A 72,089-nucleotide genomic window follows, 5' to 3' on the forward strand; every position below is an offset into this window, starting at 1 on the left:
TAAGTTAGGCAGCTTTTTTGAGAATTTGGCCCCAAATTCTCATCCCCCCTGAGTCCTCTCACCCCATTGACGAACAACCCGGGGTTCCCACCAGGACTGGAGAACGGATTCCTGAGATCCGACGTCACTAGGGCCCCCCTCCTTGCACGGCACTGCTTTAATAATCGATCAATGAAAGACCTGACACAATTCAGGACAGACAATGCTATCCCTCTCCTACCCTGGTGGTCATATCTTCAAATCCGCAGCTTTGTAACTAATCACGCTCACGAAATACACCTGACCAGAGACCTTACTGAATTAGAAAAGGTATGCGACAGGAGGGAGCAGGTCCCCAGATCAACCTCTGTGGCCTATTCATGGCTACAAGACGTGACAAACCCCGGTCCGAGCAAGTACAGGGAGAAATGGTCGGAGAGCCTGGGTACTCAGATTACAGAGGCCCAATGGACCAGAGCATGTATCCTGTCACACAAGTGCTCCCTCAGCACTAGACTACAGGAGACAGTATACAAACTCTTAACACAATGGTACGCCACGCCGGAAAGAGTCAACAGGTGGTTCCCCCAATCCTCAGACAGGTGCTGGAGATGCCATGGAGAGAAGGGAACCCTATTACACATCTGGTGGCAATGCGATATGATAAAACCTTATTGGTTGGAGGTCAGAGAGGTCGTGAGGCGGATCAAGGAGACCAAGCTTTCCCTTGATGCAGCGTGCTGTTTGCTGCACGTCTCACATCTCTCCCTTGGATCCTATAAAAAGTCCCTCTCTAGACACTTGCTAAATGCGGCCAAATCACTGGTCCCATTACACTGGAAGTCTACAAAGGTCCCCACTGTGTCAGATTGGTTGCGCAAGGTTGCTGACACTTGCGAGATGGAGGATACCTCAGCCCAGTCCACCGAAAACGTGGAAAGATACCACAAGACATGGTCTCCTTGGTTCGCCTTCAGATACTCGAAAGACTATGAACTCCTTTTGAAGAACTGAAGTGGGGTTGGTAGGAACGCCTGTTTACTCCTGTTTACAGAATGTCATTTGTCCTATACTAACCCTATGCCTAGATACCCTAGATGTCTTTTCTCTTAGTCCATTGATTCACCCAATACTGTGATCCCTGTGATCTCTTGGATTGTAACTACTACATGAGTTTTCTTGTTATAGATGTAAGATTCACGACCAGCTGCTTCTTCCTAACTACAATCATTGATGTATCTCCATAGCCACTACTCAATATGTAATGATGATTTAACAAGCAGAATCTCACCACTCCTCTTACCCTCCTCACCCCCCCCCCCTTATTCCCACTGCCTCTCTTTCTTTTTGGCTCTTATCTCACTATCCTTCCTTTATGCCAATGCCATATTGAAGAATCTTTAGACCATATGAGGGGAAAATCTTATACCCCACCGGACCCCGGGACACGATCCTAGACCGGTGTACACCAGAAACACTTGCCTCTCTCACAATGTAATATGATTTATTTGTTTCTATTTAGCCAACGTATAAGGCTTTATATGATTTGTTATGAATATGACTTCCATTTGTATTTATATTTGTACTTTCAATACTTTTTTTCTCAATAAACTTTGATGTGAAAAAAAAATAAAAAAATAAAAAATAAAAATACAAAAAAGATTCCAGCGGTGGTAATCCACTCTTGATCTCCACTCCAGCGCTATCTGTATCCTGCGATGGATGATTTCTCCAGCGATGATGTCTAGCGCAGCGAGGAACAGCATCCTGCCTCCACCGGAGACACCCTTGGGAATGATGTTGTGGCAGCCTGACCTGTCTCATGTAACTGAGGATGGGGCCACCCGTTACGTGACCAAGTCCCCCTCTGATGCAAGGGGAAACCCGGGCTTTCCCAGTGACATAACAGATGACCCCGCCCCCCTCTGGTGCAACAGAAAACAAGTGCTACTTTACAGGCATGCTATACACACCCCCAGGTATGAAATTTAAAGGAATATTTCACTTTTATTGTTTCACTTTAAGCATTATTAAAATTACTGCTCCCGAAAAAACTGCAGTTTTTAAAACTTTTTTTGCATTGATACATGTCCCCTGGGGCAGGACCCAAGTCCCCAAACACTTTTTATGACAATAACTTGCATATAAGCCTTTCAAATTAGCACTTTAGATTTCTCCCATAGACTTTTACAGGGTGTTCCGCAGCTTTTTCGAATTTGCCGTGAACACCCGAAATTGTTCGCTGTTCGCCGAACAGGCAATGTTCGGCAAACATCCCTACTCATATCTCATAGCTCATCCCTACTTATAACAGTGAAATTCACTGGTAAAAGGAATCCTAATGTGTAATAGAAAAAAAAAACCTGATCATTTCCCCAGAGTAGTACAATGTTACTATGAGTCTATGCATGATCTTTTTAGGTTTTAGGTAGGCCAAGGTACAAAGCATTACAGTAGTCCAACTGACTGGTATTTGTTGCATGGATCAGAGCGATCTTATCAGAGTCATCATCCAGATAGCAGAAAAGGGCCCGCAGGAGCTTTAGGTGGAGGTTACATCAACTCACTACTCCACTCACCTGAGGGTCCAGAGTCAATCTGGAATCCAAGATGACCCCCAAGTCCCTCACCCGGTTGGCTACCTCAGGCAGAGCACCGAACGAGAAAGGCCACACGGGAATAGGAGTGTCTTCCTCCCTGTCACTGAAAATGATCATTTCTGTTTTTGTGCCATTTAACTTAAAGTGGATGTAAACCCACTCTCATCCTTTCTAAACTACTGCCATAGTGCTGATCTTTAAGGATATACATGCCTCCTGCATGTATCCTTACCTGTCAAATGTCTCCCCTCTGTCTGTTATAAGAATGGAAAAACTGAAGATTCTCCCCACCCACCTCTACACTCCCCTTGTCAACATGCATTTTCTCCTGTGTTTTCCTTACACTAAATTCTGCTATGCTCACTAATATCCAGTCAAAATCCAAAAAAGTAACCATGAGATATGTAAATAACCTGTCATTCACAGCAAGGGGGAAGAATGGACAAAAGTTTTCTCCTGTTTGTCCAGTTATCTCACTGAAAAAAGAAAAGAGGATTGCTCAGAGCTGGATTAACTCTGTGTGGAAAGACTGGGCACAGATGATAGGAAATCTTATACTTTACATCCAGTTTAAGAAAGTTGGCACTCATCCACAGATTTATCTCTTCTAAACAGGCTGCTAATGGAGACTGGACTATATTTTCCCTTGACATGCTCAGTTAGATCTGGGTGTCATCTGTATACACATGGAACTGCAGACCATGGCATCTGATCAGGTTGGTCAGTCGTCTCATATAGATGTTAAACAGGTTTGGCGACAACGCTGAACCCTGTGGTACCCCACATGACAGGGAGCTGTACTTAGAGTGAGAGGCTCCCAGCCTCAGCTGTTGTTCCCTATCTTGGTATGATGCTGTACAGAACTGATGACAGTATGTAAAACATTTTTGGGTGAAATAAATTTTCTAAAAAATTGTGACAAAAAATTACTTCACAAAACTCGCCATGCCTCTTACTAAATACCTTGGCCTGTCTACTTTCCAAAAGGGGGTCATTTGGGGGGTATTTATACTGTCTTGCTCTTTCGGGCCTCAAAAAATTAGATAGGCCTTCAATACATCAGGATTGATTAATTTTCATATATGTATATATACACACACAAGTTTGTGGACTCTAAAAACTGTCCTACAGACTAAATAATAAACACTAATTTTAGTTTATTTTCACCAAAGAAATGTAGCAAAAACTGTTTGGTCTAAATTCATGAAAAAAATATTATTTATTTGCAAAATGTTATAACAGAAAAGTTTTCCGTATTTTTTCATTTATTTAACAAAGAATAAAAAACCCAGTGGTGAATAAATATTTCTAAAAGAAAGATCTACTTGTGTGAAAAAAATGATAAAAATGTCATATGGGTACAGTGTTGCATGACTGCACAATTATCATTCAAAGTGCAACAGTACTTAAAGCTAAAATTAGCCTGGGCAGGAAGGGGGTGAAAGTGCTAGGTATTGAAGTGGTTAAATGTATTTACTAGCATTCTATGAGGTTTGTTAAAGTACTCATAACATTTTTGTTTGGCCCAAAAGAGAGACTTTACGATTTTATTCATAACTAAAACTTCGATTTCATTGTGGAGAGAGGTGATAATGCAAAAACAGGCCACCATTGGGGATTGTAATTTTTTTTTCAGATGTCCATAGTTTGCCAAGTAAGGGGTCTTTAAAAATGTTATCCTCTTTCCTTAAGTGAGAGCTGGCATATATACATTACCTTCTAAAATAAGCTTTGTGGGCCTCCCACAAGGTAGATGTCTCTTGCACAATACCCTCGTTAAGCTGAAAAAACTCTGCCAAGTGCTGGGAAATCTATTCTTTAGTGGCTGCAAGTTAAAGGAGGGAGCCATTAAGACGCCAATAGCAGGTTTTAGAGAAAGTTGCTAACAGTGCATGATCTAAGGAAAGTGGGACAGGTTTTTAATTTCTGATGCAACAGTATTGGTCAAGAGTGGGGCTGAAATAAAAATAACAAGGTCAAATATGGAATATTGTTTAGCAAGAAAAAATAAACTGCGCCAATATTGATAGAGTCCACAATAGTCCTCAGATGACAAGAGGATTGTAGGTAAAATATGGATATCCTCCAGAGCATACACCAATAGCTTATAAGTAGATCAGCTCAAAAACATTCCATAAACCAGGATATTGATCCATAAGCAATGGCGAGAAATAGCACCACAGTGAGTCCACAAATAAATGAAGTGCCCACCACCATATAAGATCGGCCGCTTACCAAAGGGCAAGCATGAATAGGCATTCGGCTATAACCCAGCCGCGGCCTTTGACATCCAGGGAATGGTAATACCAGGAAGCTGATTTTCAATACAGATGGACTTCAGTGTGCCTTAGAACTCCTTCAACATAACATGCGGTCCGTGGAATCATACAGCATGCAAGGAAGAAGAAGGATCATAGCGTAATATGATAAACACTGGTTGCATTTATTAAAAGGTATTGTACTTAGAAACATGAAGATTAAATTTGCATGTCAAATTTTGCCGGCCGGCAATGTAGGAGCCCTTCATCCTCAAGTCGACGTGATGATGTCACTGTGCGCCCTCACAGACACGTTTCGTCATACACTGACGTTCTCAATGGAAGCAGTATAGTTTATGGCAGTGATGCCTAATCAGTAGACCTCTCATGTGTCCCACGACCTCCTGCTCTGGGATTGCAGGTCAGCAAGCCCAGATCACAGGTTGCCGACTTACCATCCAAGAGCATCAGTGTTGTGGATGGAGCCAGTGGTAGAGGAAACAAGGGGCTGTGGTGCAAAGCTCCATAAGCCAATGCTTCCTGCATAGCACTGACTCCTGTCACAGGCAGAGTGATACCAAATGCACTCCACCTGGGATAGCAACAGCAGAAGATACCTAAATTGAACATCAGTAAATTGCTAAAATCACAGTTTATATATATATATATATATATATATATATATATATATATATATATATATATATATAGGCATATCTGCTCTGCAGTGGTTACTGGGCTGCTTTCAAACTGATCTACAGGTGCAGCTCAGTGCAGGTAAACCGCAGCGCATCAGTGTAAAAGCAGCCTTAGGTCCCTTTAACACGATCAGGTCCACCTGTGCGCCTGTCCATTTTTAGGCGGACCAAATCAGACCCTCCATTCACTACTATGGGGCTGCACATATAAATGGACTTGTGCCTGTTTACACATGCCTATCTCCAATCTGATCCGCTAAATGACACCTGCCTATCTCCAATCTGATCTGCTAAATGACACCTTGATGACACCTGCTTGACAACTGTAATAGGGGAAAGGTCACTATAAATCTGAATGTTTTTACCCTTATAGTCGATCTGTGATTTATTGCCATGATATTAGCTTCTTTGCTGTCATAATAATGGAAGTGTACAATGATATCTCTGGATCTCGCACCGGAAGGGGGATTTGGGCCCAGAGACCTGCGAGCACGGCGAAGACCAGTCTGTATCTGCTATGTCTAGAGCAATAGTTTTTACCAGAAGGTAAGGATGAAGGTTATTACCACTGACAGATTCCAGTACGTGCAGATTTTGGCGCCTTTCCCTATTTTTCAGGTCTTCTTGCTGTAATTGAAGCTGGGAAACAGTGGCCCGGATTCAGATAGAGATACGACGGTGTATCTCCTGATACGCCGTCGTATTTCTGAGTTCCAACGGTCGGATCTATGCGCCTGATTCATAGAATCAGGTTTCCGCATAGATCTCCCTAAGATCCGACAGGTGTAAGTCACTTACACCGTCGGATCTTAGGCTGCAATTCCCGGCCGGCTGCTAAGTGGCATTTCGTTTTTTCTACGTGCCGAATATGCAAATGAGGAGATCCGCCGATTCAGAAACGAACGCCCGCCCGTCGCTTTTTTTTTACGTCGCTTGCGTTCGGCTTTTCCCGGCGTATAGTTACCCCTGCTATGTGAGGGGTATCCTATGTTAAGTATGGCCGTCTTTCCCGCGCCGAGTTTTGAATTTGTACGTCGTTTGCGTAAGTCGATTCAGAATACGGCCGGACGCAATTTACGCTCACGCCAAAACCAATGACGTCCTAGCGACGTCATTTGGAGCAATGCACGCTGGGAAAAATCGCGGACGGCGCATGCGCTGTTGGATCGGCGTGGCGACGCACCTGATTTAAATTGTAGCCGCCCCCTAGCCGCGGAATTTGAATTCCGCTGGGGGATTTACAATACGCTGCCGCAAGTGTTGAGGTAAGTGCTTTCTGAATTAGGTACTAGCCTCAAAAACGCCGGCGGATCGTAAATCAGATAGTTTACGCGGATCTAAAGATCCGCTAACCTATCTGAATCTACCCCACTATGTTTTAATGCTGAATTTTCCTCCTTGTACATATTGAACCAAGTCTTCAAATTTAGTCTCTAAGGCATCTGTGTGTTCACCTATTTGGGCAATCTCCCCACCCATCCTGAGAAATCTTCCCCATTTACAAAGATGTATCGTGGGTCAGCTGGTGTAGTGGAGCTTGCAGCTTTTTATCCAGCACCTCGGGGGTTAATACTGTGTTGAGTTACAGAGGAATTGTCTTGAGATGGAGCGTATAGAGAGCCCCTCCCATGTTAATCCGGGTCGTCCTGTGTAAGCAAGGCCGGGGATGATAAGCTAGTATGGAAGTGATCCATGTTTAGAGGAAGCCATGGCTCTAATGGCATTGGGGAAGAGAGTCTCTGCTGTCTAATCTTTCCTGTGGGGTACTCAGAGTCAGCAGAAGTGTGTAGCGCTTACCAAAAGTGCAATGAAAGCCGTGCAATGCGGAATGGGGGCTGTGAAGACCTGACAGGGACCAGAGCTAGTCCATCAGACATTCACCATCTTCAGAAGCCATGTATGAACCCCCTGGATGAATTTCCTGCTCTAGCTATTGTATTCTGACAGCCCCATCTGATTGGGTGCGGCTTCTTTTGACTGCAAACTTTCCACACCTTTGATTTTAAAGAGGTTAAACCCTTGCCGTTTTTTTTCACTGTAATGCATTACATTAAGGTGAAAAACCTCCTTTGCTGCAGCAGCGCCCATAAGCCCCCCTTATACTTACCTGAGCCCTGTAATTCCCACGACGGGGAACGAGCACACCAGCTCCGGCTGGTGTCTCATGTCCTGATTGGATAGATTAATAGCAGCCCAGCCATTGGCTCCCGCTGCTGTCAATCAAATGAAGCGGGCAACGGGGGCAGAGCCAAATCCTGCTGTCTATGTCTACAGACGCAGCAGCAGGACATGGGAGCACACCTGAATGGGTCTTCAGGAAGAGAGCGCTTCTCTGACGGGGCATTTGAGAAGAGCAGGAGCACAGTGGAGGGACCCCAGGCAAGGAGGATCGGAACTGCACAGCGGAGGTAAGTATGACATGTTTATTATTTAAAAAAAAATTACAACCATTTTAAGTGATGTCAGGCAAAGAAGAGAATCCTGTCGCTCATCAGACTCTCCCTTATACACAGTTTGTGTTACAAATAAGGTAATCAATGGAAAAAGTTTTCTCAGTGGAGAAGGAGGAAGGTGCCCCCATCAGACTCTCTGAACTGCTGTTCTTCCTGAAGACTTAAAGCTATTACCGTATTTATCGGTGTATAACACGCACAGGCGTATAACACGCACCCTAACTTTAAGAGGGAAGTTTCAGGGAAAAAAATTTCCACAGCCCCTGCATATAAAACGCAGGCACAGTTTACCCTCTATTTTCAGGGTAAAAAAGTGAGAGTTATACACCAATAAATACAGTAATTAATGCAGCACTGGAAGTTCAGAAACAGGAAGACGACGGGCATTCCTCTAGTGAATATCTCTCCAGGATCCAGCTGTCTGCACAACATGGGACACCCTTCATTACAAGTAAGGAAGCTATTTAGGGGGGAAAAAAATACCTTTACAACCCCTTTAACCCTGCACAACTGCTGATAAGCATGTGAATTGACAATTTGTGAGTGCATATATTTGTGTTTATGGCTAAGTAAATCTTATTTATGAAAATGCAGCATGGTGCTCCTTCTTCTTTAATTCTGAATCATCAGGTGGTACCCCTTCTCATAAAGAAGGCCAAAAAATCTATAGCTTTTAAAGATTTTCTTAAGATTTATCCTTTCAAGGGTATTGTTCTTAACGAGGGACTATTATGTTGGATTAGGATAAATACATTAGGAGAGTTCTCAAGAGAGTTAAGTGTTTGTTCCTATATTTGTACAGAAGATAAACAAAATCCTGTGTCTTTGATAGTTACAATTTACAATTTGTCAAGGCACCAGAATAAAGACATAGGCCTGGATTCTTGAAACACTTACGCCGACGTATCTCTCTATACGCTGCGTAAGTGCACAGATGCGCTATCGTATCTCTGCGCCTGATTCTCAATGCAAGATACGCCTGAAATGTGGCTTTATCCGACCAACGTAAGTTTCCTATGCCATCGGAGCATGGGCGCATATTTACGCTGGCTGCAAAGGGGCGCTTCCATTGATTTACGCGTCGAATATGCAAATTACCGAGATACGCCAATTCACGAACGTACTTGCACCCGTCGCAGTAGTATACGCCGTTTACGTAAGGCGTACGTCCGGCGTAAAGTTATTCCACATATACGAGGCGCATCCCATGCAAAGGTATGGATGACGGAACAGCCGTCGTATTTTACGTCGTTTACGTAGGACTACATGAATAAGGCTGGGCGTAGGTTACGTTCTGTGATTCAACGTATCTTAGGCGTTAGGTCCGACGTGATTTTGAGCATGCGCAATGGGAAGCGTCCACTGGATGGCGCATGCGCCGTTCGTTCGGCCATTCATTTGCATGGGGTCACGGTTCATTTAAATGGATCACACCCACTTCCTTCCTACTTTGAATTAGGCGGGCTTACGCCAGCCAATTTACGTTACGCCGGCGCAACGTTGGGAGGGAGTGCTTTGTGAATACTGTTCTTGCCTCACTGAGTTACGTCGGCGTAGTGCATATGAGATGCGCTACGCCGGAATAAAGATGCGCCGAGCTACGTGAATCCGGCCCATAGTTGGCTAGAGAATTCCTAGGTGCATGCATCAGAGAAAATGTATAGTCGAATCAAAGTTCTATTTATATTTACAGTTCTGCTCTCCAGGGCTTTTTTTCAGGGGGAACTTGGGGGAACTCGGTTCCACCACCTCTGGCTCAGACCCTTTGGTGCCTGCTCACCACAATCACTTGTAAACACCGAAGTGTGGTTTCTGTGTTTACAACTGACATGCTCAGATAGATCTGGATGTCATCTGCATACACATGGAACTGCAGACCATGGCGTCTGATCAGGTTGGTCAGTCGTCTCATATAGATGTTAAACAGGTTTGGTGACAACGCTGAACCCTGTGGTACCCCACATGACAGGGAGCTGTACTTAGAGTGAGAGGCTCCCAGCCTCAGCTGTTGTTCCCTATCTTGGTATGATGCTGTACTGAACGGATGACAGTATGTAAAACATTTTTGGGTGAAATTAATTTTCTAAAACATTGTGACAAAAAATTACTTCACAAAACTCGCCATGCCTCTTACTAAATACCTTGGCCTGTCTACTTTCCAAAAAGGGGTCATTTGGGGGGTATTTATACTGTCCTGCTCTTTCGGGCCTTAAAAAATTAGATAGGCCTTCAATACATCAGGATTGATTAATTTTCATATATGTATATATACACACACAAGTTTGTGGACTCTAAAAACTGTCCTACAGACTAAATAATAAACACTAATTTTAGTTTATTTTCACCAAAGAAATGTAGCAAAAACTGTTTGGTCTAAATTCATGAAAAAAATATTATTTATTTGCAAAATGTTATAACAGAAACGTTTTACGTATTTTTTCATTTATTTAACAAAGAATAAAAAACCCAGTGGTGATTAAATATTTCCAAAAGAAAGCTCTACTTGTGTGAAAAAAATGATAAAAATGTCCTATGGGTACAGTGTTGCATGGCTGCACAATTATCATTCAAAGTGCAACAGTACTTAAAGCTAAAATTAGCCTGGGCAGGAAGGGGGTGAAAGTGCTAGGTATTGAAGTGGTTAAATGTATTTACTAGCATTCTATGAGGTTTGTTAAAGTACTCATAACATTTTTGTTTGGCCCAAAAGAGAGACTTTACGATTTTATTCATAACTAAAACTTTGATTTCATTGTGGAGAGAGGTGATAATGCAAAAACAGGCCACCATTGGGGATTGTAATTTTTTTTTCAGATGTCCATAGTTTGCCAAGTAAGGGGTCTTTAAAAATGTTATCCTCTTTCCTTAAGTGAGAGCTGGCATAGATACATTACCTTCTAAAATAAGCTTTGTGGGCCTCCCACAAGGTAGACATCTCTTGCACAATACCCTCGTTAAGCTGAAAAAACTCTGTCAAGTGCTGGGAAATCTATTCTTTAGTGGCTGCAAGTTAAAGGAGGGAGCCATTAAGACGCCAATAGCAGGTTTTAGAGAAAGTTGCTAACAGTGCATGATCTAAGGAAAATGGGACAGGTTATTGGGCTAATTTCTGATGCAACAGTATTGGTCAAGAGCGGGGCTGAAATAAAAATAAAAAGGTCAAATATGGAATATTGTTTAGCAAGAAAAAATAAACTGTGCCAATATTGATAGTCCACAATAGTCCTCAGATGACAAGAGGATTGTAGGTAAAATATGGATATCCTCCAGAGCATACACCAATAGCTTATAAGTAGATCAGCTCAAAAACATTCCATAAACCAGGATATTGATCCATAAGCAATGGCTAGAAATAGCACCACAGTGAGTCCACAAATAAATGAAGTGCCCACCACCGTATAAGATTGGCCGCTTACCAAAGGGCAAGCATGAATAGGCATTCGGCTATAACCCAGCCGCGGCCTTTGACATCCAGGGAATGGTAATACCAGGAAGCTGATTTTCAATACAGATGGACTTCAGTGTGCCTTAGAACTCCTTCAACATAACATGCGGTCCGTGCAATCATACAGCATGCAAGGAAGAAGAAGGATCATAGCGTAATATGATAAACACTGGTTGCATTTATTAAAATGTATTGTACTTAGAAACATGAAGATAAAATTTGCATATAAAATTTTGCCGGCCGGCAATGTAGGAGCCCTTCATCCTCAAGTTGACGTGATGATGTCACTGTGCGCCCTCCCAGACACGTTTCGTCATACACTGACGTTCTCAATGGAAGTAGTATAGTTTATGGCAGTGATGCCTAATCAGTAGACCTCTCATGTGTCCCACGACCTCCTGCTCTGGGATTGCAGGTCAGCAAGCCCAGATCACAGGTTGCCAACTTGCCATCCAAGAGCATCAGTGTTGTGGATGGAGCCAGTGGTAGAGGAAACAAGGGGCTGTGGAGCAAAGCCCCATAAGCCAATGCTTCCTGCATAGCACTGACTCCTGTCACAGGCAGTGATACCAAATGCACTCCACCTGGGATAGCAACAGCAGAAGATACCTAAATTGAAGATCAGTAAATTGCTAAAATCACAGTTTATATATATATATATATATATATATATATATATATATATTTATATATATATATATATATATATATATATATGGGTATATCTGTTCTGCAGTGGTTACTGGGCTGCTTTCAAACTGATCTACAGGTGCAGCTCAGTGCAGGTAAACCGCAGCGCATCAGTGTAAAAGCAGCCTTAAGTCCCTTTAACACGATCAGGTCCGCCTGTCCATTTTTAGGCGGACCAAATCAGACCCTCCATTCACTACTATGGGGCTGCACATATAAATGGACTTGTGCCTGTTTACACATGCCTATCTCCAATCTGATCCGCTAAATGACACCTGCCTATCTCCAATCTGATCTGCTAAATGACACCTTGATGACACCTGCTTGACAACTGTAATAGGGGAAAGGTCAATAGGGGAAATGCTGAATTTTCCTCCTTGTACATATTGAACCAAGTGTTCAAATTTAGTCTCTAAGGCATCTGACGCAATTTACGCTCACGCCAAAACCAATGACGTCCTAGCGACGTCATTTGGAGCAATGCACGCTGGGAAAAATCGTGGACGGCGCATGCGCTGTTGGATCGGCGCGGGGACGCACCTGATTTAAATTGTAGCCGCCCCCTAGCCGCGGAATTTGAATTCCGCCGGGGGATTTACAATACGCTGCCGCAAGTGTTGAGGTAAGTGCTTTCTGAATTAGGTACTAGCCTCAAAAACGCCGGCGGATCGTAAATCAGATAGGTTACGCGGATTTAAAGATCCGCTAACCTATCTGAATCTACCCCACTATGTTTTAATGCTGAATTTTCCTCCTTGTACATATTGAACCAAGTCTTCAAATTTAGTCTCTAAGGCATCTGTGTGTTCACCTATTTGGGCAATCTCCCCACCCATCCTGAGAAATCTTCCCCACTTACAAAGATGTATCGTGGGTCAGCTGGTGTAGTGGAGCTTGCAGCTTTTTATCCAGCACCTCAGGGGTTAATACTGTGTGAGTTACAGAGGAATTGTCTTGAGATGGAGCGTATAGAGAGCCCCTCCCATGTTAATCTGGGTCGTCCTGTGTAAGCAAGGCCGGGGATGATAAGCTTGTATGGAAGTGATCCATGTTCAGAGGAAGCCGTGGCTCTAATGGCATTGGGGAAGAGGGTCTCTGCTGTCTAATCTTTCCTGTGGGGTACTCAGAGTCAGCAGAAGTGTGTAGCGCTTACCAAAAGTGCAATTAAAGCAGTGCAATGCGGAATGGGGGCTGTGAAGACCTGACAGGGACCAGAGCTAGTCCATCAGACATTCACCATCTTCAGAAGCCATGTATGAACCCCCTGGATGAATTTCCTGCTCTAGCTATTGTATTCTGACAGCCCCATCTGATTGGGTGCGGCTTCTTTTGACTGCAAACTTTCCACGCCTTTGATTTTAAAGAGGTTAAACCCTTGCCGTTTTTTTTTCACCGTAATGCATTCTATACATTAAGGTGAAAAACCTCCTTTGCTGCAGCAGCGCCCATGAGCCCCCCTTATATTTACCTGAGTCCTATAATTCCCATGACGGGGAACGAGCACACCAGCTCCGGCTGGTGTCTCATGTCCTGATTGGATAGATTGATAGCAGCTCAGCCATTGGCTCCCGCTGCTGTCAATTAAATGAAGCAGCAACAGGTGCAGAGCCAAATCCTGCTGTCTATGTCTACAGATGCAGCAGCAGGACATGGGAGCACGCCTGAATGGGTCTTTAGGAAGAGAGCGCTTCTCTGACGGGGCATTCAAGAAGAGCAGGAGCACAGCGGAGGGACCCCAGGCAAGGAGGATCGGGGGCCACTCTGTGCAAAACCAACTGCACAGCGGAGGTAAGTATGACATGTTTATTATTTAAAAAAAAAATTGCAACCATTTTAAGTGATGTCAGGCAAAGAAGAGAATTCTGTCGCTCATCAGACTCTCCCTTATACAAAGTTTGTGTTACAAACAAGGTAATCAATGGAAAAAGTTTTCTTGGTGGAGAAGGAGGAAGGTGCTCCCATCAGACTATCTGAACTGCTGTTCTTCCTGAAGACTTAAAGCTATTACCGTATTTATCGGTGTATAACACGCACAGGCGTATAACACGCACCCTAACTTTAAGAGGGAAGTTTCAGGGAAAAAACTTTCCACAGCCCCTGCGTATAAAACGCAGGCACAGTTTACCCTCTATTTTCAGAGTAAAAAAGTGAGAGTTATACACCAATAAATACAGTAATTAATGCAGCACTGGAAGTTTAGAAACAGGAAGACGACAGGCATTCCTCTAGTGAAGATCTCTCCAGGATCCAGCTGTCTGCACAACATGGGACATCCTTCATTACACGTAAGGAAGCTATTTAGGGGGGGGGGGGAATACCTTTACAACCCCTTTAACCCTGCACAACTGCTTATGAGCATGTGAATTGCAAATTTGTGAGTGCATATATTTGTGTTTATGGCTAAACACAAATCACGCCCACTTCCTTCCTACTTTGAATTAGGCGAGCTTACGCCGGCCAATTTACGTTACGCCGGCGCAACGTTGGGAGGGAGTGCTTTGTGAATACTGTTCTTGCCTTACTGAGTTACGTTGGTGTATCGCATATGAGATGCGCTACGCCGGAATAAAGATGCGCCGAGCTACGTGAATCCGGCCCATAGTTGGCTAGAGAAATCCTAGGTGCATGCATCAGAGAACATGTATAGTCGAATCAAAGTTCTCTTTATATTTACAGTACTGTGCTCTCACAGAAATCTATTCAATGCATTAGTGTTTCATAAACTTTGTTTCTGTGTATAAGTTATAAAATATATACAATATGTGCACAGCGACAGTCATTTTTGAACAAAACATACCCAGTCTTTGTTTTCTGCTTTGCTGTGCTACGCAGCAGTTGTGCTTTATTGCTCCATCTCAAAATGTAAGTCTATGGGTCTGCTGACTAATTTCTCAACAGTTGTTAAAGCCTGTTTAGACAAAATAAAAAAACACACAAGGGAAATGACTATTAATCCATTGTGTCCATTGTGCTGCTGGCTCCTGGATTCATTGCAGTCTTTATCCTTACATGCCCCATTGTCCACCCATGTGGCTGTAATCTTTTGGTACTGTGGGGGTTAAAAAATGGAGGGAGCTGTGACAGGCACTTATCAAGAGTGCCACCTAGCTCCTGCATTCATAAATCATGTAGAAGACAGCAGCAAAGGGGACAAATATGATTAATAGTAAGTCATATCCCTTGTGCTGATTTCATTTTTTTTTGGTTAAAATGTAGGCTTTAAAGTGTTTGTTACTCCAACATTTCATATTCCTGATATGCGTTTGTTGTACCACATACTTGTGTTAAAAAGTATCCTGCTATCTTTGTATTTCTTCCTTTTTGTAAAAAATAACTGGTGATCCCGTTAATTGTTCCCATATCAAACTGACAATGCTATTCATAGAAGGACATCTATCCCAGCATGGTCGATTTTCTGTCTGTGCTGTGAGAACAGCATGCCTGTCCTTGTTAGATAATTTATGTGAAATCTCCATTAATAATGTAAATAATATTATATATATATATATATATTTTTACACAGTATTTTATTAGTAGAAAAAAGAGTGTAGGTTTACAATATTGTTGAACAGAGTGTTGGTGAAACATGTTGATAGGTTCAATCAATGGTAAAACATTTGTGGTCAGAACAAACGCGAGTATATTACTATGGCGAAAGTCAAGTCTAAAAGTCGACAAAACAAGTATTTATTAAGACACTGGTTGTGTTGGATCCATTAATGTTCAGTGCTAACTATAAGAACAAGCCTTCTGTCTATTGTTAGATTAGTTTGTATCTTGTATAAAATCAGATGTTTAAGAGTTGGTATAATAATTATGGTGTAGTATTTCGCCCATGTAGCACATGCCCGACGGGTAAAGGAAGTTGCGTTAGAGGGGGGTGTATTTCCTGTCCCAGTCTCTGCCAACCGCTGTTAAAAATGTATGAAATACGGATAGAACAGCCAAGTCCAAAAGTTTTATAAATGTACTTAGATATCTTGAAGAAATATATTTTAGTTACATAGGAATATATTTAAACCATTGAGTGTATTTCTACATTATACCTTTCCTAGCTTCCCAGTTGGTGTGTCACTGTCAAGGGTCAGACTCAGAGACCAGTAGCTATAGTAGTAAAGAGGCTTCCACCAACCAAAGGTATAAGTATACAAGCGGGTCACCCTGGAATATGACGCAGACTCACTTGAGGTGTAGGGTCTAAGTACCAGGGCCGAGACAAGGGGTGGGCAGGAGAGGTGGCTGCCCTGGGCACTGTGGTATCATGTCAGGTGGGGGGCACCATAAGGAGATTGGGGGAGGCTATTTGTATTGAGAAGGGGAATCTGGGGGGATGCAGGGGGTAAGAATTGTTCTAGCAGGGCAAATTTAGGGAGGTGTGCTAAGATTGGAGATTTGGGGGGATTTGTGTTGGGGAAAGATGGGGAAGAGGATTTGTGCTAGGAGGGGGTATATGGGGAGTTTGTGTTATAAAAGTAAAAGGGTATGAGGATGGACGTGAGGACGTGACGTTGTGTCTGACCTCGCTGCCGTGTGAGGTGCGAGGCGCGAGGAGCTCCAGGGAGAACCGTGGCCACAACACAGTGTGAGAGGCTGCAAGGTCACTTATGAAACTCCCGCTTGCCGGCCCTAACCGGAATTCACTTTGCTGTCGGAACAGCAGACAGGACGCTGGGGAATAACCGACCATCTGCGCGCCGGAGAGGCATTCTCGTCCCGGCTGTCTCCCCCCCCCCCTGCCCTGCACCCTCTCTCCATCTCCATCAGCTGGACGGCTAAAAACGTCCAGAAATCCCAGTGGATAAGAAAAAGGATGACAAGGTAAAGACTGTAAAGACTGTTCAATGCCTGTGTTTGAGATAGCTGGCATAGAGGAGTGGAGACCCTCTTTAGTGAGAGACTGTTGATTTGCTGGATCTTGCAAAGTGAACTTTGTTAAATGAATTCCCATACCTGTGATTACTGACTTATATGAGTGGATGTTCCCCTTTGTAGAGACACTGTTGAACTTCTGGATGCTGCAACAATGAATTTAACTATATGAATATCTGAGTTTGGAGAGTGCTGGCACATAGGAGTAGAGGCTTCCCCCTGGTGAATTGCTGGACTTTGGAAAGTGAATTTAACTTTATGAATACCTGTGTCAGATCATTTGCTCCTTGGAGTGGTTGCCTTCCCCTGTAAGATATTATTTGAATTGCTGGACTCTGTAAAATGAATTTAAATAGATGAAAGTGTATGAGATTGCTGGCATTTAGGAGTTGACGCCCCCCCCTGTAAAGATACGGATGAATCGCTGGACCTTCATGCGGTATATCAGGAAGAGTTATTTGTGAGTAAACTTTCCCGGCCCAGTATATGGAATCTATACTCCTAGGCCCTTGGATCCACCTCTGTTAGAGGGGGAAGAGACGGTAAAGCAGGCCTTATCACAGTGGGGTTAATGTTGGATTACGGACATTGGAAACACACTCCCTAAACCCAGATACCGTGGGAGGTAATATAGCAGCGTCAAGGAGGGGGAGGGGGGAGCAGGGAGGGTTGGAGCTACCTCACTGATTCTTCAAGAAAGTAAGGAAAAATCATATGGCAGACAGGTTAAATGGGAAAGGACAGAAGAAGGGAAAAAAAAGAGAGGACGTGATGACAGCAATTAAGTTTATGTCCTATAATATCAGAGGATTAAATACTCCCATCAAGAGACACAAGATTTTAAAAGAGCTTAAACAGCATAGAGCAGCGGTAGTCTTCCTACAGGAGACCCATCTGACCCTGGAATCAAACGTTAAACTTTTTTCCCCTGATTTCCCGACATGGAATTACGGGGACACTACTTCAAAAAGAGCAAGGGGAGTGGCAATAGAATTTTCTAAGGAAGTTCGGTTCACATTAGAGGCAAGGATGACGGATATAGAAGGAAGATTTCTCTTCTAAGGCCCCGTACACACGACCGGATCTATCTGCTGAAAATGGTCCGACGGACCAGTTCCAGCGGACCGATCCGGTCGTGTGTAGGCCCGAGCGGACAATTGACCGGCGGATCGGACAGTTTCCAGCGGACCAAAATTTCTTAGCATGCTAAGAAATCTGTCCGCTGGAAACCTGTCCGTCGGACGTGTTCGGTCATCTGTACAGACTCACCGGACACGTCCGACCGACCGCCATCCCCCGCATGCGTCGTACTGAATCGACGCATGCGTGGAAGCTTTGAACTTCAAGGCAGCCCACGTCGCCGCGTCATCGTCACGGCGACGGCGCGGCCACGCCCCGCATATTGTTTATGCGCAGATTTCTGTCTGATGGTGTGTACAACCATCAGACAGAAATCCGGCAGCCGGACGCAGTGGATCTGTCCGTTGAAAACGGTCCGGCGGACCGTTTTCAGCGGACAGATCCGATGATGTGTACGGGGCCTTAAAAGGCAAATTAGGTGAGATGGAATGTACTTTGGCAAACATCTATGCCCTTAATGTGAGCCCTATTAAATACTTTAGTGAAATCTTGGGAAAATGTAAGGATTTCAGGGCAGGGTATGTGATCTTGATGGGAGATTTGAACTTTTGTATGGACCCCATCGTAGACAGTACGTCCCGGGTACAGGGGACAAATAACGCACAGCTAAAAAAGATAGAAGAAAAAATGCACAGTAGCCAGATGGTGGACATTTGGAGGATAATGCACCCAAAATTGCGGGACTATACGTTTTACTCCCCTGTACACGGGACATACTCTAGAATAGATTACATTATGGTAGACGACAGACTGTTGGAAAGGATTATAGAATCAAGAATAGAAATTGCTTCACTTTCGAATCAGTAATGAAAAGAGATGATCTTAAAGAACTTAAAGAACTCATGGAACAGGAGACTAAAAAGAAATTAAATAGTATTGCAAAAGAAAGGTATATGTGCGGAAATAAATCCAGTAAACATCTAGCAAAAATGGTGCAGAAAAAGAAAACCAGAAATTATATAGAAAAAAAAAAAGAATGGAGAGGTTGTATTTGCAACAAAGGATATAGCAGATACCTTTAAAAACTACTACGAGGGGTTGTACACTGTAGAACAGAAGGGATGGCAGAAAGGGGAGAAAAAGGCAAAAATAAAAGATTTCCTAGAAGGAGCGAGATTGCCCATTATCGGTCAGACTGAAAGATTAATATTGGACAAACCAATAACGGAAGAAGAAATTAGTGGAGCATTGGCGGACTCAGCCTTGGGAAAAAACCCAGGCCCAGATGGGTTTACAACGTTTTACTTTAAAAGGTATAGGGATATATTGATCCCCAGGCTGTGTCAATATTTTAACGGACTGGGGACCGAATACGAAATGGGCAGGGAGGCTCTAGCAGCTACGATAACAATAATTCCGAACAAAGGCAAAGACGGAATGCTCTGCTCTGCATATTGGTCGATTTTGTTGCTTAATGCAGACACAAAATTGTACGCAAAAGTTTTAGCAGAAGGAATGAAGGGGCTGATGACCACGCTGGTCCATCCGGACCAGGTGGGATTTATCCCTGGAAGAGAGGGGAGGGATAAAGGGGTGAGAGCATTGTTACTCCTTCGGAAGATGAAAGAGAATGGGTATCCAGGTCTACTCCTGTCGATTGATGTGGAAAAAGCATTCGACAGGGTAGACTGGAGACTCATGATTAGAGTTGAGCGAACCCGAACTGTAAAGTTCGGGTTCAGTACGGACTTTTGTTTTTTCCCGAACCCGGACCCGAACCCGAATAATTGCTGAAAGTTCGGGTCCGGGTCCGGAGTTCGGGGGGAAAAAAATGCGCGGAGGTCCCCCCAAATTGTCTCTATCCAGCGCCGGGTGATGTCGGCAGCGACGGACGATTGGTCCAGCGATGAGAACATCCATCCATTCAGAGCACAGCTCAGCGAATGACGCGCCAATGCTTTGACGTTTCTTTTATAGGGAAGGCGGGCCACGCGTCACGTGACCCCGTCCCGCTCTGACGCAAGGGCTGTCCCAGTGACGTAGCAGAGTGTGCGTCAGAGGGGGACGGGGTCACGTGACGCGTGGCCCGCCTCCCCTATAAAAGAAACGTCAAAGCATTGGCGGGTCATTCTCTGAGCTGTGCTCTGAATGGATGGATGTTCTCATTGCTGGACCAATCGTCCGTCGCTGGAGACATCACCCGGCGCTGGATAGAGACAACGATGGAGCAGGGAGCAGCATCGATCGTCTATTTTCACCGCTGGATTTTTATTTGGTTTAATTAATAAAGTAATTTGTTCTACAGTGTGTGTTTTTTTTCTGAAAACTACTATTTACACTTCCTTCGTGAAATAGTAGGGGTACGGTGTACCCCATTACCATTTCACACAGGGGGGGCCAGGATCTGGGGGTCCCCTTTGTTAAAGGGGTCTTCCAGATTCTCATAAGCCCCCTGCCCGCATACCCCCACAACCACCGGGCAAGGGTTGTGGGGATGAGACCCTTGTCCCAATCAACATGGGGACAAGGTGCTTTGGGGGGTCTCCAGGAGAGGGGGGACCACACTCTGTCCCCCCCTCTTTTCTGCGGCCGGACAGGTCAACGTGCTCGGATAAGGGGTTTGGTTATGGATACTTAGGGGGAACCCCACGTAATTTTTTTTTTAATTGACGGCGGGGTTCCCATTAATATCCATACCAGACCTAAAGGGTCTGGTTATTGAATTTGTGGGGACCTCCGCGCATTTTTTTTTTTACTAAAAGTCCGTGTCATGTTGACTTCAATGGGGTTCGGGGTTCGGGTTCGGGTTCCCGAACCCAAACTTTTTTTTTAAAGTTCGGGTCTGAACCCGAACATCCAGGTGTCCGCTCAACTCTACTCATGATACAAACCCTGGAAACCATGGGAATAGGACCTAGGATGATCCAGTGGATTAAAACACTGTATCATCACCCCTCTGCAAGGATAAGAATAAATGTCAGGTTATCCCCTGTATTTGAGATGAAAAATGGGACATAGTTACATAGTTAGTCAGGTTGAAAAAAGGCACAAGTCCATCCAGTTCAACCACAAAAAACAAAAAAACAAAATAAAAAACACAGTAAAATCCTATACACCCAACTCCATACCCACAGTTGATCCAGAGGAAGGCAAAAAACCCCAGCGGAGCATGATCCAATTTGCTACAGCAGGGGAAAAAATTCCTTCCTGATCCCCCGAGAGGCAATCGGATTTACCCTGAATCAACTATACCTACAAATCTTAGTACTCAGTTATATTCTGTACATTTAGGAAAGAATCCAGACCCTTCTTAAAGCAATCTACTGAGCTGGCCAGAACCACCTCTGGAGGGAGTCTGTTCCACATTTTCACAGCTCTTACTGTGAAAAAACCTTTCCGTATTTGGAGGTGAAATCTCTTTTCCTCTAGACGTAAAGAGTGCCCCCTTGTCCTCAGTGATGACCGTAAAGTGAATAACTCAACACCAAGTTCACTGTAAGGACCTCTTATATATTTGTACATGTTGATCATATCCCCCCTAATTCTCCTCTTCTCAAGAGTGAATAAATTCAGTTCCTCTAATCTTTCCTCATTGCTGAGCTCCTCCATGCCTCTTATCAGTTTGGTTGCTCTTCTCTGCACTTTCTCCAGTTCTCCTATATCCTTTTTGAGAACTGGTGCCCAAAACTGAACTGCATATTCCAGATGAGGTCTTACTAATGATTTGTACAGGGGCAAAATTATATCTCTGTCTCTGGAGTCCATACCTCTCTTAATACAAGAAAGGACTTTGCTCGCTTTGGAAACCGCAGCTTGGCATTGCATGCCATTATTGAGCTTATGATCAACTAAAACCCCCAGATCCTTCTCCACTACAGATCCCCCCAGTTGTACTCCCCCTAGTATGAATGATGCATGCATATTCTTAGCCCCCAAGTGCATAACTTTACATTTATCTACATTAAACCTAATCTGCCACTTAGTCGCCCAATCAGACAGAGCATTGAGGTCGGCTTGTAAATTGGAGACATCCTGTAAGGACGTTATTCCACTGCATAGCTTGGTGTCATCTGCAAAGACAGAAATGTTACTTTTGATCTCAGACCCAATATCATTTATAAATATATTGAAAAGTAAGGGTCCCAGCACTGAACCTTGGGGTACACCACTGATAACCTTGGACCATTCAGAGTAAGAATCATTAACCACGACTCTCTGAATTCTGTCTTTCAGCCAGTTTTCTATCCATTTACAAACTGATATATCCAATCCTGTAGACCTTACCTTACACATGAGCCGTGTGTGCGGAACTGTATCGAACGCTTTTACAAAATCCAAATATATCACGTCCACAGCCACGCCTCTGTCCAGGGTTTTACTTACCTCTTCATAAAAGGAAATCAGGTTTGTCTGACAACTTCTGTCTTTCATGAATCCATGTTGTCTGCTGCTTAAATAGTTATTTTCCAGCAAGAACTCATCCATGTGGTCTTTTATTAAACGTTCCAGTATCTTCCCAACTATAGAAGTTGGGGGGTTGCCCCCTGTCTCCTCTCTTGTTTGTGCTGTCCTTAGAACCTCTCCTTGCCAGGGTCCGAAATAACCCTGATGTTAAAGGCATTAAAGTTGAAGACGATGAACACAAACTCTCAGCCTTTGCAGATGATGTATTGTTTTATATCGTCAATCCCAGGACTAAAATCCCAAACGTACTTAAAATCCTTAAACAGTACGGTGAGTAGTGTTGAGCAGAATACGCCATATTCGATTTCGCGATATATCTCGAATATATAGTCGAATATTCGAGATATATTCGCTAAATTCGAATATTCGTGATATTTTATCGAAATGAAATGATTGCGAATTTTCGCTATTGCGAATGCGAAAATAATTGCGAATTTTCGATAACTGCGGTAGGAGCACTCTGATTGGCTCAGAATATTCGTGATATTTTACAATACAAAATAATTGCGAATATTCGGCAAATGCGGAAGGAGCACTCTGATTGGCTCAGAATATTCTTGATATTTTACAGTACAAAATAATTGCGAATATTCGGCAAATGCGGAAGGAGCACTCTGATTGGCTCAGAATATTCTTGATATTTTACAATACAAAATAATTGCGAATATTCGGCAAATGCGGAAGGAGCACTCTGATTGGCTCAGAATATTCTTGATATTTTACAATACAAAATAATTGCGAATATTCGGCAAATGCGGAAGGAGCACTCTGATTGGCTCAGAATATTCTTGATATTTTACAATACAAAATAATTGCGAATATTCGGCAAATGCGGAAGGAGCACTCTGATTGGCTCAGAATATTCTTGATATTTTACAATAGAAAATAAAAAGTGTTTTGCATTGGTGGTGATTCTTTACTCTATCCATCTGTCACAGCCGTTTGTCAATCAAACACCTTGAAGATTGAACACGTTCATGCTGCATGCTTTGGACTTTTTTTCACTTCACATATCAGACATTTTTATGAAAGATTATTTTTCTATTATTGGGACTATATTTCTTTATATATTTGTTTCACTGTGTATTTCACAAGTTATTAGCGCTTGCTTATTTTATAATTTGCCCACATGTCTTGTCACTAGACATATTTTTTATTCTTGTAGAGCGACTACATTTTATGTCTTGTATTAATTTATGTTGTATAACATTTTTGAGTTGCTGCTGTATTCTCCCCTTTTTTTAAGGTATGCGCAATTTTTTCCTTCTTACAAAAAAAAATAATATCAAACATACAAATATTCATAACAGAAACATACACAAAGCCCCCCCCCTTTTGCATCAGAGACAATCAGAGTTCTCCTACCACAGTTATCGAAAATTCCCAATCATTTTCGCATTCGCATTAGCGAAAATTCGCAATTTTTTTTTTTTTATATTCGGCAACATAAAAGGATCGCCTCAGCTTAGCTACTCAGCCCAGGGTCTCTAATCATACCAGCAATGCTTTTAGACGTCGATAGGATGTGATCTGTTTTAAAAATAAAATTGAAAAAATGTGAATATTCGGAATTGCGAATATTCATTGCGAAATTCGAAATATATCGCGAATACTCGAATATGCCATATTCGAGCCGAATATTCGCAATACGAATATTCGTGAGCAACACTAACGGTGAGATCTCAAATTTCAAAATTAATGTAACTAAGAACGAGATCCTTGATGTTAATATCAGTAAACCCGAAGAACGGCTCTTAAGGGATGAGTTTAAGTTCCCTTGACAGAAGGAACTTAAATACTTAGGAATAAAACTGGCTAACTCAATAAAGAAAACATATAAAATAAATTATATCCCCCTATTAGATGAAATAAAAATGAAAATCAAGTCTGTTGTTGCTCCCCTTAGACGTTGTTCCATATAATGCCTAAACACTTAGGCCCCATACACACGATAGAATCCATCCGCAGATAAATCCCAGCAAATGGGTTTCTGCGGATAGATCCTATGGTGTGTACACGCCAGCGGATCTGTTTCCGCGGAGAAATCTCCTCTGGGATAGATTCCAGCAGATCGGATATTTGCTGACATGCACAACAAATCCATCTGCTGGAATCCATTCCAACGGATGGATCCGCTCGTCTGTACAGACTCACCGGATCCATCCGTCCAAAGGGATTCCCCGCACGCGTCGTAATGATTTGACGCATGTGTGGAATTCCTTATATGACAGCGTCGCGCCCGTCGCCACGTCATAATCGCGGCGACGGCGCAACACGTCATCGCCAGAGGATTTCCGCGCGGATTTCAATGCGATGGTGTGTACACTCCATCGCATAGAAATCTGCGGAAATCTTTGAGAGGATTTATCCGTGGAAACGGTCCGCTGGACCGTATCCGCGGATAAATTCTCTCGTGTGTATGGGGCCAAACTCCCACGAGGTTCATCTTCAGAACTATTATTTGTCTCGCTGATCATTAGAACTGTTCTGGTACAATACATTAGCAAACATTAAATACATAGAATGCAATGTTAAAGGAGAAACCTTACCTTAATATAGTCCTTCTGCAGGACATGAATTATGGTAGAACAGGTCTCTGGAATAATGATCCCCAGAGCCAGGGGGAGATGCCAGAAGACTTCTCCCCCTGGCCAAGTAGCACAACGTGGCGACTAGCCTTTGTTCTGGAGTGATGACTTGCCGCATGCAGGTGTCCTGCTTCGTAATATAGGGGGACAGCAAAGCCAACAAAAGTGAAAAATGGAAGTGGATTGTTTTCTATGCAGAGCTGCACCAGATTTTGCACTCTTTTATAGTAAATCAACCCCTATATGTCCCTAAGGGGTTCCTGGACCCCACTAATGATGTGTATTCATAATTTAAAAAAATAAAAAATGCAGTGATCCTGAAGGGCTATTTTTACTCAACACTTTAGATACATTTTACCAGCCATAACCTGGGACTTCACCACAGATTTTGAGGGGAACATCTTGCAATATTTGGACACCTGCTTTGGTGGCAATTTTTTAGTTTTTGGACCACTTCTATTTTGTCTTTCTTTCCCCTCCTCTCTGCCTTGTTCTTTCTTTCCCTTCATAGTCCTCAGCTGTTTCTGACTACCCCCTTTTCCTCCTCTCTCTTCTCACTCCTGTCCTCCCAAGGCAGGGAAATTTGCTCATGTACCAATATAACCTTTATTGCTACTGATCATGCAGCCCCAGTGCAAATTTACTTCCTTCAATGTCAAGGGTCTCAACACCTTTGAGAAGAGAACAATAGTGTTGAATACCCTGAAACAACTGAAATCTCAGGTATGTTCTGCGCAGAAGACTTATTTCTGGAGAGACATGGTCCCTAATTTCGAAAACATCGGTCACATACAGTGAGGCAAAAAAGTATTTAGTCAGCCACCAATTGTGCAAGTTCTCCTACTTAAAAAGATGAGAGAGGCCTGTAATTGTCATTATAGGTATACCTCAACTATGATGGACAAAATGTGGAAACAAATCCAGACAATCACATTGTCTGATTTGAAAAGAATTTTGACCCCACAGGTGAGATCTTGCGTGGAGCCCCAGATCGAGGGAGATTATCAGTGGTCTTCCATTTTCTAATTATTGCTCCCACAGTTGATTTCTTCACACCAAGCTGCTTACCTATTGCAGATTCAGTCTTCCCAGCCTGGTGCAGGTCTACAATTTTGTTTCTGGTGTCCTTTGACAGCTCTTTGGTCTTCACCATAGTGGAGTTTGGAGTGTGACTGTTTGAGGTTGTGGACAGGTGTCTTTTATACTGATAACAAGTTCAAACAGGTGCCATTAATACAGGTAATGAGTGGAGGACAGAGGAGCCTCTTAAAGAAGAAGATACAGGTCTGTGAGAGCCAGAAATCTTGCTTGTTTGTAGGTGACCAAATACTTATTTTCCACCATAATTTGCAAATAAATTATTTCCAGATCAATGTGATTGTCTGTCTGGATTTGTTTCCACATTTTGTCTCTCATAGTTGAGGTATACCTATGATGACAATTACAGGCCTCTCATCTTTTTAAGTGGGAGAACTTGCACAACTGGTGGCTGAATAAATACTTTTTTGTCCCACTGTATATCTGAACATTGATGTGTTTTGATTACAAATGTTCTGTTATGGTATTAACTGATTCATGTTATGCTGGATACTGAGTTGTATTCTTTCTCTAGTCCTGTGCATGGTCTGTTATCTTTTTTTTCTCCTTTTGTACACTGTTGATGTGTTCTGCTGTACAATACATTGTGTAAATAAAGAATGAAAAAATAAAATAAAAAATGTACCACCAGAGTGACAGTACACATTTATTTAAGAAAAATGGGAGGGGGGGACCCAGGCTGCATCTATCCTAACCAGATCCTTATCCAACCAGGCACTTATCCTGGCCTGCAGCCTGGGTGGCCAGGAAATGGAGGGTAGTAAGTATGCACCCACTTCCCCCTTCCTGTTCCATATTAGGCCACATGCCTTTCAACATTTAAAGGGTACCTTAAAGGGGCAAGCCCCGCCCCCCTTGCAGAGTACTCTTGTCCCAATGTTGAGGGGCAAGGGCCTCTTCCCCACCTTCATGTGCCACAAAATTAGGGTGGGGGTAGATGAGGGAGCTTTTGGTGGAATCTCTTTATAATAAAGGGGCAACCAGATATCTGTCTCTCCCAGGTGAGTTTAGGGGTACATTATTACCTGTTTTTTTCAGTAAACAGTTCATAATGATATAAAACGCATTCAATGAAATAAAGGTTCTTAAAAAATAAAACACTAACACATATTTACTTTTTTTTTTTTTAAATAAAGTTTATTAATAACCCAAAAAGTAAACCCACATTAACCACAGCATCCAGTGAATTAATCCACATCAATTATTCTCACTGCTAAATGATAGATGCCTTGATGCTGCATAATGTAAATCTACCCCTGGGAATCCCAAATGATGATATTAATTACATTTAATTACATAATCCAGGATTCCTGGCATTAAATTTACTTTAACACACACAGTTTCCTGTGCTCGGGAGCTTGATCACTTAGTGAACAACCAGAGCCTTCCATTGGAATAGGGAATGACCAGGGATCTTGCTGCCCTCCTCAGAATATTTGGTATTCTTGAGACTAAAATGTAAAAGGAAAGAAGGTCCAGGTACTATTACTTTTGGCTCTGAGGAAGAGGGTTTGCCCTCGCAACGAGTAAGTCGTAGCTGTAATCTATGTCGTCTGGACTCTCTGGCTGTTTGGTTCAGTAGGAGATCTTTCGGAGGCATCTATCCCTTTGATGGAGTGATGTTTATGCTTGTTTTTTACTTGGTTTGTGAGTATTCATGACTTTTTATACAATTTTAATTAAACCTAGCCATTGGTAATGCACTAAGTTCGGTGCGCCCTTCTTTTCCTTTTACAGTAAATTTACTTTACTGCCATTTGGTGGCAAGTTAGTGGTGTGTATAGACTGGTGGTTAAAGATCGATTGTCATTGACCCTGGATTTACAATGCTGGATGCCTTGATTGATGTGATTTACCTTGCTAGACACTTTGGTTGAAGCTGGATTTATTTCTTGCCACCTCCTTTTTTCACAAACACAACATTTTTATAATTTATATTCCTTTAAACTTTAAACATCCCTTCTAACTTTTCCATTATGTGTAGCTAAATGGCCACTAAGGATGAGTTGACCCCATGCTATTTTTTTGGCACCCCCTTGCCTATTTGCCCAGAAAAATTGGCATTTTTAATTTGACAGGTTTTGCTACTATTGAATTTAATAGGGTTTTGAATTGGCATCTGAACTTTTTTTAAGTTTGCCAAACTCTGCTCAAACCAAACCTGGGGCAGTTTGGCTCATCTCTAATAGCTACAGTCAAAGACTGCCAAAAAGAAAGTGTAATGGTTAAGGGGTCGTAATGTTCCCCTGTACTCTTTCCCCTGAGAAGGTGCTGATATCTGGTCACTCTCTTATTATAAAGCTGAACAATATTTTCATTTTATTTTTTTTGCATTCTCTCCTATGGCAGTGTCATGCCTCTTTCATAGTAATTTGCCTATTAGTGGCATACTAGTGAGACTACATAGAATTTGTAGTGAGGAGGAGGATTTCTGTAAAGAGACAACTGAAATGTGTGATATATTAAGATCACAGGGCTAGAATCACAGGGCTAGAACATCACATAAAAGAAGTACATTCCGTAGAGCAATAAATATAGAAAAATCTACACATAGAGACCATCTACTACAGGAAAAAAAAATTGGGAAGGCTTCCAGCAATTTGATGGTGCTGTCCACTCCTTTTAGCCTAGAATATAAAAAGATAAAAGGGATAATAGAACTGTGTATTCCTGTACTCTACGAGGATAAGCGGTATGCCAAAATACTATCTAGGGGCTTTAGAATAGTCTCTTATCGGGCACCTTCTTTCGGCAGATTTCTGTCACCCGGAGATTTTAATTCTAGGATACATAGGAGAACTTGGTTAGATTTTACAGACAATTATAAATGTGGAGCCAGCAATTGTCCTTGTTGTCCCTGCATTTTGAAAGGTGATAAATTCAGATCGACTGCTAATAATCAAGAGTTTAACATTAAGAGATTCATTAATTGCAATACCACAAATGTCATATATCTCATTACTTGAAAAATATGTGGCATTCAATATGTCGGTAGAACCACTAGAAGGTTGAGAGATCGTCTCCATGACCACTTATATAACGTTATAAAAGAGCATGGAACTAATGTGGCAAGACATTTTAATGATGTCCTTTGGGGCGATATCCCTCCCTTACAGATACAAGGCATTAATAAAGTTACTGTCCCCAAGAGGGGTGGCGATTTTCAGAATTCTTTCCATGTTTAGACTAGAATCCCAGCGGGACTGAACTTCGAATAGGATCTGACACACTATTGTGAATGAAGAATTTCAGGCACTTAATGTTTAGGTCAATAGTCTGCTATGATTTAAGTTTATACAGTATCTCACAAAAGTGAGTACATCCCTCACATTTTTGTAAATATTTAATTATATCTTTTCATGTGACAACACTGAAGAAATTACACTTTGCTACAATGTAATGTAGTAAGTGTACAGCTTATATAACAGTGTACATTTGCTGTCCTCTCAAAATAACTCAACACAAAGCGATTCATTTCTAAACTGCTGGCAACAAAAGTGAGTACACCCCTAAGTGAACATGTCCAAATTGGGCCCAATTAGCCATTTTCCCTCTCCAGTTTCATGTCACTATTTAGTGTTCCAAGGTCTGGGGTGTGAATGGGGAGTAAGCGTGTTAAATTTGGTATTATCGCTCTCACTCTCTCATACTGGTCACTGGAAGTTCAACATGGCACATCATGGCAAAGCACTCTCTGTGGATCTGAAAAAAATACAAAAAGAAGGGCTAGGCTAAAAGAAGGTTGCCAATACCTGGAAACTGAGTTGCAGCATGGTGGCCAAGACCATATAGCGGTTTAACAGGACAGGTTCCACTCAGAACAGGCCTTGCCATGGTCGACCAAAGAAGTTGAGTGCATGTTCTCAGCGTCATATCCAGAGGTTGTCTTTGGGAAATAGATGTATGAGTGCTGCCAAAATTGCTGCAAAGGTTGAAGGGTGGAGAGTCAGCCTGTCAGTGCTCAGATGGTGTCAAGCATGTGTGGTGGCAAGCAGGTGAAGAGTACAAAGACAAGTGTGTCTTGCCTACATTTAAGCATGATGGTGGGCGTATAATGGTCTGGAGGTGCATGGGTGCTTATTTTGAGGGGACAGCAAATTGACAGTGTTATACAAGCTGTACACTCACTACTTTTACATTGTAGCAAAGTGTAATTTCTTCAGTGTTGTCACATGGAAAGATATAATAAAATATTTTCAAAAATGTGAGGGGTGTACTCACTTTTGTGAGATATTGTAAATTTGTAATACATTTTTTTTTATATATATACATTAATGTAGTAATGTGGCTGGGGCACACTTATCATGTGCTCTTATATGGCCCAACTGCTGGGTTACTTTAGTAGTTTATGTAGTGGTAGTTTTCCAGACCATCACCATAATTAGTTAGCTTTTTGGTAGTTAAAAATAGTCTGATATTGATATTGATGTATTATGTAACATTGTAATTTATTCTGTTTTGTTACTATTTACAATGTTGTAGAAATATGTTTATATTTAGTTTTGGAGCAGTGATGAAAACATGGTAATGAATTGGTTAACCAGCTGATTACCACCATTTGGGTGGTTTGGTCGGATATAAAAGATCAGTTCACAGAGATGATAGCTTGGCTTTGATAAAGCACAGTTTATGTGTAAAACACATTAGCCTTCCCTCCCCTGCTTGTACAAATTGTGTTCTTTGTGATTTTAAGCTAATAAAAGCATTTTGATTTCAGCTTGGGAGTGCAGCCATCCGGATTTATTTTCCCTAGTTTACCTATTAGCCTTAAAAATGTCTAGAGCCTATTAATAACATTTGTCACTCATAGACTTAAATTGCCCCTCGTTTGGATTTTACGTATTGCAAATGGGATTTGCTGAATCTTTAGTGAATAGAAACTGTGCACCTTTGCTCATCCCTATCCTTAACTGAACGTCAGTTACTATTTCAATGCTAATGAATTCTTTTTAGGCTCATATTCTTGACTTCTCATGTTGTCCTAGACTTCTGTGTCCATCTACTGTGTAGAAGATCTTGATAAACACATTTGTATTTTAGTTACTTTGACTTTTGAAGACCCATTTACAACCACTACCTATTTATTTATTTTTATATAACAGTTAAATTACATTTTGTAAAGAGTAAAGAAGTGTTTTTCTTCCCTTAACATTCCCTTTACTATTACGTTATATTCTGTTTAGTAGACTGTTTTAGTAGACCATCTAAAAGTGGTGAAATATTCCTCAATTCTACTAAAGGTAAAACTAGTTTAGCCCCAGTTAGTATTTAGAACCAAGGATGTTTGACTTTTAATTAGATCACTGTAGCCCACATACAATGGGAGGTTATTTACTAAAGGCAAATCCACTTGCACTACAAGTGCAAACTTCAAGTGCAAAGTGCACTTGAAATTGCACTGAAAGTGCACTTGGAAGTGTATTCACTATAAATCCGAGGGGGGGGGGCGTGGCCAAGATGGCGATCTAGACGGACGTGCTTGAGAGGAGCTCCGCTCTCTGAGACCTAATTATCCGCTATTTGCACGGATCCACCGAGAATTTTTACCCTGACAGACGCCCGGTGTCCCCGGGCATGCGTAAAGGAAAAACAGGCTCCGGACGGCGAGGCGGCTCTACAGCAAAAGCGAGTGCCCTGCCGAAGCTGCCACAGACCCACTAGGCCGCACGCACATGGCGTCTCAGACGGCGCCTGCCCCGGCGAATGCCTCGGAGGAAGATCGCTTCCAGGCACTGATGCTCGCGATACAGGGATGCCAGACCACCCTTAGGGGTAAGATCGACACCCTGCAGTTGGACCTTGGTCTCCTGCGGAGGGACCTGGACGGTATACGGGAACGGCTGGGTGAGGCGGAGCGGAGGGTGGGGGATTCGGAGGACTCCATCCGCGACCAGCGTGCATCCCTGCACACCCTCCAGGTGAGAGTCAAGGCCCTGGAGTCGAGGGCGGAAGATAGCGAGAACCGCAGCAGAAGGAATAACCTTCGTGTGGTGGGTCTCCCGGAGGGGGCTGAGGGCCGGGATCCGACCACGTTTACTGAGACCATGCTACGCAATCTGCTGCCGCAGGCCCAGTTTTCCCCGCACTTTGTTGTTGAAAGGGCCCACAGGATGCCGCCGGGCCTTGCCGTACCGGGGGCCCCCCCCCGCGCACCTTTATTTTTCGGCTGCTTAATTTTCGTGACAGAGATCTGGCACTGAGGGAGGCCAGAAAGGTCGAGGAACTCAGGTTTGAAAACATGCGGCTGATGATGTTCCCTGATTACTCCCTGGACACCCAACGGCTCCACAGGACATTCGACCATGTTAAGGTGCAGCTTCGCGCCAAGGGCCTGAAGTATAGCATGCTGTTCCCGGCCCGGCTGAGGGTCATTGACGGAGAAACCACTAAGTATTTCACTTCGCCGGAGGATGCCTCTCACTGGCTGGATACCCTCCCCAGGCATCGGTAACTGTATGGATTTTCTGCTTTGCCTCCCTTATTCCCATCTCCTTGTACTGCCTGGCTGCACCTGAACATTGCTCACTTTGCCATCTATTGCCTGTGCTGGGGGGCAGGACTGTGCCTCTCTGTTTTTTGTTTGGCTCGATGGCCCCCTGCCCCCCCTCTTTTTTTTTCCCTGTGGCACTCTATGACCCGATGGGGGTATTACTCATGGCCCCCGCTTGGAAATCTATGCCCCGTACCGGTCTGCCTGGGGGGGTTGGTGGGAATGTGTTTACTGTTGGGGGGGTGACGGTTGGACTGGGGCCTGGTGCATCCTGACGCAAGGTGATGGATCTGGGAGACCATTGGGGCCTGCCCGGGCCTTCGGGTCTCCGGGCCTCTGTTTTTTGTTTTCTTTTATACTTGTACCGTTTAAGTATGTACCCCTAGCATTGCCTAGGTGAACTGTTTCTAAATGTCATTTTCACGAACTGGGGTTTATTTGTTTCAACATCTCTGGGTGGATCCAAAGTTATCCGTTGATTTACTGTGGGTCTTGGGGTGGTGGCCTCTCTGTTTGGTACTGGTGAGCTGGGTGTCTGCTCTCCCGGTGCCTCCGGACGGGTCGCCTTGTCAGTTGTCCCCATAGGAGACTTTCCTACAGTTTGATGGGGTTGGTTTGGGGTCTAGGCACTCCGGTCCTTTTTCTGGGCGTGCGGGGTGGGGGGTGGGGGGATGGGCTGTGCTGTTCTGTTTTATTGTTTTTTTCCCTCTTTTTTGTTTTTTTGAGTTGCCAATTTGATTGCCAGAATAATGCATGCAGTGTGCTGCCTTGGGCTCCTTCTTTGGCCGGTGCTGGTTGCATGGCCCGGGAGCCCAACGCACTGAAGGTGACTGTCTCTGTGCAGTTGATGGGTTATCCTCTCCCACGTAGGCGCCAATCTGCCTGGCCTGCCTGCCCTATATGACTAGGATTTCAATGGCTCCCATTAGGTTGATTTCGTGGAATGTCAGAGGGCTGAATGATAAGATTAAGAGATCGTTGGTCATGGCCTACCTTAAAAAATACTCTCCCTATGTATGTCTACTACAGGAGACCCATTTAACGGGGAGGAGAGTTTTGGGTCTGAGGAAACAGTGGGTGGGTCACTCATACCATGCCGCATACTCCAACTATGCCAGGGGGGTTAGTATACTTATCCATAAGTCCCTAGCCTACTCCCTGCTTGACGTTAAAATTGACCCCGAGGGTAAATATGTGGTCCTCCACGCTGTGCTGGACACGGTGGAGATGTTGATTGTGGGCATTTACATACCGCCCCCGGCCACTGTGTCTTTTTTGAAGTCCCTGGTCCCCATGCTGGCCGCCTACCCCACGGATAATATTATCATTGCAGGGGACTTCAATATGGTCCCGAACCCATCTCTGGATAGGCTGTCCTCGGACAGTAGTGTTGACTCTCCCCTCTAGAGATGGGCTTCCTTGTATGGTTTTACGGATGTGTGGCGCTGGAAATACCCTGAGGTAAAGGAATATACATGTCACTCTACCTCCTTTCGGGCCATGTCCAGGATAGATTTAATTTATGTCAGTGGGGGCTTGCTCTCGAGGGTTTGTGAGGTACAGATCCTCCCCAGGGGCATATCGGATCATGCCCCCGTGCTCCTTCGATTGCAGACTCAAACCCCTCCGTCGGAGAGGATGTGGTGACTTTCTCGCTATTGGATCTCAGATGAACGGGTCACAGCAGAGATTTCTAGACACATATCGGGGTTCTGGGAGGACAATGGGGAGTCTACGACTATGTGTAACAGATGGGATGCCTTCAAGGCGTTCACTAGGGGGTGCTACCAGACTGCCATCTCCCGAGAACGGGGGGCCGCCACTATCTGCCTTGAGGAGGCGGAGACCAAGGCCCAGGATCTGGAGTCCCGATATGTTGCCACACAGAACCCGGTTACCTACTCAGATATGCAGGCGGCCTATCGAGAAGTTATGCTTCTCCGAGTGGCTAAAGCGGGTAACAGACAATTGGCCCAAACGCAGCGTATTTTTGAGCAGGGGGAGAAGACGGGACGCCTCTTGGCCTGGTTGGCCAGGGAGCAGCAGCCTAATAATACCATCGCTAGGATTAGAAACACTGGTGGGGAGGTGGAGGTGGACCCGTTGGCCATTAACGCATGCTTCGCTTCCTATTATGAGACACTGTACTCGTCCAGGGTGGATTACTGAGATGAGGAACTAGATTCCTTCCTGGGGCAGGTGACCTTTCCGAGACTTACAAAGGAGGCAAGTACATATCTGGACAGTGGAATATCCCTTGAGGAGGTGCAACAGGCACTAGGAGAACTACAATCGGGGAAAACTCCGGGGGTGGATGGTCTTCCCCCGGAGTTCTATAAGGAATATGGGGAACTTTTGAGCTCCAGGCTTCACGCCATGATAGTTGCATCCCTTAAGGATGGCATTCTCCCTCCGTCTATGGCGAAGGCTGTTATAGTGGTGATACACAAACCGGGCAAAGATCCTGAGCTATGCGCCTCCTATTGGCCTATTTTGCTTCTGAACGCAGACGCTAAGATCCTTACTAAGGTTCTGGCTCGGCGTCTCAACACGGTCATACAAACGGTGGTACATGAAGACCAGACCGGTTTCATGCCCGGGAAGGGCACAGACATCAATCTCCGTAGGCTGTATACGGTGCTGGGGGCTCAGGGGGTCCTGGCCGAGTCCGACGTGGTGGCCTCCCTGGACGCTGAAAAAGCATTCGACTCGGTCGAGTGGACATATTTGTGGGAGGTCCTGCGTCGGTTCGGCTTCGGCCCCAGATTTGTGTCTTGGGTGCAGGCTCTGTATAGGGCACCTACTGCTCGGGTCCGAACGGGGTCGGCGCTCTCCCAGCCATTTTGCCTCTGCAGGGGTACTAGGCAGGGCTGCCCTCTGTCTCCCGGCCTCTTTGCCCTGGCTATTGAGCCTATGGCAATCCTTCTTCGCTCTTCGTCGGCGGTGCATGGTATCCCTATAGGCCCGATCCAGGAGAAAATCTCCCTATACGCGGACGATACGTTACTGTACTTGCGGAATACCTCTAATTCTCTTGGGGCAGCCCTGGCACTAATTGATATATTTGGCAGATTCTCTGGCGTGCGTGTTAATTGGGGGAAATCGGTTCTTTTCGCTTTATACCCCTCGGACGCGCCGGCCCCTGCGGACGCTCCTCTGCGCTGGGTGACACAATTTCGGTACTTGGGAGTGGAGATTCATAGGGATCTGAGCCAGTTTGTTCCCCTGAATTTAACCCCCGGTCGTATCCCTTCTGACGCAAAGATGTGCGGCGTGGAAGACACTACCCCTTACCCCGGTTGGGAGAGTCAATCTGGTCAAGATGACTGTCCTTCCGAAATTTCTGTACATCTTTCGACAAGCTCCGGTGCCTATTCCCACTGCATTTTTCAGAAAATTGGATAGCCTAATTACCTCCTTTATTTGGAGAGGGGGTACCCCTAGAATTGCTAGATCTACCCTACAGTTACCGGTTACTCTTGGGGGCTGGCCCTGCCGTGCTTCCAGAAGTACTACTGGGCTGCAGTCCTTGTCACGCTTAGGTGGTGGCTGGCGGAGGAGCCGGCCAACCCGGCGGCTACTCTGGAGGCTGCGCTTTTGGGCTCCTACTCTGAGCTTCGCAACCTTATGCATCGGGGGCCCGGGTCTAGTCCCGATGTAATGCCCTCAATGAAGACCACCCTGCGGGTGTGGGAGATGGTGCGGTCCAGAGTCCAGAACCCCGATTGCTGGTCCCCGCGTACCCCGCTGTGGGGGAACCCCCGGCTCTCGCACTTTCACTCTATACCTGACCCAGCCTTGTGGGCCCGCTTCGAGGTTAAAACGCTTGCGGACATAGTGTCGGGGGGCAGATTGCTCACCTTTGATGAATTAAAACAGAGGAAGGGACTGCCTAATCGGATGTTTTTTCGGTTTTTCCAATTGCGTCATGCGTTTCGGGCACAATTTCCTAGACTAATCACACTGGAGACTACGGGGGTGGAATGATTGCTGAGTGCGGCGGATGAGACTAAGCCCTTATCCGCCCTCTACTCGCTGCTGGTTGGTTTGGATACCTCTAAGGTCTCCCAGTTATTTTCGGTGTGGCAAGCGGATATTCCGGTGCTGGCTGACGATGACTGGCAAGAAGGAATACAACAATATCTTACCCTGGTTGTGTCGGCCAGAGATAGGTTTATTCAACTTAAATTCTTGCACAGGGCCTACTTCTCCCCCCAGCGCCTGGCCAAAATATACCCGCAGCGGAGTCCTATCTGCTCTAGATGTAACATAGAGGAAGGTTCTTTTTTTCATGTGGTCTGGTCTTGTCCCGTGTTGCAAACTTACTGGCAGGGGGTGGCAAAGGTAATTAACTCTGTGAGTAAGATAGCTGTACCCTGTGACCCTTTGCCGATGCTTCTGGGAGTGATGGACAATCTGCCTGGTACCCCCTCAAAAAAAAAGGTTTATTTTTTTTGCGGCCTTCTACGCCAGGAAGGCTATTCTGCTGAGATGGAGGGAGGCCTCTCCTCCCACGGTGTCACAATGGAGGGTGCTAATCAACGCGGCTCTCCCTCTCTACAAATTGACATACATGGGTCGCAACTGCCCCGGAAAGTTCGATAAGGTATGGGCGGCCTGGGTGAAAGCGGAACACCTAGACTTGGATTAGGGGGGCGGTGGGCCGGGAATACCTGGTAGCCCTTTCTTGGGCGTTCTATTTCGTTGCACTGAGGGTCTCGTGGGATCTCATCATACTGCTGCCACAGGTTATAACTGTCTGAGGGTCTGATGCTGTGGAGCCTGTCCCTCTCCCCCCCCCCCCCCCTGCCCCCTGACTCTTCCCTATCTTGTTTTATACTCTGGGATGGGCCTGTGGACTACTTTCACTTGACATGTAGGGGACCCTGTTCCCGTCACTGATATGTCTTGCGGGGGGTGTACCGCTGGGGGGGGGGGGTGTTGGGAGGAGATGGGACGGTTTGGCCTGTTGTTTATAAGCTGGATTTGGTGTGTACTTAGGTATTGACTCTACCTCAGAGAGAATGTTTCCATGCACGATCAGTTACCTGTGGTGTTACCTTAATGTGCCTTATTTACTTGCTGTATCTGTCTCGCACTGCTGTACTCTATGGTGAATTATGTTTACTTACTGTCTGGCAACTGTAAATTTGTCCTGTGGTTTTCTATCAATAAACAACTCTTTTGTTAAAAAAAAAATCCGAGGGGGACATGCAAGGAGAATAAAAAACAGCATTTTAGATTGAACATGATTGGATGATAATATCAGCAGAGCTTCCCCTCATTTCAAATATACCCTTTAGATTTACAGTGACTGCACTTCCAAGTACACTTTCAGTGCAATTTCAGGTGCACTTTGCACTTGTAGTTTGCACTTGTAGTGCAAAGTGGATTTGCCTTTCGTAAATAACCCCCAATATGTTGTCCTTACTGTTTTCTCTGTCAGGACCAGCATGAGGCTACTCTCTGGGTTTAGGGTTTAGACACTCCTAGTGTCAGATTATGGGAAAATATAAATAACATCACATATCTGAGGGTGAAATATCTGTATAGGTAGAAAAGAGCAAGGGTCACAATCGCGTGGACAGTGTAAGATGAAACAATGTTCAAAGACTAAGAAGACAACAAAAGACTACTAGTTGTTGATGTCACCAGTTAGAGGCAATGGCTCACCATGGAGTGCAGGTACGCAGAGCATCTGGTGTTCACCAGAACTCCTAATGGTATAGATGAAGTTGTATGGTTGACACCCCAGGCTGTAGCTCCCACTGATTACACAACATGGACAAGCAGACAGAATAACAGAGAAAAAAAAATCTGTAAAAGCCCTTAAAGTGGATGTAAACCCACTCTCATCCTTTCTAAACTACTGCCATAGTGCTGATCTATAAGGATATACATGCCTCCTGCATGTATCCTTACCTGTCAAATGTCTCCCCTCTGTCTGTTATAAGAACTCAACAATTCTGTGAAAAAATTTGCCAGATTCTGTGGGTGGATCTGTTGTCTGGAGCTCTGTGGGTGGAATTGTGATGTCAGTAGACTCCCCGCCCACCTCTACACTCCCCTTGTCAACATGTGTTTTTTCCTGTGTATTCCTTACACTGAATTCTGCTATGATCACTAACATCCAGTCAAAATCCAGAAAAGTAACCACATGACTTCAGAAAAGGAGTAGGGGTGGGAATTAAAAAATAATGCCTGTCTCAGGCTAGTGCATGAGTTATGCAAATAACCTGTCATTCACAACAAGGGGGAAGAACAGACAAAAGTTTTCTCCTGTTTGTCTGTTTATCTCACTGAAAAAATAAAAAAGAGGATTGCTCAGAGCTGGATTAACTCTTTGCGGCAAGACTGGACACAGATGATAGGAAATATTATACTCTACATCAGGGATATGCAATTAGCGGACCTCCAGCTGTTGCAGAACTACAAGTCCCATGAGGCATAGCTGGACTCTGACAGCCACACGCATGACACCCAGAGGCAAAGGCATGATGGAACTTGTAGTTTTGCAACAGCTGGAGGTCCGCTAATTGCATATCCCTGCTCTACATTGTGACAACAAAAAAAATCCACTTTAAGTAAAAAACAGCCACCAGAAAAGGTTATCAGGAAAGTAGACCGACACACTCAGCAATAAGTAGACAACACAATGAAGACCAGAAAGGGGAAAACCAAACAGACAAAAAACATCTGACCAGACAAGAGCAGGGCTAGGGTAGAACTATTAATAGTGTCATATTATTCTTCAGATTTTTTTTTATAGAGATATAGAATATCATGAAGATCAAAATGTATGCCATATAGTTCTATAGTGATATTTTACCTGTGAAAAAAAAGCATGTAAAATATTATTTATGAGAACAATAATGTCAAAATAACACATTACTCCCTGCAACATCTCCTGCTGTCATATCCTTTTTTCACAAACAAAAGAATGTTATAAAATTCACATCTATCCCTTTGTTACAACTTGAAATCAAATTGAACTTTTAACATTCCTTCTAACTTTTCCATTATATGTAACTAAATAGCCACAGACAGGGACTGCCAAAAGGAAAGTGTAATTTGACACAGAGAAATGACAGTTATTAAGGCCTGAACGGTTCCAGAGAGCACCCTGCACCACAAGGTACATACACTTTCATTATCAGAAGTATTTGTACTGTTTGGTGCTGCTATAGAAATTGGCTATTTCATGTTCATATAAAAAACCCAGAGAATATTAACAATTGATATCTGCTGGCAATCTACAGCATCTGAAAGACAATATGGCAAATTGATTTGTAGAAAGAAAGATTGTTGATACACTGGTATGTGTTATACTTACGACCAAAGGTGTTTTAATTATTTTAGACTTTGAAAAAACATACAAAAAGAAAAGATATTTTAGTGAATTATGACAACTGTTCAGGAATCAGCTGAAGCTACAGTAGTGGTGCGAAACGTTGTTTAATATATATTTAATAGTCATGGGCGATTGCACATACAGTAATTACTGTGTGATCCCAAGTCACAAAAAGTTAGAAAATGATAGTGATTATCAACAAATATAGCATCCTAATTAACAATGCATTCAAGTTTAGTGTTGGAAGCTTTTTGTTTTCAGCACAGAGATCCTGGTGCTGAGACTGACAGCCTACCTTAGACCCCCTCATACTAATCCTCCCTATAACTCTAGCACTAGTTCTCCATAGTCCATGGATGCTCAACCTGTGACCCTCCAGCTATTGCGGAACTACAAGTCCCATGGTGCATTGCAAGGCTGACAGTTACAAGCATCATTCATGAAGGCAGAGGCATGATGGGACTTGTAGTTCTGCAACAGCTGGAGGGCCACAGGTTGAGCACCATGCCCTAAACCCTACTGCAGGCTATACAGTATACACTATGGGGTAGATTCATGTATCTCGGCGCATCTTTCCACCGGGCGCAGCGTATCTAAGATACACTACGCCGCCGTAACTTCTTTTTTTCGAATCCTCAAAGAATTTGCGCCGTAAATTACGGCGGCGTAGTGTATCTTTGGCGGCATAAGGGCCTGGAATTCAAATAGATGTAATAGGTGCGTGTTTTATGTAAATACGTTGTGACCTGACGTAAACAATGCGCATGCGCCATCCATGGGGGTATCCCAGTGCGCATGCTCGAAATTAAACCGGAACAAGCCAATGCTTATGACGGTGACGTCATTCTACGCAATCCCTATTCGCAAACGACTTACGCAAACGACGTAAAAAATTAAAAATGCGAGGCGGGAACGACGGCCATACTTAACATTGAGTACGCCTCACAATAGCAGGGATAACTATATGCCGGAAAAAGCCGAACGCAAACGACGTAAAAAAATGCGCCAGCCGGCCGTACATTCGTGGATCGCCGTAACAAGCTAATTTGCATACTCGACGCGGAATTCGACGGAAACGCCACCTAGCGGCCGCCGAAAAATTGCACCTAAGATCCGACGGCGTACTAAGACGTACGCCTGTCGGATCGATCAGAGATGCAGCCGTATCTTGTTTTGTAGATACAAAACAAAGATACAATGCGCAAAATTTGAAATTACGCGGCGTATCAAGAGATACGCCGGTGTAATTCTTTTGTGGATCTGCCCCTATGATTGTACAATGTCCTTTAAATCTACTACCAACTATGTAGTACAATAGCGTGCCCTGTGCCTCTGGACGAAGTAAGTTATTACGAAACAGACGTAGGGTGGAGTGGCGTAGTGACGTCACCTCGAGCTCCATACGATTCCCCAGTAGGACGGGTGTCTGTGTTTTGTGTACCGGCTGGCACACCAGACTATAAGGCCTATTTTCCTGCAACATTTGTAAGTGTATTACTAGCTTTTTTAATAAACATTTTTATACGTTTAATGTGGAGCTTCCATTATCTTTTACATATCGGGTTTACCTACTGATGATTTATGTCCACTATTGGATGAGAGTTACTGCCTAAGGATCGGATTTGTTTGGGCTGTTTTCTGGAGTGAGCATCTTGATTACATGCACACAGTGATCCTCTGTCATAGGGGATTGTGGCAAGCTGGTAAGAAGTAATTTCTGCTGATTGGTGGAGGATTCAACACGTTTTTGGACACGATAATTATCAGTTTATGGACTTTTTTTGGACAGAGCAATGGTGTTTATTATTTGGCGTCTACTAATATCAAATATTTATGGACTGCAATTCTTTAGGGATTTTCTTTGAAACACATCTATTGGTTATAACCATATCAATATTGGTTTAATAGTCACAGAATTATTGTTATAATGGTAATTGATGTTTTTTGTTAAAAGTCATTTATCAGTTTAATACTAGACTAATTTGGGGTATATCTATATATTTTTGGTGATTTCATTTTTCAAATGATTATTTATACCACATGGTTAGGGGATTCGCGCGATTTATTTTTCTTTCCAGTACAATAGCCTGTATGTTAGCATATTCATTAAATGGATTGTATAGGGTTGTCCTCATATCATGTAATATTAGTAATTTTAGTACATTTAAAGAGGATTGTATGGAGATTGTACAATCAGATTGTGTATTGTATGCAGAGACTAAAACTAAAGCCCTGTACACACGGGTTGAAAACCGACGACATACGGCCCGTGTGTGTGTGGCAGCCGACTGCCTCCTGATCAGCCCTTTCAGCCAATGGCTGAGGGCGCTGATTTGAGTGTTCTGGCGGGAGGCACCCCTGTCAGAACACAATAGCTCAGCAGGGGAGATCGCTAACATCAGATCGTTAGTACAGAGCTGACAGTTTTTCAAATGTCTCCAGATCCCCTGTGCTCAGTGGGTGCCGGGGGACAGAGAGGGGACCATTTCTTAATTTTTGGGTTTAGGTGGATTAATCTGCCGCAGCTCGCTACACAGGTGAAGCCCGGCCTCTTCAATATGAATACACCGCGGCCGGCCGGGAGTGCTAAGGCAGATTAATCTGTCCCAAACCCAAAAATGAAAAAATAGTCTGCTCTCTGTCCCCCGGCCCCCACTGAACACAAGGAGCCCGGAGATGTTTGTTTTCCAAATAGCTGCACCGCGGGGGATTAGCTTATTGGTGGACATGATTTGGGAGTCCCTGCCTGTTCTACCTCACACCCCCCAGTTCCTCCAGCCCTAGTTTCCCAGCTCCGTGGTGCTCAGGAGGATCGGAGAGGGCCAGATGTACCAGCGGTGCTCGGCTGGTCCCGAGCCCCCAGCTCCAGGAGGAACCACCTGCAGGAAAAGCACTGCACCCAGGCCCCAGGTAGAAGAAACTGCCCATATCAGGTACTGGGGGGGACGAACAATGCTGAATGTGAACAGATGAGGCTACATTGCTGGGCACACGTGAACCTGCATTCCTGGGTACAAGTGACGCTGCATTCCTGGGTACAGGTGAGGCTGCATTCCTGGGCACAAATTATGCTACATTTTCTGGGCACAGGTGAGGCTGCATTCCTGGGCACAGGTGATGCTTCATTCCTGGGCACAGATGACCCTGCATTCCTTGGTACAGGTGAGGCTAAATTGCTGGGCTCAGGTAAGGCTGCATTCCTGGGCACAGGTGACACTGCATTCCTGGGCACAGGTGACGCTGCATTCTTGGTTACAGGTAAGGATGCATTGGTGGGCTCAGGTAAGGCTGCATTCCTGGGCACAGGTGATGTTGCATTCTTGGTTACTGGTGAGGCTGCATTGCTGGGCTCAGGTAAGGCTGCATTCCTGGGCACAGGTAAGGCTGCATTCCTGGGCACAGGTGATGCTGCACTTCAGAAGAGTGGGGGGGGGGGTACAGAGAACCTGCAATACTATTGTAAAACAGACGGTCAGGAAGTGCTTGCTACATTTTCATGCTTTAAGGAATTTGGGGGATAGGAGAATGTACTGTACATGTAAAGCGACTCCATAATATTTCGTTTGATTTAGCCTCCTTTTTAAGGTCCCATAATTAATGAAGATGCCTATTGATGATTTTATATGTTTTTGAGTCTGTTTTATATAATTTTTAAGTTTACATATTTTTAAATGTTGCTATATATATATACAGTTGCAAAAATGTTGTTCCTTTTGGAATAAAAAATGTAAATAAATAAACAAAATCTGATCATTGTAAGCATCACTGTCAGTGTTAAATGATTTGTCTCAGCCCTCTATCTACAGAAGGACAGCTTGTTATGTTGAAAAACAACAATATACTGGCTAGATCACCAGGTGAAAATAAAGGAAAGAAAGCCTAAAATTGCTAAGCTGCAATTTATCAAATTGTTTGCTTTTGGGTTTAATACGGCTTTAAACACTGCCTGTTTTGATGCTCTTTCTCACAGAGCCACAACAGGAACCACCCCATCCCACAAGTTTTATCTTCCAGAAAAGAATGCAGTAGTGACCAACAAACTCACCCCCACTTTCCATGGACACACTCCAGAGTTTAAACTAGAAAGTAGTCCAATAGCTGTCTAACTTAAAAAAAATTCTCTTTAAGAGCTATGGGTGGAAGTGATGTTTTGACGTCGTTTCCACCCTGAAATGGTATGGAGATGGGTGGGGGCCATCTTCCCCTCACTCAGCTCTATACCACAGATGGGAGCAGATGTGATCACCTCCGGTACGCGGCGGAGGGCAACGAAGCGCGGCAGTAGGGGAAGGGGGAGGGAGGGCCTGTCTCCTGCCGAAAAAAAGTGATCTTGCGATGAATGCGCCACAGAGACCACTTTTATCTGAAAGCAGACCGCCTGCTGAAGAAAAGGATACCAGGATTATGGCAGCCATAACAACAATATCCCTCTTCAAACAGCTGATGTATAACGACGGCAGGTGGTCCATAAGTGGTTAAGTAAATTATACAGAGAATTTTCACCAGAGTGAATCAGTGTTGCCAACCGTCAGTATTTTTACTGGCAGCCAGTAAAAAATTGCCACAGGTTCTCTCCTGCTAGTAAATGCCAGTAAGAGGAAAAAGGTTGGCAGTAAAAAATATGGCTGTGACACTCGGCTCGGAGCTGCGCATGTGCAGCTTGGGGCCTGGAGCCGGCAGAGACCATCCAAGTGATCGCTACAGTGTGTTTGGGCGGTGTGGTGGGCGGAACTGGTGGAGGCGGTGTCCGAGTGTGTTGTGTGATGTAATGGTACAAGGGAGCCAAGCGGAGCAGCCGGAGCCTTATGTGTGGGTCTACAGGATGATATTAAGGCAAGCCAGGAGTGGGACAATCAGTGCTGTTTGGACTGGGGGGGACTGAAGAGACCACCTGGCATTGAAAGAGACTGTCACTGTGACTCAGGAGACGTGTGAGGCCCCATACACACGACCGAGTTTCTCGGCAGAATTCAGCCAGAAACTCGGTCGCAGATGGATTCTGCCGAGAAACTCGGTCGTGTGTACACTTTTCAGCGAGGAAGCCGACGAGGAACTCGTCGGGCCGAAAAGAGAACATGTTCTCTATTTCCTCGTTGTTCAATGAGGAAAGTCGGCCCGCCGAGATCCTCGGCGGCTTCCACACTGAACTCGACGAGGAACTTAATGTGTTTGGCACGTCGAGTTCCTCGGACGTGTGTACGGGGCCTGAGTATCACTGTGAGAGTCAATTTCATGAGTGCATTGCCCCTTCTAATGTATTGCCCTCTTGAGTCCTGTCCCTGAGCTACTTGCTTACTATATCGAAAATAAAATAAGAACTATGCCTTTTGCCTTAATATCTACCTTAAATCACATTGCTAATGGCATATTGTACTTATTTGTAGCCTAAATACTGGAATTTGCACTTAAAACTGTTATTTTGTAATTGCCAGTAAAAACTTGGCTGTGCCAGTAAATTTTGGGTGTCATGTCAGTAAATTTCTATCTTGTAGGTTGGCAACACTGGTGTGAATGTGTGGCATTCAACAGCTTTCCAATTTTTGTAAGATAAAAAAAAAACACAATTGCAGATTAACTGTCAAACGATGGTATTGCAGCCTGAACATACACCAAAATAATTATCTGCAATGTATTTAAAGTAATGCATACAGCAGTAAGGCAAAGATTCTAATTTTTTTGAAGGGAGTTGCAGGTCTATCCATTTTTCTACATGGAAGGATCCTGATGAAACAGGAAATCTCAATTTCTTGTTTTAAAAAATGGACATTTCCTTTCTGTGTTTTATATTCACTGCAATAAAAGTAATAAATATTCATGATAATATACTTGGTATGCATATAAACAGAACAGCAAAATTTATAAATTAGTTTTACATCAATTTTATTTTTTCTAAATGAAAAATTGCAAGGTATCTAAGGTTTCATTTCCTTAACGTTCCCTGTTGTCCCCTATCATTTTCATAAAATATCTGCAGAGCAGGTCTCAGATCTTTAGCAGGTTCCTCTGCTGCAGGTTAACAGTGATTCACGTCAGTAATGTTTACTTATTGCGGGAGCTCTTCTAAGTTGTTCCATTGATTTATGCCTCAGGGAGAGTGTAGGACACAATATTCAATGTAAGAAAATTAATTGAAAGAATGTACTAAGCTTGGCTGCACAAAGGTCAAGTTTTCACCACAACTGCTTGTAATCTTTACAAATAAGACAAATGACAAAGGAGAAAACTCGAATGAACATGACCCATTAAATTCAAATTAGTTTAGATTTTTAGCTCAGTACTACATGGATTAGAATGTATTTGCTTGCAGACTTAAAAGCAGCAATTTATCAGGAAAAAGCTTGCAAGGTGCATTGCCTTAACTGGCATATTACACTTTAGAAATGTTCCTGCACCCAGGAGAATCATTATATCAACAGGTGTGTTTGAGTCCTGCATTACAGGCACCACCGACACTGTTATACAGTATATGTCTTTCAGCTCCAGTTGTTTCTTGTCTCCAGAACGATTGAAAATTGTTAGACATTGACACAGCTGGCATTCTAAGGCAAAGACGGCATCTCATGAAGCATGTGCAAACATTGCATACACAAACATACATAGTACTTTGTAATATTTTAATGATTTTTGCTCATAGCCGACACAGTATAAATATAGCTGGCAGGATCATTCTGTTCCATTAGATGATTTTATGTGTACATTTTCAGTGTCATGGTGTTTTACAAAGCCATGGGTTGTTATGTTATTTTCTCTGAAAGTTACAATTGTTGAGTGGAAAAAAACGAACTCAAAGCAATGCAAAAAAAATACCTCTGTGTATCCCTAATATAGAAAGAGATAAGGGATGAATGTTTATCCTTTAAAATGTATGTAAACTGGATTCATGAAATTTGAGCTGGGCACATATATCTGTATTGTTTTCTTATCTCTCTTCAAAGCCCTAATTCCCGTGGCTTTCTCCTGCTCTGTTCTTCTGTTATTGGGATGATAGCTTCTGACAAGTTCTACGTCAACTGTGATAAAAACCAGCCTGAATTAAGTGTCGGGTGGATGCTATAAATAGATTAGTAGAGAGCTGGTCTATTCACAGCACAGCTCTGGAAGTCTCTGCCTATGTGGAGTCTCCAATCCGCTGTCTCACAGTGTATGGCAAGAATCCACACCCATAGGTGAATCAGGAAGAGAACATTCTAACAGGACGTTCACTTTCTAAACAGTATATAAAGCTGAAGACAAGAGATATGCATGTAAAACTTATGTAGGAGGATTTGTTTCATCTTTGTGTATCATCTGCGGCTGTTCACGTCATTGGGTATATGTGAGGGTTTACATCCACTTTTATTATTGAAACTAATGGTAGATGAAAGAATCCATTGCTATGGCTAATGATATTTATTTCAGTGTTTCTCCACCCAAGGACATATTTTTGGCATGTTCCAGTGGCATTCCTGCTTTTATTAGGTCAAATGATGATATCAGCTTCAAGTATGTATTAAGATGTGAAGATATCTTTATATCTAGCACTGGCTAACAGGAATCTTAAGTCCCGTCCTTGGTCTTGGAGCTTAGAGACTTTTTAGAGCTTTAGGAGAAAAGACTCCATTCCTAAATCCACACCTTACATGGTAGTCAGACTTCTATAAATAGTCATTAGGTTATTCTCAGTGCTCTCTCTTGTTTGTTCCTCCCTCTTTCACTGTGTGCTGTAAGAGCCTGTTGCTGGTTGGTGACTTAACACTAAAAGGGAGTGTTCCTCTTCAATCTAGGCCCAGGGTTTTATTGCAGCATGGGTACATCAGCTTACTATTTGTGTTAGATGTCGTACCCTGTATTAAAGCTGTATATCAGATAGGCCGATATGCCTCTTCTGCTTGGTAAGGTAGAGGAGAGAGCGATATACATTACATGAGGCCATTTATCCTGCAATATAAATGTGTGTACTACTGTAAGTGCAAATGTTTAAAAAATTACGAAGGAGTCTGGATGGGGAGGTTTTGAATCATGTACAATATGTGTGGTAGGATTGTCATCCTAAAAGCGTTACAGCCCCCAAACCATCTTAAGTTTAGATGGAAAAAGGGGGGAATATATTCTGCGCTGATCTGACTAAGAAAAATATTGATGAGCAAAAATTGAGGAATCAAAGCTGCAACATAAACACGTGACAATCATGTGGACAATAATAAGGAAAACAATAAGTTGCGCTAAGTAAGACAAAATAAATGAGTATACATATTGAAATAAATAAATATAGTGATATAGATGAGTGTACTCCAGAGGGCTTATACCTCTGTATACATACACAAACACTCTCCAAACAAATATATATAAACGTGACTTAGATATATTCAAACAAGTGACAAAAGTATATGGGATGTCCTGATCGGGACAACCATAAATGTCCAGTGGAACTGATTTCACTAATTGATTGAACCAAAGCAACAAACAGTTCCAATATAAGGTAAACCAAAAACAGTCTCAGATACTGAGAAATGATGTCCAGGTTCCTAATAGCAGGGGAGCGTGGTGACGTCACTGCGCAGCACCGCCCTGACCAGTTTTGACAAAATTGTCGTTTTCAAAGGGCACAGGCGACGCATTGAAATCACCACAATAAATATAGGAAGAGGCTCAACCAAGCCTTGTTTCCGTTCATCGAACCGGAAGCAGGCTGGAGACCAAGCCTCATTCCGAGTATCAATATGGGCGGTCCTAGAGGGGAGAACCAATCACAGCACCCCCTCGTCCGACTCATCCAAACACATGACTTCCTCCTCCCGAGGCTGTTAGATGATTGGTTGCATCGACGCCTCGCTCAGAGTATCAACATGGGCGGCCTCCAAATAGGGACCTGTCACGTCATCTCCCATCCAGGCCGTCCTGTTAAGAACCATAACTTCCACCCTACATGCCGACTGGAAGACTGACAACATCCGCGGGATGCAGGGGGATACAAACGAATGGTACATAGTGTCACCAATAAATAAAATAAATACATAGAAATAGCAGAATGATGCGGAATTCCACCTCACTGAACTGACGTCAGGTCTCACATGCATTCCATACCATGGGGTCAAAATTGGACCAAAAATTTAAAATGTATAAATATTATAATGATTACCAAACTGTAGTCTAGACAACCACATAAGATGACCCTAATAACTACCCTTTGGGGTCAGAGCGATCCCCAGGTGGGTGATTACCAAGTAGTTAAGAGGCCACAGTAGTTAAACGGCACCAGGGGATGATGTAAGAGATGGAATCTCTTGGGTAAGAGAAGTTAAATAGATAGCAGCTATTACTGTAATTTATGTGGGGCACTCATTTATAGAGTCGTTACCAGTCCATATACTCAAATATAGAGTCACTTCAGACCTGACCTCAGTTGTACAATCAGGTAATGTAAATCATGAGTTATCAATAAAGGCATTGATTTCAATGTCAACATTCAAGACCAAAGGTTTTAAACATTTAACTCTGTAAATCCAACTCATTTCAAGTTTGGAGATGGCCCGCTTTTTTGAGCCCCCTCTCCACTGGCATTGCAATTTATCAATGGCTAAAAAAGGAGTCCCTGTCGGATCTCTGTGATGAACTTCCCTATAATGTTTGGAAACACAGTGCTCTTTGTATCCCTTCCTAATATTAGCTATGTGTTCTTTGAGTCTCGCATGTAGTGGTCTGATGGTCCGTCCGACGTATTGAAGCCCACAAGGAAAAATTAACAGATAGACTACATGGGTTGTAGAGCATGTGATGAAACTCTTAATGTCAAAGGATTGTGATGTACTATTAGATACAAAGTTGGTGATTTTCCGGTCTTTAATCTTATTGATAGAACAAACAGCACACCTTTTGCATTTGTAATAGCCTACTTGGTTTTGAAAGAAAATATGCTTATTACTAGGAGGGTCGCAAACACTAGGGGCCAAGGAATTTTTTAGAGAGGGCACTCCTCTAAAGACTACCAAGGGACATTCCGGGAGAATAGGTCCCATAATGGCGTCACTTTAAATCAAGTGCCAGTGTTTACGCACTAATTTTTTTATTTGGAAGTGCTCCTGTAATGAAAGGCCAAACAAAATCTTTCTCTCCTCCTACAGTTTTAGGCTTATCAACCAACAGAGTACTTCTGTCCAATTTTTCAACTTCAGAATTTTTTTTATTCCAAGTCCCCGGTACAGTATCCTTTCTCTAGGAATCTATGTGTCATCACCTTCGCCTGTGTTCTAAAGTCCTCAACCTTAGTACAATTACGGCGCAAGCGTATGTATTGGCTTTTAGGTATCGAATCTAACCACTGATGGTGATGGCAACTATCTCGGGGATGAATGCATTCCTCTTGGTTGTTTTAAAATACGAGGAGGTCAGGAATTGTCCCTCCTCTACACGTATCTGTAGGTCCAAGAAATGGATGCACCGCTGATCTGCCTCGTATTTAAACTGTATCCCTCTGTCATTGATGTTTAGTGATTCCATAAAGCAGTCAAGTGAATCTTTTGGGCCTTTCCATAGGAGGAGGACGTTGTCTATGTAGCGGACCCACAGGGCCAATTCGGGCCTGCGGTCGGCATACACTACGTCGTCCTCCCACTTACCCATAAACAGGTTGGCTAGGCTTGGGGCAAATTTAGCCCCCATAGCCACCCCCTGTTTTGTAGGTAAAATCCCCCCTTAAACCAAAAGAAATTGTGCGTAGTAGCAAACTTAAGCAACTCCATGATGAAGTCCCTCTGATTTTCAGCTAGACCGGAATCTCTGTCTAAGTAAGTAGTGTTTAACTGCTGAGATTCCCAACTCTTCTTACTTTCCCTTCATCCTAGCATGGATGTCTTTAATTACCGCTCATCGAGAGTAATTAAAAAAGATGGGGTTTTTGAGATCAATGGTGAGATAGAAGGTGATTTAGGAGGATTGTTTATACGTTTAAAAAACCTCCTGGTATCAGAAATTCACACTCAGTGGGACGTAGCTTTCCTGGATCAATACATAAGCATTGCCATGGTCCCTCGAAGTCTGAGATGGGAGGTTGGCCCCCAAAAAGGAGAACTCAAACTCTTGGAATGGTTTCAGTATTTTAACCAGGCAGGGGTTACGTTTTTAGAATTTCTGGTGCAGCGTAAGAAGAGTAAATTCATTAGGCTGGATACAGAGATTAAACTGATTAAAGACAAAATGTCTACACACATAAATAGTGAAGAGTATAAAGAACGTTCCACAGCTCTGAAGAAACTTCTTGAGAAAGAAGAGATTGAACAAAAAAATTAAAAAAATTAAAAATACAATAAGGACATGGGTGACTATAAATCTGGAGCCATATTTAATTGGCAGAGTAAGATTTCTACACAAGGAGGTGTTTCCTCTGGTGGAGCTACGACTTCGACATCACAATCAGAATCAGCTAACCGCCCCAGTAATTTACAGCCTCAAATTACACCCAGGCCTAATATTGTCACCAAAAAGGTCTCACATAGACCACCGGAGAGGGATTCCAGACCTCCACCTATTCCACAGAGACCTAAATCTGGAGTTACATCCTATAAGGCACCCCCCCTAAATCACCAATTTGGAGGAGCAAAAATAGGAAACCTCAATCGCAGGGAGATTACTATGAGGATAGGGGACAATATGGTCCCCCTAGGAGACCTTATGGAGGGAGTCAATCTGAGGAATATAGGGTGCCTGTTTACAACAGGTACCAACCACTCCATGATGGTTACTTACCCTATGGCGATCGCCCTCAGAGAGAGTGGGACCATTATTATGATACCCGGACTCCTGATAGAGGCAACTGGAATGATAGAATATTCAGACCTTACCCTCTACCTCCCCCCAACAGCCTCCCCCTCCCCCAATGGGAAGCTATGATTACCCCTACCCACGGGACTCATGGCACGACAGAAATCAATGCCAACAGTGGGGGTTTCCGAGGGCAGATTATCTTCAGCAAAGGCCTATAGAACAAAGAGAGGACGCAGAGGGGGGAGGAAATCAAAGAAACAAAAGGAAACGCACCAAGTTGGTCAGGGTATATACAATCTGAGTGCCATTGACCTATCTCAGGAAGAACTGTCATTCCTTGATAAAGGTTTGAAATTTGCCCCCCCTCAAAAGTTGAATACATTTCAAACGTACTGTATATGGATATCCATAGACACCAGAAAACTAAGCGTAAAAAGACACATCATGTCCAACCCGATTGGAGACAAAAGGGTTGATATACAGGAAGTAAAACATTCCAACTTAGCAAATGCGTCCCTTTTCAACCTTCCAGGTGGTCTCACTCCATCAGTTAGAGTGTTCAGGGACGTTCTACTTAGAGACTTAGAACAGATCAATGTTAAAAAAACTAAGTTGAATAATGAATCGTCATCTTAGATAAAATAGACTATATTAAAGAGTTAGAATCTTTGGTTGGTGACGTTGAGACCTACATCCCCCTCTCAGGGGATCCACGGTTCCGTTACAGAAAGATTCTAAACTCTATTGTAAAAACCGGATTCAGTTCAGGTGTTTTGAATAAAAAATAAAAGGCTTTTCTGGTACCGGTGGCATCACGTATACCAGTTATATATTATCTTCCCAAAATACATAAAGATCCTGTACACCCTCCGGGGCGTCCCATTATTAGTAGGATAGATTCTATCACCTCCAGAGCTGGGAAGTATATTGACGGATATCTACAGCCTTTGGTGAAATCCCTGCCTGCCTATATTAAGGACAGCAAACAGGTCATTAACCTTTTGGGTGCGTTTCCATATGAAGATGACCTATGGATGGTCACAGCTGATGTGACGTCCTTATATACTATCATTCCCCACCAGCTGGGAATCTTGGCAGTTAAACACTACTTAGACAGAGATTCCAGTCTAGCTGAAAATCAGAGGGACTTCATCATGGAGTTGCTTAAGTTTGCTACTACGCACAATTTCTTTTGGTTTAAGGGGGGATTTCACCTACAAAACAGGGGGTGGCTATGGGGGCTAAATTTGCCCCCAGCCTAGCCAACCTGTTTATGGGTAAGTGGGAGGAGGACGTCGTGTATGCCGACCGCAGGCCCGAATTGGCCCTGTGGGTCCGCTACATAGACGACGTCCTCCTCCTATGGAAAGGCCCAAAAGATTCACTTGACTGCTTTATGGAATCACTAAACATCAATGACAGAGTGATACAGTTTAAATACGAGGCAGATCAGCGGTGCATTCATTTCTTGGACCTACAGATACGTGTAGAGGAGGGACAATTCCTGACCTCCACGTATTTTAAAACAACCAAGAGGAATGCATTCATCCCCCGAGATAGTTGCCATCACCATCAGTGGTTAGATTCGATACCTAAAAGCCAATACATACACTTGTGCCGTAACTGTGCCTTGTACTAAGGTTGAGGACTTTAGAACACAGGCGAAGGTGATGACACACAGATAACTAGAGAAAGGATACTGTGCCGGGGACTTGGAATTAAAAATTTCTGAAGTTGAAAAATTGGACAGAAGTACTAAAACTGTAGGAGGAGAGAAAGATTTTGTTTGGCCTTTCATTACAGAATACTCTGATCAGCACTTCCAAATAAAAAAATTAGTGCGTAAACACTGGCACTTGATTAAAAGTGATGCCATTTTGGGAACTATTCTCCCGAAACATCCCTTGGTAGTCTTTAGAGGAGTGCCCTCTCCTTGGCCCCTAGTGTTTGCGACCCTCCTAGTAATAAGCCTATGTTCTTTCAAAACCAAGTAGGCTATTACAAATGCAAAAGGTGTGCTGTTTGTTCTATCAATAAGAGTAAAGACCGGAAAATCACCAACTTTGTATCTAATAGTACGTCACAATCCTTTGACATTAAGAGTTTCATCACATGCTCTATCACCCATGTAGTCTATCTTTTAATTTGTCCTTGTGGGCTTCAATACGTTGGACGGACCATCAGACCACTACATGTGAGACTCAAAGAACACATAGCTAATATTAGGAAGGGATACAAAGAGCACTCTGTTTCCAAACATTATAGGGAAGTTCATCACAGAGATCCGACAGGGACTCCTTTTTTAGCCATTGATAAATTGCAATGCCAGTGGAGAGGGGGCTCAAAAAAGCGGGCCATCTCCAAACTTGAAATGAGTTGGATTTACAGAGTTAAAGGTTTAAAATCTTTGGGCCTGAATCTAGACATTGGAATCAATGCCTTTATTGATAACTCATGATTTACATTACCTGATTGTACAACTGAGGTCAGGTCTGAAGTGACTCTATATTTGAGTATATGGACTGGTAACGACTCTATAAATGAGTGCCCCACATCAATTACAGTAATAGCTGCTATCTATTTAACTTCTTTTACCCAAGAGATTCCATCTCTTACATCATCCCCTGGTGCCCATTTAACTACTGTGGCCTCTTAACTACCTGGTAATCAGCCACCTGGGGATCAAAGGGTAGTTATTGGGGTCACCTTATGTGGTTGTCTAGACTACAGTTTGGTAATCATTATAATATTTATACATTTTTAATTTTTGGTCCATTTTTGACCCCACTGTATGGAATGCATGTGAGACCTAATGTCAGTTCAGTGAGGTGGAGTGCCGCATCATTCTGCTATTTCTATGTATTTCTCTTATTTATTGGTGACACTATGTACCATTCGTTTGTATCCCCCTGCATGCCGCGGATGTTGTCAGTCTTTCAGTCGGCATGTAGGGTGGAAGTTATGGTTCTTAACAGGACGGCCTGGATGGGAGATGACGTGACAGGTCCCTATTTGGAGGCCGCCCATGTTGATACTCTGAGCGAGGCGTCGATGCAACCAATCATCTAACAGCCTCGAGAGGAGGAAGTCATGTGTTTGGATGAGTCGGACGAGGGGGTGCTGTGATTGGTTCTCCCCTCTAGGACCGCCCATATTGATACTCGGAATGAGGCTTGAGCCTCTTCCTATATTTATTGTGGTGATTTCAATGCGTCGCCCATGCCCTTTGAAAACGACAATTTTGTCAAAACTGGTCAGGGCGGTGCTACGCAGTGACGTCACAACGCTCCCACGTGACCCCGAAAGCACGGGCACTCGTTTTTGATTTTAGCTATGCCGGCTTTATTTTAACTTTTTTGTAACCATGTTTGTGTAAATGCACTGGAGCTTTACAATAAACTCCCTTGTCTCTTCTTTGCAAATTTTTATGATTCATGGACTGACACCCACTGGAGCGGATGACATGACCCCCTTTATTGGTCCCAGAGGAGGAGATCCTGAGAGGGCTGCAATCCGTAGGACCCAGTCCATCCATAACCTATGCAGAGGTTTGTATCTGCATATGCGCATCAGACCTTATTTTTGAGGTCCAACAAATCTGGTAAGGGTCCCCCCTTAACGTTTGGTTTTGTACTGGAGAAGATTTTATGTGGTGGTGGTGTACAGTGGCTTCATCCCCTGCCCTCACACATCTATCCCCTGCTATTAGGAACCTGGACATCGTTTCTCAGTATCTGAGACTGTTTTTAGTTTACCTTATATTGGAACTGTTTGTTGCTTTGGTTCAACCAATTTATGGTTGTCCCGATCAGGACATCCCATATACTTTCGTCACTTGTTTGAATATATCTAAGTCACGTTTGTATACCGTATTTATCGGCGTATACCGCGCACTTTTTTGCCCTGAAAATCAGGGCAAAATCGTGGGTGCGCGATATACGCCGATACCCGCTTTCCCGCGCTGAGTTTGAATACTGCGCCGGCGTATACCGAGCGCGGTACACTCGTGTATAGTCGGGCAGGCTCTCGGCTCCTCCCGCGCTCACGTCCTGGACGTACAGGACGTGAGCGCGACAGTAGCCGAGCCTGCCCGAGTGTACTGCGCTTGGTATATGCCGGCGCAGTATTCAAACTCGGCGCGGGAAAGCGGGAAACGAGCGAGGAGGACGCCGCAGAAGGACACCAAAACTGTAAGTACAAAATCCTTTTTTCCACAGGAATTTCTGGCCAACTTTTGGGGTGCGCGCTATACGCGGAAGCGCGCTATACCCCAATAAATACGGTATATATTTGTTTGGAGAGTGTTTGTGTATGTATACAGAGGTATAAGCCCTCTGGAGTACACTCATCTATATCACTATATTTATTTATTTCAATATGTATACTCATTTATTTTGTCTTACTCAGCGCAACTTATTGTTTTCCTTATTATTGTCACGTGTTTATGTTGCAGCTTTGATTCCTCAATTTTTGCTCATCAATATTTTTCTTAGTCAGATCAGCGCAGAAGATATTCCCCCCTTTTTCCATCTAAACTTCCATCCTTTTGGAAACATTAGAGATGGTGGCTAATAGACATGTGCACAGAAAAAAAATTTTTTTTTTTGTTCCGTTTCGTATCGTTCCGTAGGTTCGTTTCCGTTCGTTTTTCGTAAGACGCCCGTTCTCCTGTTCGTTCCCGTTCGTTTTTCATACGACGCGATTTTTTCGTATTCCGATCATTTCGTATTTTGGTTACCGTTTTATTTTCGTACATGCGGGATGGTTCGTTATTCTGTTTAATTCATGTTCGTTACTTGTTAGACAATAATTTTCGTGAATTTTCGTCATTTTGTACTTTCGGAAATATATTGCGGGATTCGCCCCATACACTTGGTCAGACTTTTTTAACAACAAACATAAAAACGATCGTTTTTAAACTCCATCAGAAAACCATTTTTGGGTTCCAGGTTCAAAAGTCTGGCCAACTGATCTCCCTTCAGACGAAAATCCACAGAAAAGTTTATTTGGCTTTACTGTACTACTGTACTCAGCACAAAAGAGAAGCTGCTTCACTAACTAACTACACTCACTGCCCATTAAAAAAAAACGAAAATTACATCTATAACAAAAGATTTGCATTCTGTATTTTGAAACCAAATTACGAACAGAAAAAAGGAATTCAGAATACAGAATGCAAATCTTTTGTTATACAGTAGATGTCATATGAACATACAAACAGAAAAAGGATTCAAACAAAATACAGAATGAAAATCTTTTGTTAGATGTCATATGAACAATGAACATACGACTGAAAATCAAAATACAAACAGAACAAGGATTCAAACAAAATACAGAATGCAAGTCTTTTGTTATAATGTCATTTTCGTTCTTTTGCCGTTTTCGTTTTGTCGTATTTTCGTCGGATCATTCGTTCGTATTTGCGGTTGTTCGTTATGCGGCTCATTCGTAATCCCGTCGTTTTTGTATTTTGGTGCTTTAATTTTTTCGTATGTACACATTATTCTGCGGGTACGAAAATGTACATTTTCGTACAAAAATAACATTCGTACGAACGGGAAAGCACATATCTAGTGGCTAATATGAATAGGGAGGACTTACTCAAGATAAAACCCAAACCTATCCTGGTGAATAAGTTTGAAAGTCCCTTTGTGACCGATTATTCCTGCCAACATGCCAATGTAAAGCATATTATGGCCAAACATTGGCATGTCCTCAAAAGTGATAAAGTTCTGAGTACTATTTTGCCTGACAAACCCCAGGTAGTGTTCAGGGGTTCATCATCTCTGAAAGATAAATTGGCACCTAATGTCTTGAATCCACCAATGATACAATTTATGTTCTTATCTGGGCTTGTGTTTTTTTTAAATGTGGTCGATGCCAGGTTTGTTCGGTAAACAACCGCACCCCAAAAAAAACCACTAATTTTAGTTCCAGCTGTACATCCAAAAATGATCAGATTGAATCCTTCATTACGTGCTCTACTATAGGAGTCGTTTATTTGCTTCAATGCCCCTGCGGGCTACAATATGTGGGCAGGACCAAACGTCCCCTACAGATACGTTTGAATGAACATTTACGAATATCTGTAGTGGGTTCCCCAACCACTCTGTCTCTAAACATTTCTTGATTGCCCACAATAAGGACCCCACAGGTACTACATTTCTGGGGATAGATAAATATCAGGCCATTGGAGAGGCAGTGACCTAGTCAGGAGTATCTCTAGGTCTGAGATGACATGGGTACATACACTTAAATGTTATGAACCACATGGTCTTAACATAGAGGTAGATGTCAACTGCTTTATTGACAATTCCTAGGCTTAATATCGTGATCCTTACGGTCTTTGTATTCAACTATGTTTAATATTTTATACATTTGTGGCAATTGCTGTCCTGAATTCATCATGACTGGTATTGCTTCTAAGTCGTTTTCTGATATTTTCATATCATTATTATGACATTAGTTTATTTATTTATCAAATGTTTTTTTATAAAATGTTTTTTATAATTTTTTATAATACTTATATAAGGTGGTGGAATGTCGATCATTATCAATTGAATTATATTTGAGTATTTGTGTATGCTAGAAAGGGTGGACATTGAGTATGTCTTATGTGATATGCTATTACGACTTACCTTGCTGGACACTGGTCTCTCACTGCAGACACAATGCACTCTAATTTATTGGTGTTATAGACATATCCGTATGCCTTTTTTTTCCCTCTGTGGGGGAATTTTAATTACTCACCAGTGGCTATTATTATTCCGAGGGTTAATGTTCTTTTAACTTTGTTCCCCCTTCTTTTTAATGTTTTTAATAGGTTTTCAATATGTTTTCTATGATTATGCAAGTTTCCCTGGCATTTTCCCTTATCCAAGATGGCGCGTGTGCGGCCGTTTGAGACCCGTGTCCTAAGCGGACTCCGCCCACTTGATGTGCTTATGCGGTGACGCAGAACAATATCCTCATCCCGTGATCAAGTCCCTTTGAGACAAAACGTCGGGAGGCGACGTTCTGACGTCACCGCACTACACGCTGAGGACGAATCTACGTTCTGCTGAGCTGGCCGGCTTCTTATGATTTTATGCTTTTTACTGTCTACTTAAATGTAAGTGCATCCGTTTTTCTCGCTATTAAAAGTGTTATGGTTTTACACCATGTGAGTTTCTTTTGCTTTCGGACACTTTGAAATCCTATTGGTGAATACTGAGGACCCTCCATACCATCAAGGACGCTCTGGTTGTTGTTGCTGGATTGTTTCATTCCCTGCATTGCCTGATCCCCATTTGGGATCGCAGACTCTGGTAAGGGTCAGTGTGTGCATTGGTGGTGGTTATCTGTTTATCTGTCACAGTTGCTCGTCAATCGCCAGTTGCTGCTCTATTTTTGGTGTCCTCTGCTATTGTTACGATCTTACACTATTTGAGTTTTTTTCTGTTTTTGGATGCTCCTAATCTTTACCGGAGACTACTGAGGACCCTTTTACATCATGAAGGACGTTCTGGTCTTTGCCACTGGATTGTGATATTTTTCTGCACTATCGGATCCCTATTGGGATCGCAGATTCTGGTATGGGTCAGTGTTTCTCATTGGTGGTGGCTCTTCACTCTATCCATATACCACAGCTGTTTGTCATTTAAACACCTTGAAGATTGATTACGTTCATGCTGCATGTTTTGGACTTCTTTTCACTTCACTTATCAAAGACAATTTATGAAAGATTTTCTTTTTCTTTTTGGGACATTATTTCTTTATATATTTGTTTCATTGTATTATTCATAGATATTTAGCACTCCCTTATATCTTTCACATATGTCTTGTCACTAAGGCCCCGTACACACGACCAAACATGTATGCTGAAACTGGTCTGCGGGCCAGTTTCAGCAGACATGTTTGGTCGTGTGTGGGCGCGAGCGGGCCGAATTCCAGCAAACATTTGCCCGCCGGGCCTTTTCCCAGCGGACAAATATTCCTGGACGTGTTTTAAAACCGTCCGCTGGAATCCTGCCCGCTCGGACATGTACGGTCGTCAGTACAGACCTACCGTACATGTCCAGGCGCCCGCCGTCCCTCGCATGCGTCAAATGACTTCGACGCATGCGTGGAAGCCTTTAAATGGCAGGCCCGCCCACGTCTCCGCGTCATCGCTGCGTCATCGTCGCGGCAACGACGCGGACACGCCCCGCGTAATGTTTACGCGCGGACTTCTGTACGATGGTGTGTACAACCATCGTACAGAAGCCCTCTGGCAGACATGTACGGTGAAAACGGTCCGACGGACCGCTTTCACCGTACATGTTTGTTCGTGTGTACCCGGCCTAAGACACATTTTTAATTTTTTTTTTTTTTTAGCGCAACTCCATTTTCTGTCCTGTATCATTTATGGTGTATAACATTTTTGAGTTGCCGCTGTCATTTTTTCCTTTATTTGGTATGTGCATTTTTTTCCTTTTTACTTATATATATATATTTGTTTGGAGAGTGTTTGTGTATGTATACAGAGGTATAAGCCCTCTGGAGTACACTCATCTATATCACTATATTTATTTATTTCAATATGTATACTCATTTATTTTGACTTACTTAGCGCAACTTATTGTTTTCCTTATCTTAAGTTTAGGGTCTTCCATTTTTGTAGTTCTAGGCTTATTTTAGACAGCAAGGGGTGGAAGTTGGCTTCATATAAACGATCCGAGCTAGGGGTTAGGGATAATATGGATCTCCGGATATTACAAGTGGCCCAGGAAAAGGGAAAAAGTTGTCTCAGTTTAGTGACCCAATCTGCAGCTAGGGAAATTTTAAGGGCTTCAGGTTTATAATAATTTATCAAAGGGTAACCTCAGGGTTTGAAACTGTATGGCCCCATACTCACGACCAAACATGTCTGCTGAAACTGGCCCGCAGGCCAGTTTCAGCAGACATGTTTGGTCGTGTGTGGGCGCGAGCGGGCCGAATTCCAGCAAACATTTGCCCGCCGGGCCTTTTCCCAGCAGACAAATATTCCTGGACTTGTTTTAAAACAGCCCGCTGGAATTCAGCCCGCTCGGACATGTACGGTCGTCAGTACAGACCTACCGTACATGTCCAGGCGCCCGCCGTCCCTCGCATGCGTCGAATGACTTCGACGCATGCGTGGAAGCATTTTAAAGGCGGGCCGCCCACGTCGCCGCGTCATTGTCGCGGCGACACCGCGTCATCGACGCGGCGACACCGCGGACACGCCCCGCGTATTGTTTACGCGCGGACTTCTGTACGATGGTGTGTACAACCATCGTACAGAAGCCCTCTGGCAGACATGTATGGTGAAAACGGTCCGACGGACCGCTTTCACCATACATGTTTGTCCGTGTGTACCCGGCCTATGATGGCCTGTGTAATGGAAGGGCCCGTGGGACCCAGAAGCTCTTGAAAAGTATGAGATACTGATGTTTCCGCTTCCCCGATGACTCTTGTGTCTAAAATCATCCTATGTCCACTAGGGGCATAGGATAACTGAGAAATTATACCTTGGACTACCTGAGATGGGGCAGTAATGATTATCCACAATATATTCCAGGATATCGTTAAAGAAATAATTACTGTTTGTTGATTCTGAACTCAACAGGTTAATTGAAAGATGTTAATGTCATCAACTCCAGCACACTTGTCTGTCTGTTGTGATGTAAATGAATCTAGGATGGCTTCTGAGGACCTTTCATTGTGGATTGTGCTAATTGACCCTGTATTGTGTGAAGGTCTATTGATGATAAATGTGTATTGTGAGTTAGCAGACAGCCTAAAGGTCAGGTGTATGAATTATCAGTCGTAGTTAATTAGCTCATGTAAATTATGTCAGAGCTGGAGCCAGAATGTCTACTAAAAGATGTGTATTGGGGCTCGTTAGGAACCATTGTATGATGTTTTGGGTGTAGTTGGGTCATTGATAAAGGAGGGAACTAGGGGCTAGTTTTTGGACTTTTTAGGCACGATTTGGTTGGTCAGAATATATATACAAGAAAAGAATTTTTTCTAAAAAGTAGATTTGTTTATTTAGATATAAAATATCATAATGTGTAGAAAAATACAGAAGAAAGAGTATTGCCGTTTCCAGCACAAAAAACCATCTAACAGGCTAATCTAGGCAAGCCTATCCATGAACATTGACAGGAATATATACATAAATTATAACAAAATATCAACAATAAAATTGAACACTTCCAAAAGTATTTGGAATAAGGTGCATGAATGTAATTAGTGGTCCTGTCACGTTGTGGAAATGCAGGCAGAGAAATGTCTGCGGTGGTTTGGCTTGCTGCGTAGGTGGACTCGACCGGTTTCGCGCTTTAGCAGCGCTTCCTCACGGAGTCAGCAATGTAGTTTTAACTATAGAACAACATTAAACAATAACACACAAAAAAGAAAAGTAAGAACAGTATATCAATTTGGATAATAGCGCTGGTGAAGCAATAAAATAAATAGATATACATATAAATATATATACGGGCAAATGAAAATAGGAAAGAAAAAGGAGGATAAGGAAGAGAGAGAGAAAGGGGGGGGGGAGGGGAAGGGGAAAAAAGGGGGAGGGAAGGTAGAAAGTGAGGGGGGAATGAGGGAAAAAAAAGAGGGGGGGAGGGGGGGAGAAGAAGGAGGACATGGGGGGGTGAAAGCAGGGAAGGGAAGGGAGCATAAAGTCCTGATAGGTGAACGCAACCCCAGAGCATTTCCTCAATGATACAGTGGGAGCGAGGATAGGTATGTATATATATAGAGTATAGAGTAATTTTGGGAAGGAGAGGATACTAGAATAAAAATAGCTGGTATAGGTACTTACAGATAGTGTTGGTTGGTAGGGGGATCAATATATAAATTTTCTGTCAATAAAATAAGATAAGAAATAGACTGTGTCCGGGCTGCTGGACGTTGTAAAAAGTGTAGGGAAATGACCCGCACAAACTAAATAATAACAGTCTGAAAGGTAAAAGATAGAAGATAATGCAATGAATAGAATATCGAGCTGGTATTGGATAATAACAAAAATAATAAAGGGGACATCCTACCTTCAATGAAGGAGGACAGGGCTTGAGGAGAAGAGAGAAGGCAGAGAGCGACCACTACCCTCTAACAATCCTCAATACATGTAACATTTCCTGGTAGTAGAAATGAGAAACCAGAGCTGGATGCCGGCTGGTAGCCAAGGATTAAGGCAATGATAAGCCTAGTATGATAAAGAGAAATATGTAACCTATTAGTTACAAAAAGCAGCCTCGAGGTAAAAGAAAGGGGGGGGTGATAGGAAGGGGCATACCTGGTTCAGTAAGTGCGATGGCACTCTCCTCCATGAGTCTCCCGAGAGACTGCAGCAATTCTGGCTTGTGTACGGGGGTTTATATAGGGACTCGCTCAGTGCGGAGAGGACGTAGTGCACGAAGGTGCGTGTGACGTCATCCGCAGCAGCCGCGCATCTCCTCATCATGTGTGCGCGCCGCAGATACAAACAACGCGGCGCCACACATGAGAGGCATCGCTCCAGGATGGAGAGCTCCATCTAGTGGTGCGAATACAGATCTATGTATAGTGATCTGTGATGCGCGGCCAGCCACTGCATCGAAGTAGGGGGAGAAAAATATCTCAAAGGGTAGAGTGAACCGTGGCAGGACTAAAAGGAATAAATAGATAATGAAACAGATAAAAACTGACATAGTGTGAGAAGAGCAGGGGAAAAGAACATGGATAATTGCCCGTGTATATATAATGCTAAGTACTGGTTGCGATATACATGATTATTAAGAGGTGACGCATAGGATTCATTAATAGTTGGAAATTCCTTGAATAGATAGAATGATAAGGAAGGGGAAAGAGAAAAAAGGGGGGGGGGGAAAAGACAAAAAAGGGGGAAGAAAAGAAGGAGCAGAGAAGGGGGCTCCAGAGGGCAAAAAAGCAGAAATAATAAAATTTAGTAAGCCACAAAAACAGTCATATCCCAATGATAGCATGCCAACGGGGTTAAACAAAATTCTGCACAGTGGTCTCAATATGCACATAATTAAACGCGACACATGAGCCATACATAGATGTACATATATTAGTATATTTATACATATATAAATAGATGGAGCTTGTGGAGACATTTGGTATTACATATCATCCCATAAAGATTTATATTGACAAAATAATGATTAAGGTATATATCTCTGGGAGTTAACCCCGAAGTGTCCATAGCTAGTATATAAAATTGCAAAAACATTTAGTATTACATATAAAGATTTAAATTGACAAAATAGTAGTTAAAATATATATCTCTGGGAATTTGCCCCGAAGTGTCCATTGCTAATCTATAAGATTAGGTGGTATTTGTGATGTCAAAAAATAAAAGACTGAAATGCCAATTTTAGGATAGAAAATTAAGTAAGGAAATTTATAAAAAAGGTTTGTACGATTGTGCCTCGTTGAGGCCGGGGGCATAGAGGGCGTTGAGGCGTTCTATCCACAGGGTTTCTCTTTGCAATACCAACTTATCCCAGTTACCTCCTCGATCATTTTTAGGGATCACAGCGAGAGCAATAAAGGAAACTACCTTATTGCTGAAGCTGTGATATAAGTCTAGGTGTCGACTCACAGACGTCACCATTTTTCCTTTGTCGGAATAATAAACGTGATCACGAATCCTGGCTTTGAATTTTCTGATGGTTTTACCCACATAGAAGGCCTGACACTGACATGTCATCAAATAGATAACTCCCTCTGTATTGCAATCGGCATGGAAATTGGGTTTAAATGTTTCCCCATTGGGCAAGATAAAACTGGTGCCTTCAGTGATCCATGAGCAAAATGAGCAGTGTCCACACCGTGTAATGCCATTAATAGATGTTCCCCTATTCCGGTTTGATATATAGTGGCTTGATGTGAGTTCATCACGCAGTGATCTGGATCTCCTAAAGGTTACATCAGGCTTGGGGCCTATGTATTTTTTTAGGATGGGGTCACTGGTGAGTAAGGTCCAATTTTTCATTAAAATGGTACGCAATTCTTTGTGGTGACCAGAGAACTGCGTGATAAATCTCACTGGTTGGGGGGAGGGATTCTCTTTGATTTTGTATAGTAGGCTTGAACGGGTTCTACGAAAGGCCTTATTGAAGGCCTTGCGTAAAAGAGTTCTACTGTAGCCACGATCAAGCAAACGTTTTTTTAAAAGGTTTGCCTGTTCCAAAAAATCAGTGGTTAAAGTGCAGTTTCTGCGTAGGCGCAGGTATTGTGCATAAGGTATGCTTTGAATAAGGTTTGATGGGTGTGCACTATCAGCGTGCAGTAGGGTATTGCCAGCTGTTTCTTTTCTATAGAGGGTTGATGTTAAACGACCCTGTGAGTCTTTCAAGATTTTTAGGTCCAAAAAAGCTACTTTATCCTGTGCACTGGAATATGTAAATTTGAGATTGTAACTGTTAGTGTTTAAAGCCTCAACAAAGTCATGCAATAGAGATATTGATCCTGTCCAGATTATAAATATATCGTCAATATATCTTAGCCAATTGGCCACAAATTTGGTATAGATGGATAGGTTTTCATCAGAAAAAATGAAACGTTCCCACCCCCCCAGGTACAGGTTCGCGTAAGCCGGGGCACAGCAGGTGCCCATAGCTACGCCCTGTACCTGGAGGTAGTGGGACTCTTTAAAAACAAAAAAGTTCCGAGTAAGGATAAACCGTAGGAGGTCAATGACAAAGTCATTGAGCTTCCAAGAATGATGGTCTTGTTCATTGAGGAAGGTATGTGCTGTCGAGATGCCCTGCTCGTGAGGAATACTGGAGTAGAGAGCCTCCACATCCAGAGTCACGAGCAAGGCATCCCGAGGCACAACCATATCCTCAATTTGTTTCAGAAGGTCTAGGGTGTCTCTTGTATATGACGGTAGTGCTAGTACATGTGGCATGAGGATAGAGTCCACATATCGGCTGGCATTTTCTGTCAGTGATCCGATACCGGACACAATCGGTCTTCCCGGTGGGTTTGTGGGGTTTTTGTGGATTTTAGGGAGCGCGTATATAGTAGGTGTTTTGGGATGGCGTGTATTTAAGTAATCATAGAGGTCTTGATTAATTAGACCGTTATGGTGGGCCGATGCCAGAATGACTAGAAACTCATCTTTGAATTGAGCAATCTTGTTTATGTGTATCCAATTATACCAATCTCTATTTTGGAGTATCTTAAAAACCATTTTTTCGTAGTTCTGTTTAGTCAGTAAGACTATATTTCCACCCTTGTCTGAGGCCTTGATCTCAAGGTCAGGGTGGGATTGTAATAACTTAATGGCCAATCGTTGTTTTTTAGAGATATTGTGGTTTAGAGGGTTTATCTCAAGATTCTTCAAGTCATTGATGGTAGATGTAAGAAAAGCCCATATATTGGGATTGCTAGTGAGATCAGGGAAGCGTTGGGATTTGGGTTTAAATTTGTTTATTACCGGGGCAGTGGGAATGATGACGGGACTGGAGTCGGGGGAGTTAGGTTCACTCTCCTCCAAAAGTAACATTAAGTCTCGTAAAGCTCTAAAATCCTCCATGGAAAAGTTTTTTACTTTTTCAGAAATTTCTCTTTCCTCAATGGTGCGGAGACGATCACCATCGAATAGGAATTTAAAGGTTAGGTTTCTTGTGAATAGATATAAATCTTTTATAGTCTCATATTTGTTGAGACTCATGGACGGACAGAAGCTAAGGCCTAGGCGTAAAACCCCAAGCTGCTCGCTAGAGAAGGTATAGGGGGTAAGGTTGATAATATCTAGATTGGAGTTTGATGTTACGTTTGGGATGGCATGGTTGGAGGAATCTGAAAATTTGAGACCTGGGAGACAACATGTGGATCCAGAGTACCTTGTCGGGTACATAATTGCAATTGTGCTGCTGTTGGTTGTATATCAAGGGAAATATTTCTCCTGGGAACCCCAGTTTGTATATCCATGTTGGTGTTACCAGCAGTTGTTCCTGGAGGAGGGAGGTGAGACACATTTGGGGATTGCAACGTTTGTATAGCTATAAGTGCGGTGGCACCTGTATAATTAGTTTGTGTTCTATTACCACCACCACTGGAAGAAGTGTTTGTTTGAGGGGGGTGTACAAAAGGAGTGTCCCTGATAGGGGGGCGCTGTTTAGCTTTAGGTGTAAAAGACCCACCACCAAAGTCCCTCTTACGTGAACCGGATGTGGACGGTGTCGCTGCCGAATGGTTCCGTCGTGCTGGCGGCTGTAAAGAAAGCATAGAAGAGGAGTCAGACTCAGTATCATCTTCAGTAGTGTAGTAATTACTATCATGATTTTTAGAGGTTCGATAATTGGATCTAGAATTCTTATTTGCAGTGGGAGATTGCCAACGGTAGGCAAAGCCCTCTGCAAATGCTGTTCTATCCTTAGATAATTTAATTTGTTTTTTGTGAATAATGTCCTTAGTGATTCTAGTAATGAAATCTTTTATCTCTAGACAACGCTTATCGTATTGGGCATGGATTTTGATTGTTTCACTATTTGATTGCAAAATAAGAATATCCTGATCTAGAGAGGCTAGCTCTGCTTGATATTGTACAATTAGTAGTTTCATCAATTGTGTACTACAGGAAGAGAGAGTTTGTTCCCACATAAGTTTAAATTCGGCAGTGACATTTTGGAAAGATGGAAATACCTGTACTCGAAGGCCTAGAGGACTAATGTTGTCTTTGACATATTTTCCCAGAAATTCTATATGCCAATGAAGATTGGATTTCTTTTTTAACAATCTTTTCATTTTGGCCATATATTGGTTGATAGTAATTTCCTGCTCGTTGTCAGTGTTGCAATTCGTTTGTATCTCAGACATATATCGCGTCCAACCAGTGCCCGCAAAGTCCATGGTCGCAGGAAAAGAGACAGAGGGATAAACTAAAATAGAAAATGGAAGAAAAAAGAAAAAAAGAGGAGGTAGAGAAAGTGAGAAAGGCGAAAGGAGAGAAAAAAGAGAAAGGGTAGAAACTGAAAAAACAAGGAAAACAACAATTTAAATGAAAAGGATTAAATATTAAAAAATAGTACAAACACTAACAGCCCCCTTAGTACAAGAGAGGTGGACTGAAGTTTTGCCCGGGTGCTACCACCCAAATAATTATTTGAAAAGAAAAGAGGTAACAATATCCTCACATGTAGTGTGCATGTGGATATTATAAAGTAAAAAGAGGGTGCCACGTCCTAGTATAAATGATAAAGGAGGGAACTAGGGGCTAGTTTTTGGACTTTTTAGGCACGATTTGGTTGGTCAGAATATATATACAAGAAAAGAATTTTTTCTAAAAAGTAGATTTGTTTATTTAGATATAAAATATCATAATGTGTAGAAAAATACAGAAGAAAGAGTATTGCCGTTTCCAGCACAAAAAACCATCTAACAGGCTAATCTAGGCAAGCCTATCCATGAACATTGACAGGAATATATACATAAATTATAACAAAATATCAACAATAAAATTGAACACTTCCAAAAGTATTTGGAATAAGGTGCATGAATGTAATTTGTGGTCCTGTCACGTTGTGGAAATGCAGGCAGAGAAATGTCTGCGGTGGTTTGGCTTGCTGCGTAGGTGGACTCGACCGGTTTCGCGCTTTAGCAGCGCTTCCTCACGGAGTCAGCAATGTAGTTTTAACTATAGAACAACATTAAACAATAACACACAAAAAAGAAAAGTAAGAACAGTATATCAATTTGGATAATAGCGCTGGTGAAGCAATAAAATAAATAGATATACATATAAATATATATACGGGCAAATGAAAATAGGAAAGAAAAAGGAGGATAAGGAAGAGAGAGAGAAAGGGGGGGGGGGGGGGGAGGGGAAGGGGAAAAAAGGGGGAGGGAAGGTAGAAAGTGAGGGGGGAATGAGGGAAAAAAAAGAGGGGGGGAGGGGGGGAGAAGAAGGAGGACATGGGGGGGTGAAAGCAGGGAAGGGAAGGGAGCATAAAGTCCTGATAGGTGAACGCAACCCCAGAGCATTTCCTCAATGATACAGTGGGAGCGAGGATAGGTATGTATATATATAGAGTATAGAGTAATTTTGGGAAGGAGAGGATACTAGAATAAAAATAGCTGGTATAGGTACTTACAGATAGTGTTGGTTGGTAGGGGGATCAATATATAAATTTTCTGTCAATAAAATAAGATAAGAAATAGACTGGGACATTGGGATATGACTGTTTTTGTGGCTTACTAAATTTTATTATTTCTGCTTTTTTGCCCTCTGGAGCCCCCTTCTCTGCTCCTTCTTTTCTTCCCCCTTTTTTGTCTTTTCCCTCCCCCCCTTTTTTCTCTTTCCCCTTCCTTATCATTCTATCTATTCAAGGAATTTCCAACTATTAATGAATCCTATGCGTCACCTCTTAATAATCATGTATATCGCAACCAGTACTTAGCATTATATATACACGGGCAATTATCCATGTTCTTTTCCCCTGCTCTTCTCACACTATGTCAGTTTTTATCTGTTTCATTATCTATTTATTCCTTTTAGTCCTGCCACGGTTCACTCTACCCTTTGAGATATTTTTCTCCCCCTACTTCGATGCAGTGGCTGGCCGCGCATCACAGATCACTATACATAGATCTGTATTCGCACCACTAGATGGAGCTCTCCATCCTGGAGCGATGCCTCTCATGTGTGGCGCCGCGTTGTTTGTATCTGCGGCGCGCACACATGATGAGGAGATGCGCGGCTGCTGCGGATGACGTCACACGCACCTTCGTGCACTACGTCCTCTCCGCACTGAGCGAGTCCCTATATAAACCCCCGTACACAAGCCAGAATTGCTGCAGTCTCTCGGGAGACTCATGGAGGAGAGTGCCATCGCACTTACTGAACCAGGTATGCCCCTTCCTATCACCCCCCCCCTTTCTTTTACCTCGAGGCTGCTTTTTGTAACTAATAGGTTACATATTTCTCTTTATCATACTAGGCTTATCATTGCCTTAATCCTTGGCTACCAGCCGGCATCCAGCTCTGGTTTCTCATTTCTACTACCAGGAAATGTTACATGTATTGAGGATTGTTAGAGGGTAGTGGTCGCTCTCTGCCTTCTCTCTTCTCCTCAAGCCCTGTCCTCCTTCATTGAAGGTAGGATGTCCCCTTTATTATTTTTGTTATTATCCAATACCAGCTCGATATTCTATTCATTGCATTATCTTCTATCTTTTACCTTTCAGACTGTTATTATTTAGTTTGTGCGGGTCATTTCCCTACACTTTTTACAACGTCCAGCAGCCCGGACACAGTCTATTTCTTATCTTATTTTATTGACAGAAAATTTATATATTGATCCCCCTACCAACCAACACTATCTGTAAGTACCTATACCAGCTATTTTTATTCTAGTATCCTCTCCTTCCCAAAATTACTCTATACTCTATATATATACATACCTATCCTCGCTCCCACTGTATCATTGAGGAAATGCTCTGGGGTTGCGTTCACCTATCAGGACTTTATGCTCCCTTCCCTTCCCTGCTTTCACCCCCCCATGTCCTCCTTCTTCTCCCCCCCCCCCCCCCTCTTTTTTTTCCCTCATTCCCCCCCCCCTTTCTACCTTCCCTCCCCCTTTTTTCCCCTTCCTCCCCCCCCCCCCCCCTTTCTCTCTCTCTTCCTTATCCTCCTTTTTCTTTCCTATTTTCATTTGCCCGTATATATATTTATATGTATATCTATTTATTTTATTGCTTCACCAGCGCTATTATCCAAATTGATATACTGTTCTTACTTTTCTTTTTTGTGTGTTATTGTTTAATGTTGTTCTATAGTTAAAACTACATTGCTGACTCCGTGAGGAAGCGCTGCTAAAGCGCGAAACCGGTCGAGTCCACCTACGCAGCAAGCCAAACCACCGCAGACATTTCTCTGCCTGCATTTCCACAACGTGACAGGACCACTAATTACATTCATGCACCTTATTCCAAATACTTTTGGAAGTGTTCAATTTTATTGTTGATATTTTGTTATAATTTATGTATATATTCCTGTCAATGTTCATGGATAGGCTTGCCTAGATTAGCCTGTTAGATGGTTTTTTGTGCTGGAAACGGCAATACTCTTTCTTCTGTATTTTTCTACACATTATGATATTTTATATCTAAATAAACAAATCTACTTTTTAGAAAAAATTCTTTTCTTGTATATATATTCTGACCAACCAAATCGTGCCTAAAAAGTCCAAAAACTAGCCCCTAGTTCCCTCCTTTATCATTTATACTAGGACGTGGCACCCTCTTTTTACTTTATAATATCCACATGCACACTAAATGTGAGGATATTGTTACCTCTTTTCTTTTCAAATAATTATTTGGGTGGTAGCACCCGGGCAAAACTTCAGTCCACCTCTCTTGTACTAAGGGGGCTGTTAGTGTTTGTACTATTTTTTAATATTTAATCCTTTTCATTTAAATTGTTGTTTTCCTTGTTTTTTCAGTTTCTACCCTTTCTCTTTTTTTTCTCTCCTTTCGCCTTTCTCACTTTCTCTACCTCCTCTTTTTTTCTTTTTTCTTCCATTTTCTATTTTAGTTTATCCCTCTGTCTCTTTTCCTGCGACCATGGACTTTGCGGGCACTGGTTGGACGGGATATATGTCTGAGATACAAACGAATTGCAACACTGACAACGAGCAGGAAATTACTATCAACCAATATATGGCCAAAATGAAAAGATTGTTAAAAAAGAAATCCAATCTTCATTGGCATATAGAATTTCTGGGAAAATATGTCAAAGACAACATTAGTCCTCTAGGCCTTCGAGTACAGGTATTTCCATCTTTCCAAAATGTCACTGCCGAATTTAAACTTATGTGGGAACAAACTCTCTCTTCCTGTAGTACACAATTGATGAAACTACTAATTGTACAATATCAAGCAGAGCTAGCCTCTCTAGATCAGGATATTCTTATTTTGCAATCAAATAGTGAAACAATCAAAATCCATGCCCAATACGATAAGCGTTGTCTAGAGATAAAAGATTTCATTACTAGAATCACTAAGGACATTATTCACAAAAAACAAATTAAATTATCTAAGGATAGAACAGCATTTGCAGAGGGCTTTGCCTACCGTTGGCAATCTCCCACTGCAAATAAGAATTCTAGATCCAATTATCGAACCTCTAAAAATCATGATAGTAATTACTACACTACTGAAGATGATACTGAGTCTGACTCCTCTTCTATGCTTTCTTTACAGCCGCCAGCACGACGGAACCATTCGGCAGCGACACCGTCCACATCCGGTTCACGTAAGAGGGACTTTGGTGGTGGGT

The sequence above is a fragment of the Rana temporaria genome, chromosome 1 (assembly GCF_905171775.1).
Source record: "Rana temporaria chromosome 1, aRanTem1.1, whole genome shotgun sequence".
NCBI lineage: Eukaryota > Metazoa > Chordata > Amphibia > Anura > Ranidae > Rana > Rana temporaria.